Below are 70,759 nucleotides of genomic sequence, written 5' to 3' on the forward strand. Positions count from 1 at the left end.
ATATTAAACTGCATATTGTCCTACCGCAATGCATTCTGGGTACAGAGTAAATGTAATTTGCTGCACCGCGTCACGGGTGGAGAGTTTGAAGAACACCAACTAAAAACCTCTCAAAACAAATTATATGTATGAATTTTTGCATGTGTCTTAGCATCTGTGGTTGTTTGTTTATTTAAGTGTATTTTTCTGTAAACCTCATTTTTTTGTTTGTTTGTATATTTTCCACTTGTTCAATAAGCTTTATTTAAAAAGTAACTTTATTTATGTAGAACCTTTCACAGTTCAGAAATCACAAAGTGTTTTACAAAAATAAGATATAAAAACACAGAAGATAAATTGAGGGAGAGATAAAACAGATTATGTGACATAAAACTAATTAAAAGCCAAACTGAACGAATGTGTCTTCAGCTGCTTTTTAAAACTATTAAGAACATTAAGAATACATGAAGAGAGGAAATGAAACTGCTGCGTACACAGACTTCAAAATAAGAGCATGAACATAAACATATAATTACTTGAATTCATAAAGTCGATAAACATAAATGTACAATTTTATTCAACTGAAATTTAAAAAACAGACAAATTAGAACTAAAATGTATCTGGAGAATTCAAGCTAAAGATGCTAAACGTTTTCAAAGATAGCTAAAATGCTAAAATGCTAAACAAAGAATTAGCTCTGCCACTAGCGCATTAGCAGATTAGCAATAGTCTACGCTCTGTTGCCCAAAACAAACTTAAACTGTCCTGAATCTGGTGAGTTGATTTATTTTATATGATAATTAATCATTTTCTTTGCTTTTGGGTTTAATGTGATCATGAGTCGGTCATTCATTCATTCACGGCTCGGTGTTGGACTTTAACTGGACTTGTTTGGGTTTAAGTCAAACTCAGATTTTTGCTGCTAAATAAAATAAATAAGGATAACAGACTGTGTGTGAAAAATGTTCATACTGAACACAGAACCGGTCAGACGGTTCTGATCCGGTTCATGAAGGACAGGTGAACTGAGGTTCTGGTCGGGTCGGTTATAACGGTACCACAATGGATCAGCTGAGGATGAACTCCTTCACATCTCCTCCTTCTGCTTCCCTGCTGCCGTTTACCACTGCTGGTCACGTGACTTCATACCTTTTGGTGAGTGTGACATCAGCGTGACATCACTCCGATGTGACCCAATGAGTTTGACTTCCTGTAGTCACGTGACTGTCACCTCTGGTGTGATTATATAACTTCAGATACAGTTTAATGTGATTTTGCCTCATTTAGTCACACACTTGAAACAAACCTATTATATTATATTATATTATATTATATTATATTATATTATATTATATTATATTATATTATATTATAGATGAGAAGTGAGAGTAATCCTGAGGACCAGACTGTAAAAATGCCTCCTCACATAAATGGTCATGTGATTTAATTGGTGTTTAATTAATAAATTAACTAAGAAATTAATTAATTTAGTTAATTAATCAAACCTTCTCCTCTCAGCTTCTCCCTGACTCCATCACTGGAGACCCTCAGGACTCTGTAATGCGCATGCGCCACGTTCTGCAGCAGTCCGTGCGCTGCCGTGTGTGGGTGAGTCAGCGCGCATTCTTTTACGTGCGCGCGCGAGTGTGTGTGTGCGCGCGCGTGTGTGTGTGTGTGAGTGTGTGTGTGCTGGGCTCCAGAGCGAGCATCGCTGACAGACCCAACGGATCGCTGCAAGCGCAGATTAATTAGCCCGGTTCGGTTCGGATCAGCCCGGCGCCGCACCAGCATGTCGTCCGCCCCAGAAGCCCAGAACCAAGAACCGAACCAGGAGCCGCCGAAAGAGACGAACGCGGAGCAGAAACCGGAGGAGAAAGAGGCGCAGGGGGAAGAGAAGGATGCGGCGAAGGAGGAGGTGAAGGTGGAAGAGAAGGAGGAGAAAACGGAGGAGAAAAAGGAGGAGAAGAAGAAAGAGGAGGAAGAGGAGAAGGACAAGAAGAAGAAGAAGAAGGAGCAGAAAAAGGAGGAGAAGAAGGAGGAGAAGAAGGAATCGTGGAAGGATTTCATCTACAACCCGCGGACCGGAGAGTTCCTGGGCCGAACCGCCAGCAGCTGGGGTAAGAGGCGGCCTGGGCCGCGAACCAGGCTCGGTTCTGATCGATTCAACCGAACCGAACCGAAGCTCGGCATGGTGTCTTCATTTATCAAAGATTCTGCTGCTGCTGCGGCCTGAACCGAACTGAGCCAATATCCGGACAATAAAGAGTTAATGTTTAATGATGTCAAATATGTGCAGATTATGTTCACGGTGCCGATTTAATGGACCAGTCCAGATTAACAAACCAGTCCAGATTAACAAACCAGTCCAGATTAATGGACCAGTCCAGATTAATGGACCTGTCCAGATTAATGGACCAGTCCAGATTAACAAACCAGTCCAGATTAATGGACCAGTCCAGATTAACAAACCAGTCCAGATTAATGGACCAGTCCAGATTAACAAACCAGTCCAGATTAATGGACCAGTCCAGATTAACAAACCAGTCCAGATTAACAAACCAGTCCAGATTAACAAACCAGTCCAGATTAATGGACCAGTCCAGATTAATGGACCTGTCCAGATTAATGGACCAGTCCAGATTAACAAACCAGTCCAGATTAATGGACCAGTCCAGATTAACAAACCAGTCCAGATTAACAAACCAGTCCAGATTAATGGACCAGTCCAGATTAATGGACCAGTCCAGATTAACAAACCAGTCCAGATTAATGGACCAGTCCAGATTAACAAACCAGTCCAGATTAACAAACCAGTCCAGATTAATGGACCAGTCCAGATTAACAAACCAGTCCAGATTAACAAACCAGTCCAGATTAATGGACCAGTCCAGATTAACAAACCAGTCCAGATTAACAAACCAGTCCAGATTAATGGACCAGTCCAGATTAATGGACCTGTCCAGATTAACAAACCAGTCCAGATTAATGGACCAGTCCAGATTAATGGACCAGTCTAGATTAATGGACCTGTCCAGATTAACAAACCAGTCCAGATTAACAAACCAGTCCAGATTAATGGACCAGTCCAGATTAACAAACCAGTCCAGATTAACAAACCAGTCCAGATTAACAAACTAGTCCAGATTAATGGACCTGTCCAGATCAACAAACCAGTCCACATTAATAAACCAGTCCAGATTAATGGACCAGTCCAGATTAATAAACCAGTCCAGATTAATAAACCAGTCCAGATTAACAAACCAGTCCAGATTAATAAACCAGTCCAGATTAACAAACCAGTCCAGATTAATAAACCAGTCCAGATTAATGGACCAGTCCAGATTAATGGACCAGTCCAGATTAATAAACCAGTCCAGATTAACAAACCAGTCCAGATTAATAAACCAGTCCAGATTAATAAACCAGTCCAGATTAACAAACCAGTCCAGATTAACAAACCAGTCCGGATTAATGGACCAGTCCAGATTAATAAACCAGTCCAGATTAATAAACCTGTCCAGATTAATAAACCTGTCCAGATTAACAAACCAGTCCAGATTAATAAACCTGTCCAGATTAACAAACCAGTCCAGATTAATAAACCAGTCCAGATAAACAAACCAGTCCAGATTAATAAACCAGTCCAGATTAACAAACCAGTCCAGATTAACAAACCAGTCCGGATTAATAAACCAGTCCAGATTAATGGACCTGTCCAGATTAACAAACTAGTCCAGATTAATGGACCTGTCCAGATTAACAAACCAGTCCAGATTAATAAACCAGTCCAGATTAACAAACCAGTCCAGATTAATAAACCAGTCCAGATTAACAAACCAGTCCGGATTAATGGACCAGTCCAGATTAACAAACCAGTCCAGATTAACAAACCAGTCCAGAATAACAAACCAGTCCGGATTAATGGACCAGTCCAGATTAATGGACCAGTCCAGATTAACAAACCAGTCCAGATTAATAAACCAGTCCAGATTAACGGACCAGTCCAGATTAACAAACCAGTCCAGATTAACAAACCAGTCCAGATTAACAAATCAGTCCAGATTAATGGACCAGTCCAGATTAACAAACCAGTCCAGATTAACAAACCAGTCCAGATTAATGGACCAGTCCAGATTAATGGACCAGTCCAGATTAACAAACCAGTCCAGATTAATAAACCAGTCCAGATTAACGGACCAGTCCAGATTAACAAACCAGTCCAGATTAATAAACCAGTCCAGATTAACGGACCAGTCCAGATTAACAAACCAGTCCAGATTAACAAACCAGTCCAGATTAACAAACCAGTCCAGAATAACAAACCAGTCCGGATTAATGGACCAGTCCAGATTAATGGACCAGTCCAGATTAACAAACCAGTCCAGATTAATAAACCAGTCCAGATTAACGGACCAGTCCAGATTAACAAACCAGTCCAGATTAACAAACCAGTCCAGATTAACAAATCAGTCCAGATTAATGGACCAGTCCAGATTAACAAACCAGTCCAGATTAACAAACCAGTCCAGATTAATGGACCAGTCCAGATTAATGGACCAGTCCAGATTAACAAACCAGTCCAGATTAATAAACCAGTCCAGATTAACGGACCAGTCCAGATTAACAAACCAGTCCAGATTAATAAACCAGTCCAGATTAACGGACCAGTCCAGATTAACAAACCAGTCCAGATTAACAAACCAGTCCAGATTAACAAACCAGTCCAGATTAATGGACTAGTCCAGATTAATAAACCAGTCCAGATTAACAAACCAGTCCAGATTAACAAACCAGTCCAGATTAACAAACCAGTCCGGATTAATGGACCAGTCCAGATTAACAAACCAGTCCAGATTAACAAACCAGTCCGGATTAACAAACCAGTCCGGATTAATGGACCAGTCCAGATTAATGGACCAGTCCGGATTAATGGACCAGTCCAGATTAATGGACCAATAAAGATCTTAATAAAGATCCGGAACGTTTATACGGGTCACAGAAAGTTCAGCAGCAGAAACTGTTTGGCTGACATGGTAAGGACGGCCGCCAGGGGGCAGCAGTGAGTAAAGGTCAAAACACACCGGAACCAGTTTGGAATCCAATCTGGAGGAAAATGGATTCAAATGGTGAACGCAGCCATCAGAACGAGTTCAACGTCTAAAGAACTTCACAGACTGATAGCCGATTCCTGCGACTGCGTGTCTGACAGGAAGGTCATGAGGGAAACAGGAAGTGAGACAAAGTAAAGTGCAGCCACTCTGGGAGAAAATACAAACTAAAATCTTCAGCAAAAAAAAAAAAAGCATTTTAAGGGCTTAGAAGAAAATCATGAAACAGTGAAAGGTTGATGTTGCTCTAGCCCGTTTTTGGTTGATATTCTCGCCTGAAAACTGGACCTTGTGAGTCTGTTGGTCTGTAGAGTCAGAACCTGAATGTCTGGAAAACATCGGATCGGCGCATGAAGGGTTGGACGCTATCGCCTTGTCCTTAAAGCTGCGGTAACTTTAATAAATAAAATGTTTTTTACATATTTGTTAAAACTCTCCCATGTTTGAACAAATTATGAGAAATATAATATAAGAAGATCGATCTCCTCTCTCAGCTACTACTGAAGAAAAGCACCACTACCAACCAAAAACAACCAATCAGAGCCAGGAGGAGGGGCTTAGCGCTGTCAATCATCCTTATGTATTGCTGCTAAATGTCCTAATGGAAAAACAACTTAACATTACAGAAAAATAGTTTTTCTGTTGTCACCGGTTGCCAGGCTAGATGGGGGGGGCATGATTGACAGCACTAAGTCCCGCCTCCTGGATCTGATTGGTTGTTTCTAGTTAGCAGTGGGGGAAAGCAGAGAAGCTCAATTTATTCACATTTTATCTGTCTCAGAGCTAAATGTCACGACATGGTGAGTTTTAACAAAAACAGAAGAAAATATATATTTTTTTAATAAAAGTCAGATGCTGCAGCTTTAAGGCAACGTTATCAGGAAGTGACCAGAGTTTGGACAGGAAGTGAAAAACCCAGAACCTTCTTGCTGCAAGGCAACAGCAACTGCACCACTGTGCAGCCCAACTTCTTACTAATAAACCAAAATATTAAGAAAACTGGTGAGAAAAAAAAATATGTGCCTCCTTATAGGTTTAGAGAAAAATAAACGTAAAACTTTGCTGTTTAATATCTGACTAACTGGCCTTTAAGGTCTTTTGAGTTTGGGCCCCATCTGTTCTGGTTCAGCCACATTGGAAGGTTTTCTAACATGACCAGCCTGTTTAAGACCAATAATTGTTTGGTCTTCAATCATTTTGAAGACCAAACCTTTAGGCTTGGCTCCTTTGATGTGATCATTTAGAGCCAAACTTGAAACTGAATGATAAATCTGACTAACTGCTCAGTCCTAACTCTCACCTGGACGGAGTTTGAACCTGTTCCTGCTTCCAATCAGCTCACCTGAAATAAATCATTTTCTACTTTTTCTGGTTTTAAGCCAACAGACATCCTTCCTCTATCATTATCGGTTTGTTCCATCAGACTTCAGTGTTTATCTGCTCTCTGCTGGATACCACCAGATTTCTGGACTGTCTGTTTCTGCGGAAATGTTTAAAATTGGACTCAGATTATTATTATTTTTGCTTCATCTGCTGCCTCTGTTTGTTTGACGGCCCAGTTTGCTCAAATCAAACCAACTGACACCACATCTGAAGGCTCAGTCAGAGTTGTCTGAACATTTACTGCATAACTGCTCCCTGAAGATGCATTGTTAAGCTGATTTGTGCTGCTTCATGCATTATTCAGACAGACATTAATGCTCAGATATTTTACTAATGTGTCAGCAGTTAAATGTGCCCACAAATCAAATCGATTCTGAATAAACCAGAGTTAGATGTTGCTTTCAGCGGATATCTGGGCTGCAACGAGACACTAAAAATTACCGAGTCAACTCATGACTGAACACATTTAACATTATATAAAAACATTCAGTTAATTTCCTTTTTATTTTCAAACATTTGGCGTTAACTCTCTTCTTCGTGAAAGCGAAACAAAAATGGAGTTGCATCAGATTTTAGCGGTTGGAGGATTTCCCTTTTGTTTTTAGCTAAAGATCAAGAGCCATTTCTTCCGCTAGCTTTTTTAAAAAAATTTTAATTTTTATTTTTTATTAGTATATAAGAATAACTGACAAAAACTCACAACATTTCAAAACAAACAAATATTATAGATCACAACTCCTAATATTAACAAATCACATTGATTTCAAAGGCTCAAGAAAGAAAGAAACAAAAAAAAACACGTTAGGGGGCTACAAACTAAAATCTTTGATTAACTCATACAATTTTACTGCATTTAAATTATGCATCTTTTTTAGACAACTCCTAAAAAAGGAGAGTTCATTTTTAAGAGCATTGATTGAGAGGGAGCATTTTGCATAACGACATTTATGGATATAATATTTTGTTGCAATAATCAGAACATTGACTAAAAATTCCAGATTTTTATCTTTAATGAATAAACCGAATTGAATGTTTTGTAAGGAAACAAAATCCAAATTTATTGTCTTAGAAGACAGAAAGTTACGAAGTTGATCCCATAAGTTTAATACTTCTTTACATCCATAAAACAAATGTTTAGTTGTTTCCAAATGAGTTGTACAAAAACCACAATTCTCTACATTAAAATTAAATCTCACTTTTAAGAATTCATTTGAAGGATATATGTTATTTATAATTTTAAAATGTAGTTCTTTATGTTTGGGAGGAATTGGAAATTTCAAATAATTTGTCCTTATTTTGACTCTCATAGATTTGTTAAAATTTTGTAAGAGCTTTTTGTTCTTTCTGGGTACAAGTTATTTATTGAATACTTGTTCAAAAACTTGTTATTGCATTTATTATCTCTAATGTCCACATACTCAATTTGAATCTTGTGGAGTCTTGGAATAGAGAAATTAGATAAATTGTTCTTAACTGACAAAAAAAGGACATCAGAGATGCTACGTAATACTTTCTTATGATTTGCTAGTGAACAGTCAGTTCCATATTTTCTATTAAATTTCACCATTTCCATCCAATAAGTGAGTAATTGACCAGATCTGTTTATTCCACCAGTCATTCATGAATATAGATGTTCTACCACATAGAATGGCTCTGTTGTTCCACAGTGGGACATTAATTTCTTCCGCTAGCGTTTGTTTTGATTGTATTTACCCAGAATGCCCTGCGCTGTAGTCCACTTCCTGCTTTTGCAGCGGTCTCTCCTTTAGCCTTCAGTTAACTTCGACCGAACCCAGACTGAGGTTTGGGTTCAGTCTGGGTAAGCCCGAGTTCGATTAGCATTCACACCTCACCAAACGAACCGGACTTTCCAGGCAGACGGACTGGAGTTGGATTAAAGCGGCCGAAACAGTGACGGTGGGAGTGCAGCCTTAAAATGACATTAATAACAAAGCTATTGCTACCCGTATGTGATTTTTTTTTCATTTGTACCATTTCCATTTATGTTATTAAATCGGGTTCATAGCCGATAGTTTTCAAATGTCTGCAGTCTGAACCGTCGTGTCGCATTTTATCCGACTTTTACATCAGTGACGTGAAACGTGCGTCATAATTCTGCAGCAGAAGAAGACAGACGGTAAATCTGCACATAAACAATGTCTGGAAGTGATGAAGTGATGAAAGAAGTCTGAGTCAGTGAACGCATCACGCACCAACCTCCTGGTCCGACTCCATTTCCAGACAGAACCGGGTCAGAAGCTGCAGTCAGCGGTTCGCTGCTGTCAGACGATCTGGTGACGATATTCTCAGCTTGCATTGGGTAAAAACATTTAAAATCCACCCATAGAAGGGGACGTCCATTGTTACTGCCGTAAACAGAAGTCTGCTGTGTGACGTCTATCTTCTTCTTCTGCGCATGCGGGTCACTTTGCTGCCGTAATATTGAAGTCTAATTGCTGCTGCATTTAATTAGTAATACGAATAAAATCGAATATCAGCAGCAAAAAATCTAAATTGAGCATCAAGACTTGCTGTGTGTGTAGACTTAGTTAACGAATGAATTAATTTAGACATAATTCTAGCCACTAGATGGTAGCAAAAACAAAATAGGATCTTTGGAATGTGTTAAATATGCATAAACAGGCATTGGTGGTGTAGAATAATCTCATTGGGTTTGTGATGATTTGAGGCAAACGGTGTTAAACGAAGAATGAGACACAGGAAGGATAAAAATATTTCATTTATCCTGTTAAGCATCACAACATGAAGTAGGAAAACTAAACTTTGGGAGCGATTTTTTTTTAGGAGTTGATTCTTTTTGCAATCAACTGGATGATTGTGCTGCTTTAGTACTAAGTAAAATAAATAAAGTCTTTATTGTCTTTGTACTGTCCTGTACAGTGTACACAGGAGCGATGGAATTGGGGGTGCCCCAATGACAACAAATGCAAAAGAAACGTGTTGTACCAAAATTATTTTTACATTTTGATTAGACTATTTGTCTATAAAATTTTAATAGAAATAAAAAAATGTCCATCTGCATTGATTGCTGTTGCTTTCAGGTTATATTTGCCTGTAGAACTGAGGTTGGGGGCCACACAAATTCATCCAGAGGACTGCACACGGCCCCCAAGCCACATTTTGGACACCTCTGGTTTAAGCCAACTGCAGTAGCCAAAACTTAGTCAACACTTTCACTTCCTATTTGTTTCTGCAGATATAAACAAAGAAATGTTTGATTTTTTTCCCTCTAGGTCTCATTTTCCTCTTCTACCTCATCTTTTATGGCGTCCTGACGGGAATGTTCGTCCTCACCATATGGGTGATGCTGCAGACGTTGGATGACGCCGTTCCCCGGCACCAGGACCGCCTGGCCTCTCCAGGTGACCCCACCGAAATCTGCCAGCTGCTGCATTATGCTGCAGGACATTGCATGATGCTGCAGGATGGTGCAGAATGCTGCATAACGCTGCAGGACGCAGCATGATGCTGCCAGCTGCTGCATGATGCTGCATAACGCTGCAGGACGCAGCATGATGCTGCCAGCTGCTCCATGATGCTGCATAACGCTGCAGGACGCAGCATGATGCTGCCAGCTGCTGCATGATGCTGCATAACGCTGCAGGACGCAGCATGATGCTGCCAGCTGCTGCATGATGCTGCATAACGCTGCAGGACGCAGCATGATGCTGCCATCTGCTGCATGATGCTGCATAACGCTGCAGGACGCAGCATGATGCTGCCAGCTGCTCCATGATGCTGCATAACGCTGCAGGACGCAGCATGATGCTGCCAGCTGCTGCATGATGCTGCATAACGCTGCAGGATGCAGCATGATGCTGCCATCTGCTGCATGATGCTGCATAACGCTGCAGGACGCAGCATGATGCTGCCAGCTGCTCCATGATGCTGCATAACGCTGCAGGACGCAGCATGATGCTGCCAGCTGCTGCATGATGCTGCATAACGCTGCAGGACGCAGCATGATGCTGCCAGCTGCTGCATGATGCTGCATAACGCTGCAGGACGCAGCCTGATGCTGCCATCTGCTGCATGATGCTGCATAACGCTGCAGGACGCAGCATGATGCTGCCAGCTGCTCCATGATGCTGCATAACGCTGCAGGACGCAGCATGATGCTGCCAGCTGCTGCATGATGCTGCATAACGCTGCAGGATGCAGCATGATGCTGCCATCTGCTGCATGATGCTGCATAACGCTGCAGGACGCAGCATGATGCTGCCAGCTGCTGCATGATGCTGCATAACGCTGCAGGACGCAGCATGATGCTGCCAGCTGCTGCATGATGCTGCATAACGCTGCATGATGCTGCAGGACATTGCATGATGCTGCATAACGCTGCAGGACGCAGCATGATGCTGCCAGCTGCTGCATGATGCTGCATAACGCTGCAGGACATTGCATGATGCTGCATAACGCTGCAGGACGCAGCATGATGCTACCAGCTGCTGCATGATGCTGCTAGCTGCTGCATGATGCTGCTAGCTGCTGCAGGATGCTGCAGCTGTGTTCTCTCTGCCTCATGATTTCATGCGTTGCTTCGTTTCAGGTCTGGTTGTTCGTCCTCATGCTGTTGATATTTCCTACAACCGCTCGGATCCAACTAAATACAACCCGTACGTCCAGCAGCTGCACGACCTTCTGCAGCGTGAGTCAAACCCAGATACTCCACGTTTTAGAGCACATGTGTCAAACTCAAGGCACGGGGGCCAAATCCGACCCGCCAAAGCTTTTTTTTGTGGCCCTCCAGCCTCCAGAGGGGACACATAATGAGAACCTTCAAGATAACAATTGTGTGCCGAAAGGGACAGTGTTATGTGTTTTCCAGGCACATTGTACCATTTTATACCATGATCAGGTAACAATGTTACTTTTATGACTCAAAGACATTTTACTTCCTAATTTAACGCCTTGAAATTGGGCCTCTGTCTCTTTAAAAACTCCCCCTCTTTCTAAAGCTCTGCCTTCAGGAAGTCGTCTCAACATGGCTCCTTTACTAATCTGTTTTTACCAGCGTTGCTGTGAGCAGCAGCTCCACCAGGTGTTTGCTAATTGCTCCTGGATAGTCTGAAGGGTCTGAGTGGGGGAGGAGCAGTGCCTCGAAGGCGGGGCCAGGCCCCCCCAGGCGTTTTGGACATCTGAATGGTTCCCATGGAGATTGAAGAAATGAAAAAAAGAAAAATGAAAGCAAGACTGCGGGAATATTTTTGATGAGGGAATAACATTATAACATGACGGAAAGATTAAACAGGAGATTTTACATAAAAATCCCTTTTAAATATTATATAATCAATCAAATCAAAGCATCTTTTAGACTAAAATGGTCACCAACATTGAGTTGAAGCGATGCTATCTCCTACCTGCAGGTGGCAGTATCTCTTATACTGCTGCCTCAGCCTTACTTGATCTAAAGCAGTGGTTCTTAACCTGGTTCGATCGAACCCCAGGGGTTCGGCGGAGCCTCTGCCGCGGAGGTAAAGACACATTAACTTGTGTAAAGTCGTGATGACGCCCCGCTTTGCCATCACTTGCTGCAGAGGATCAGTTACATTGCTTAGCCCAGGGGTGTCAAACTCCAGTCCTCAAGGGCAGCTGTCCTGCAGTGTTTAGATGTGCCACAGGTACAAAACACTGGAATGAAATGGCTTCATTACCTCCTCGTTGTGTAGATCAGTTCTCCAGAGCCTTGCTAATGACCTAATTATTCTATTCAGGTGTGGTGCAGCAGAGGCACATCTAAAAGTTGCAGGACACCGGCCCTCGAGGACTGGAGTTTGACACCCCTGGCTTAGCCAATCAGAGGATCACGTAACATTGCTTAGCCAATCAGAGGATCACGTAACATTGCTTAGCCAATCAGAGCTGCGGAGGAGCCCTGATTGAAGTAGCTCCACTCTTTTTACCAAATTCTATAGTCTAAATCTGCTCCTTAGTCGCATCTTTTCGGGGTTGCTACTGCCTCTAGTGGCGTGGGGGTGGTAACACAGCTAATATAATTACATTACTAAATAAGAATACCGCAAAGTATGTTGCTTGTCGGGGAGAGGGGTGAGGGGAAGGAGGAATGAGAAGGGTTCGGTGAATGCGCATATGAAACTGGGGGGTTCGGTACCTCAATGAAGGTTAAGAACCACTGATCTAAAGTTATACTATATGATCGATATGGAACCAAAAGTGAATATCACAAGCTGACAACGTTCATGATCAAAATGAGTTTTTCTCCCCAGGATGTTGCTTTCTATTAGTGCTGATGCTTTCACAATAAAAGCCCGTTTCCTGTTTGCAGAGTACAACGACAGCATCCAGGAGGGGAACGACTTGTGTCTGGTGGGCGAATACACGGACCAGGACGACCAGCCCAAGAAGAAGGTCTGCCAGTTCAAACGCAGCAATCTGCGCCAGTGCTCCGGTTTGCCGGACGCCAGCTTCGGTTACGCCGAGGGGCAGCCCTGCATCATCATCAAGCTGAACCGGGTCAGTACAGAACCAGCATTAACTCAGGGTACTTTAAATGGTTGGACGCGTCGTGGTGTTTGTCTGGGAGGAGTTTAATTCACTCAGATCATTTCAAAGCTCAGATTTTAACACAAAAATCAGCTTATATCGCTGAATCAGATAAAAACAAAGTCTATACCATGTTTTCTCAGCAGAGGGCGCTGTGGTTGTTTGTACAGCTCAGTATTAGAATCAGGCTAAGAAAACATGTAACTATGGGAGTAAAGTTTTAATAGGATGAAGTTAGAATGTTAAAATTAATTAAGACTTTATTCTAATATTAAAACAACTTTACTGTGGTTATTATAATGACTTTATTCTCATACAACTTTATTCTTGTAACATTGCGACTTTATTTTTGCATCATTACGTCTTTATTCTTGTGTCTTTACATTTTTAATACGGTGTTTAACTGACGTCCTAAAGGGCTGCGGGTTTTAATGGTTTTATCTTTTTTAATCTTTTTTTTTTTCACAATCTCTCTTACTGTTTATTCAATGTCACATGCTGTTTTTATTTATTTATTCATTTATTTTTAATTATGTAAAGCACTTTGAAATGCCTCGCTGCTGAAATGGATTCATTTGCATATTATTACGACTTTATTTTCCTGATATTATGATTTTATTGTCATATTATTGTGATTTTATCCTTGTATTATTTTGACTTTTTGCAACTTATTTTGACTTTGTTCTCATTCGACTATTACTGTTTTATTGTGATTTTATTTTCTTATTATTTCAACTTTATTCTTGTGTTGTGACTTCATTTGTGTATTGATATGAATTTATTCTCGTAATTAAATTTAATAACTTTTTTCTGAGCCGTACTCCATCGTATGCTTTAGCGTTATTTTTATCTTGCGGGATAAATGGATTGTTCTTGCAGACTGAACTCCAGTAAAGACATAAATTCTAGTTTATTTTTGATAACCTGAAACATTTTTTTGAATAAATTCGTCATTATTTAGTTTATCATGGAGCTTTAGCTGTTAGAGTGTGAGATTTCTAATAAATCAAAAAGCAATAACTCCATTTGTGTCTGCAGGTCATTGGACTGAAACCGGAAGGAGATCCGTACATCAACTGTACCGCCAAGGTAACGGCCTAACATCAATCCCATCATGCACCTGTGAATGTTTTTGTGTGTAGATGTTTAGTATCTGCTGTGAATGAGCACAGAAACAGAACCAGTCTGTGTTTTCTGCAGAGAAACACCCCGCTGCAGATGATTTACTTCCCGCCTGAAGGTCGCCTGGATAAGATGTTTTTCCCGTATTACGGCAAGATCGCTCACGTGAGTGAAGGCTGTTTGCTTCTCACACGCACAGAGGACCTGAAAACACTCATACAAACCTAAATTCATGACTTCATGACTCTAGATTATTTATTTTGCACCATTTTTCTGAAACTTTTCAGATAAAAAAATCTCATTGGGTTCAAAAGTCTTTCTTGCAATATCCTCAGTGGCCACATGATGTCGCCACTGCCAACTATGAAAGTTTGTCTGAGACGGTGAAGATATTTAATTATGTTGTTATAGTTTAATGAAATGATTTGCACTATATAGTACACTGTTTTGGTAAAAGTATTGAGTTACTTACCTTCATGTGTACATGAATAGGAGTGCAGATCCATTTTTGATCAAAAAGATTTAATGTGACGTTGGAAATATCTTCGGATCTACTCAGAAGGTTAAGGTTGCAGGGTGTGTTTTTAGGAATTTTCACTTTTCTTCCAGAAAGCTACTTGTGAGGTCGGACACTGATGTTGGACTAGATGGATTTGGGTCGTAGAAAACAATCCATTTTTGCATTACATGTTTGCTGGAAGTGAAAATATGCATAAAAGTTTGTTTCCATTTGCAAGATGGGACCAATATAAAATCATTGCTTTTTAAAAAAATTTAAATATCACAACAACCACATATTAAAGAATGTTATCTTAAGTAAAAATAAGAAAATAATGATGTGACGTTTTCGTGGGGGTGCTATGACTTTTCCAGAGAGAGCTACAGCGCCCCCTAGCGCTGCCACTGTGGAGAAAAAGCTTACATCAGCAGAGAGCCATCCAGAAGTTGTGAAGAAAAGGGATAAACTGGCTATGCTTCAACTTGAAAGAAAGTTTTGATTGTTCTTCATAAACATAAATGGACATAAATGAAAATATTTACCCAGAAAAAGCTGCTGGTTATCAACCCAACATCATCAGAAACAGAGAGAAAACGCTACAGTTGTTTTATTAAACCAAAATGAACTTGATAAAACGTGTCGTTTGTCTTTAGCTGATTCTCTCCTCACATGCCAGATTGCTGCCGGGTCGGTGTGATCCGAACCAGAACGTTTACCTCTGACTCTGCTTGTGTCCGCAGCCGGATTACGTCCAGCCACTGGTGGCCGTCAAGCTGCTGCTAACTAAGGAGGACTACAACGTGGAGCAGACGGTGGAATGTAAAGTGGAGGGATCCAACCTGCGCAACAGCGACGAGCGGGACAAGTATCTGGGTCGGGTCACTTTCCGGGTCAAAGTGTTTCAGTAAACGCTTGGTGCAATTTTACACTGAAACTAATTTTAAATTCAGGAAACTTTTAGCCCAGACCTGATCTGCTCCTGCAAGTCTGAATCAACTGGATCCAACAATGAAATCCGGACCACTGAGGTTTAACGACACACTGCCAGAACCTCCGCAGCATCCTGGTGGTTCAGCCCAGTTTGACAGATGGCTCACCCGTTTCTGTTCTGCTGCAGTGGATCCTGTTGAGGCGCTGGGAGCAGATCAGGTCTGATGTGGAAGCATGTGAGCCCAGAGCACATCAGTGTGTTGTTTTTAGACTTTTCTATGTTAGTGAGATAATAAAAAGTAAATTGATTCCTATCGTGAGTCGCAGGGCAGCGCAGCAGAGTCCGCCTGAGATAGCAAACATTTTTCATTAAAAGTCACACGGTCAAAAATCAAAGAATATTTCCATAATTCTGACCGGGATGTTCTGGTTCTGCAGCAGCTGAAACACATAATTCATACATACAGCAGGAAAGTATCGCTTCTTAACTTTCTTTAGTTAAAATCTCAGAATGAACATTGATATTACTAATCCATAGAAATAACAATAAATGTGTTTCTAACCGGTGGATAAAAAGCTTGGTTTAGAGTCAGGTTTGGAAAGCAGGCAACCTCGATTCAGATTACCGGGTCAGCAGAACCGGTGCTGCAGGAAGAACCGAGTCCTGAGTTACTGCAGCTGATGCTAATGCTGATTGCTAAGGGACAGTGTCAGATTGTAATCTGGTTTTCTTGGAGTTGAGTTGTTTGAAATACAACCCAGTGCAGCTGTTAGTGTAAATCTGAGCCTTATCGACAAAATTAATTTAGGGGAAACCAAGTGGGCTAAATATTTTCAAAGTTAGCAAAAGCGGTAAAGTGCTAAACAAACAATTTGCTCCCATATTAACATATTAGTGGGATAATAGAAGTGATAAAAGGCTTCATCCAACCATTAACCATGAGTGACAGGAAAAGATGTTCTTGTTGAGAATTTCCCCAAAAAGTGTGGAAAATGTTTGAAATTCTGCCAAAACTTATGAGCTCAACTTTAACTTCAGCAGGCAGATAAACAAGAATCCTAACAAAAAGGAAAAAAATAGACTTTGTCACCACTTCAGTAGGTTAACCAGCCTGGAGGAATCTGCTTGTTGGACCAGGGTTCAAATACCGGACGAGCCCCCAATTACTGCCAGCTTAGCTCAGGTCATGAAGAAGGGAATCAGTACTGACACTAGGTCAGTTTGACACTTAGCTTATGTTTCAGTGAAACATCAGATGTTGTCACTTGTTTACATGTCCAGATTTCTGAAGATGGGAACAGAAAACTAGCGAATTAAATGAGTCATGAAGACCTAGCAGACGGCGACCCAGAGTCAAACTGTTGAACCAAAAGATTCCAGCCAGCTGTTGGGTCACAGATGGGAAATAAATATCCCACTTCCAGGAACCCATTGGCCCATTCACACTAATGGTGACTCTATATTTATGAGTAATAGCTACCAAAAAGTATTTTTAAAAAGTGACTTCCACTGCGCTGCCCTTCCCCCATCCGTGGAAAATTTAGCAAAAGAAAGATTTAACCTAATACAGTTATTATTTTAGCAGATTTTATTTATCTATTTATTTCTCGGATTTGTGAGATCATATTCATCAAGTGTAATTTTTTTGTTCTGTTTATCAGCCTGTACAGTTTTTAAAATGTGAACTACGTGTGATTGTAATGAGTTTTTGTGTGACCATCAAACACCATGAAACGTATCAGCAGAGTTTCAATTGGAGAAAAGCTGTTATGGCATCACTGCTGTTTAAATGTGCTGTGAAATCTTTTGTTTTCTTCACAATAACAGAGAAATTGCTATGAAAAACATGAAATGACCTGATGATGATGAAAAATAAACTGAATAAAATGATGAATCAACTCTGCTCTAAATAAATTATACATCTTCTAAAATGTGCTCCCTCGTTCTTTATCTTTATCACTGGAGTCTCAACATGCTCCAGTGTTGTGTGATCTTTTATTTGGACAAGACAGATACTTACTCTCCCAGATTCCTGTGAATAAAAAAGGGGCGGAGCCTCACAGAGATACTGATCAGGTAGAAAAACAAACACTTCAGTTGTTTTGACTCCATTGTGATGGGATGACGAAGAAGAAAGAAAGATGAACTGATTCAGGTGAGAGTTACTTCTTGTTTTTTCAGTCTTCAGCACTTTGGTTCATATATTGATCTAAAACTGATCGGATACAACATCTGTTGGACCAATCAGAATCCAGATCAGCTTTAAGTCTCAATGTTTTTGACTTGCTCTGTAATTCACATCTTTGAAAGCTGGAGAACTGACTGATGAAGAAAGAGTGGAAATCAAAACATTAGAGACATGAAGCAGAATGATACACAATGCACTGTTATCACAAACTGAATCTGGTGAAACGACTTTTCACATTTCTGTGAGGATCAACTTAAACCAGGATACAGAGAATACGAAAGTTAAGAACATGTCTGCAAGCGGGATCTCTGGATAGACCTGTTTATCTTGATTTTTTAATTATGAGATCACTAGGTGAGATAACAATGAGGTTAAAGGAAGTTTTGATCTCTGCTCTGAAACGAATAGAGACGTTATGGTTGGCTAGGAGTTTTTCTGGGTGAAACAAAACAAAGTTAAATGTTAAAATCATTAACTGATTCAGTACAAAATAAATTACAAGTGTGAAAATGTCGTTAATTTCTTGACCTGCTATTGAACTTCCACCATCAGGTGTCAGAACGAAAAATACAAATGTTGCTAAAAATGAAAAACACAAAGAAGAGGGATTAACCTGTAAGCTTTAAAAAACACAACAAATTATTTTCCTTTCTTCTGTTTGTGTTGGAAAAGGAGGAGCCATTGGTCAATGATGCCGCAAGCAGCTCTCATCCCCCGAAGCTCCTCTCAAATCCAACCCAGAAGAAGAAGAGTACCGAGTGATGGTGGTGCCATCAAATTTTTTTGGCAGATTTTAAATACCTTGGGTCGTTCCTGGACAGTCGGCTCAACTTTGCTGAAAACACTGACTATATTTTGAAGAACTGATCTCAGAGACTCTACCTTTTAAGAAGACTTGGTGATCATGCAGTGACCCCTATGTCTTGAATTTGGTGGGGGTGGGAAATCATATTTTATTTATCACTACAGAAGGGTTCAGTGAATGCGTATATGAAACTGGTGGGTTCGGCACCTCAAAAAAGGTTAAGAACCACTGACCTACAGCAAACGTTTCGGGCGAGAGACGGGGTCGCCTGGACAGGTCACCTGGACAGGTCACCTGGACAGGTCGCCAGTCCATCGCAGGACAACACAGAAACAGACAGGACACCGTCATTCACACACACCTCAGAGTAAACCTGCAGACAACAAACAAAGGATGCTTAAATAGGGCTGCAGTAACCTAAACCTGCCACATGAGGGAGCCACAACACAGCACAGGGACAAAAAGAATACAAAATGACCTGAAGCAGCAAATGAAGAAAATAAATCAAAGTTTTGTGAAGGTTGGCAGAAATAAGTGAATATGGTTATGTTCCTGGTTTCCTCCTCCAGCTGGTCTGAGTTTATAAAAAAATAACAAATATAAATAAACCAGACAAAGTTTCCACCCATTAGAAAATATGTCCAAATAAAATAACTTGAACTTAATTTATGCATAATAATAAAGTAAATGATGAAAAAGTAAATCCTGTTTGCGGTGGGAGAATCCAGCACAAACTTTTCTCTGGAGTCACTTTACCTTTGAGTAAAATTATGCAGAAGCAGCGATATTTTTTACTTGACTACAGTCTTTATGCTGCTCTGCTGGAGATGAACGTTTGCAGAATGTTTTTAAATGAAACTGAATTTCTTCCTGGCTTTTCAGGCCACAGTGACACACATCCTCCTGAAGGTTTCTCTGATCACGTCTCCTTTGAATAAACGTGTAGAATAAAGTGTTCTGTTTTTATTCTGGTAATCTTTATTGTTCTTAATAAAAGTCATTTGGACGTTTCCCCAGTTAAACTGGACTCAGTGTGTGACATAAGCGCTGTGTTTGTTTTTTTCCTGGATAAATACATTGAAAGGTAAATGTATCATATGGTTTGTATAACAGTTGTTATTTCGTTGAAAAACTATTCCGTATTTCCACTTCTAAAACTGATTTTTGGGCAGGTCATATTGGGTTTTTTTTTAGGTGTGGCGGATGTTAATGTATAAAAAGGGGCGTCGGCGCGCAGCGGCCTGACGTTCACCGTCAGGTCCGTGCAGCGGGAGACTTGAATTGACTGAACGTTTAGAACAATTAATAAATCGAAGAAAAGAGATAAAACGTCAATCAAAGTTCGCCCCCGCGCCGCGGATCGAGCGCTTCAGGAGCTGGATTGGAGCTCGTACCCAGGAATCGCCGCCAGGTGCAGGAGGACGCCAATTGGCTTGAGGACGCCGACGGAGCGAGATGACGTCACCGGGAGGGGGGCGGGGGGAGACCTTCCCGGTGAGATCTGGACTTTACTGGTTTGGATTTGGATCTTCTGGTTCTGGTTCTGCTCTGCATCCCCAGAACCAGAACCAAACGAGGAGAAGCAGCATTCAGCTTCTATGCACCACAAATCTGGAACAAACTTCCAGAAAACTGTAAAACAGCTGAAACACTGGGTGCCTTTAAAAATCAACTTAAAACCCACCTGTTTAGATTTGCTTATGGCTAAATTAGGATTAGAGTGCCGGTTTTGATGTCTTTGATGTTTTTATCTTTACTTTTTATTTCCTTATTCTCACTGTTTATGTTTTAATGAAGGTTTTAAGGTGTGAGAACCCTTGTTAGATGGCGTTCTAACTAAAACTCTGAGGTTTTAATGTTTTTATCTTTTTCTTTAACATTTTTTTTGTTTTAATCTTTTTCAAAATCCTTTTCTCTTTCTCACTGTTTATTCCCGTTTTTATTTTAATTATGTAAAGCACTTTGAAATGCCTTGCCGCTGAAACGTGCTATAGAAATAAAATTTGATTGATTTAGGTTTCTTTTTGGGGATACCATTTGCGGTGGTACCAACCTTTTTTTCTCATTTTTGGGGGAGGGGTTTTTGACGCTTTGGATTTTTCGTTTTGGATTGGGACTTTGGATTAAAAGGGAGAAAGTCTCCCAGGATATGGAACTCTTTTGTGGACAATATTCTTATTAAAAAGGCTCGAGAATATTTGAACATTTAACCATTTGAGTTTCTTTACTGACATGGACTTTTGAATTTTTGGTTACTGATTTATTTATCCAGATAACTATTATTATTTTCTTGGGTCGTGGTTTTTGTAATAAATCATTGTTGCTAAAAGTCAAACAAAATTTCATTCTGAGTGGTTGACTATTTATTTTTGTTGTCAATTTAACTGGTGTAACATATTTTACCTGATGCCTGCGAAGTATTCCCCCCCCCTTGTGTGTGTTTGTGAGTTCCGCTTCAAATAGAAGCTGAATTTTACAAGTGGAAAGAGAAAATCTCACCTAAAACAGGATCCTGAAGATTAGAGTTCAGTTAAAACATGTTTAAAAATGTGTTGTTAATTATTATTATTTTAAATTCATGACACTTCAGGAAATTTGATCATTACAATTTGATCAAAGGAAAAAAGAAAACTGACAGGAAATTTTATTAAACTGAAGAAATATTTGTTTTGTGTTTGTTTGTGTCTTTCTGAAGAGAATAATAGTTTGATAGTATGTTTAAAAATGATGTTGTTTAAACTAAAAGTTAGTTTTCATGCTAAATGCTGGTAACAGTTTATCCTTCAATCTCCATGGCAACCATTTAGCTGGGTGGACCCGCCTTCGAGGCGCAGCTCCTCCCCTCTCAGCTCCTTCAGACTAGCCAGCAGCAATTAGCAAACAGCTGCTGAGCTCATTATAGGAGCTGCTGCTGCTCAGTGTAATGCTAACAAAAATGTTTTAAAGGGTCAATAGAGGAGCCATGTTGGGACGACTTCCTGGAGGCGGAGCTTCAGAAAGAGCAGGAGCTTCTTAAAAAGACAGACGCCCAATTTCTAGATGTTAAATCACATATTTCAGTTGTGCCAATGAATGTGAAGGAACATAGTCATGTGATTATACTATAAAGAGCTATAAAGTGGCAGAATGTGCCTGTTAAAGATGAAAATCACTGTCAGGTTTATTAGAATATTATTCTGAATTAAAGTGAGACTGAAACACAGGCACTGATCTCACAGTAAAATGTTTTATATATTAAGTCTTTTGTGAGAAACTAACTTCTGTTTATGTTTTGCAGCAGCAGAAATCTGCTCTGGCCTTCATTTTAACTCAAGCACTTTCCACACAAAGGAAATAAAGACATAATAAAAGCCATAAGTTCAACACAGTCACAGCAGAACGAGGTAAAATGAAGTGATATGTCAGGAGGAGCTTCACATTTCCAGAGCTTGTTGTGTGAAATCATTTCTGCCTCCAGGTCTTGGCGGCTCTCAGTAAACACGGCGACATCCACAGAGTCCAGTTCACGCCGACTCAGGTAGAAGTCCGGTCTGCTTGAGAACAGCGTTGACAGCAGGGATAAGATGGCCGCTGTAGCCCAGCAGTCTGCCCTCATATATCAGCTGCTTTTCCTCGTGTTTGGGCGGTCCTCGAGGTCTGCAGACGGAAAAGACAGACGTCAGTCTGCAGGACACTTCACTGTTCCCAAACGGCCTTCCTGGTGAACCTGAAGTTCAAAGTTCAGAGGCCTCGGCTTACTTTATGTGGTACATCCGGGCCAACTTCCTGTCAACCCAGATGCAGGATTTCGGTGGCTGTAGGACTCTGTGGACAGACGTGGCAAACACCGCTCTGGGGTTGACCAGGATCTTGGCGTTGTGCTTCCTTCTGCTGGGGATGAAGGGTTCTCTGTAGAGGTGAGCCAGGATGTTGACCCCCGACACGTTCTGCCACTGGTCCACTGCAGGCAGAGCGCTGGGCTTCGGAGGCGGCAACTCAAACTCCATGGGGATCCAGTTGTTCTCGAAGGAGTAACACCTGTCAGCGCCGTACTTCTTTTTCAGCAGCGGCAGCAACTCCGTCCAGCTGCAGAGAAAATGATCGGAATCAGTAAAAACACATTCAAAACTTGGTGAACACACTGCAAAAACACAACCTGAGCAAATAATTTCTACTGCTAATTTCTTGGTACACTGGAAATAAGACAAAGCTGACTTACAGCAAGATATGGGAGCTTGTTTTAAACGAATAATTTAAAACAAGGCTGATTTTTCCGTTTACGTGAAAAAACAGATTGAAATTGGGCATCTGTCTCTTTAAGAAGCTTCTGCTCTTTCTGAAGCTCCGCCTCCAGGAAGTCATCCCAACATGGCTCCTCTATTAACCCTTTAACAACATTTTTACCAGCGCTGCTCTAAGAAGCAGCTCCCACGATGAGCTCAGCAGGTGTTTGCTAATCGCTGCTGGCTAGTCTGAAGGAGCTAGCAGCTCCTTCAGACTGGATTCCAGTCGTTACACTGAAGCGCACTTTGCACCTCTTCAGTGGTCACGCCGTGCACCGCCTCCATCACCTGTGCAACAAGACTCTCCTTTGTGTCAATAATTCTTTAATATTGATGAAAAGTTTTAATTCCACTGGCAGATTATTTCACTTACAACGTTCTAAAAATGTCTTACTATAACTGAATTTATCAGCCAATCAAATTAATAGTTTTTAAAATAAATAGAAAAGAATCACTGACTCAGAACAAGCTGCTGCTTCTTGCTGAAAAGCTGCTACTAAGTTAGTTTTGTCTCTTTTCAAGCGTACTAAGATATTTGCACTAAAATTCCTTGGTAAGATTTTGTGTTTTTGCAGTGCAGCACAAAGGAAAACTATTGAATCATTAAAATATTTCAGGGAAACCAGAAGACGATGTTTAAAGGTGTCCTGTTTGCCCTTCAGGACATTTATTGGAGGAAAAACTTCACTGATAAAGTCGCTTTAATGTGAAACAGAAGCTCTCAGTACCTGTCGACCGTCTGCGGCAGGATGAGCTCGTCCGGGTCGTGCAGCGCCACGTATCTGGACCGGTACATGGATCTGTACAGGCAGTCGTTGAGCGCCGGGATCTGACCGAAGTAGTGAAGGTCACCAGGACTTTGCTGAGGAGAAGCTTTTCGAGAAACATTCAGGTACTTGGACAGCGACCAAGGAATCACCTCCACTAGACCTGGAGACACACGCAGGTTTTAGTTCACGCTCACTACCATAGCAACAGTTTTCTAACTTTAAAGGATGAAAAAAAAACTATTTAAACCCACAAAGCACCGAACATGTTTGTTCTGGAACATCCACATGCTTTGAAAATAAGAGAACTGCTGTCAGCAGCTGCGTTTTCATCGCAAACGTTTGCAAAACTCTGTCAATTTTCCAGTGTTTAAAAAACCAGCATGTTGAAATTGCTGTTTATGTTAAATAAACACATTGAGTCATTAAAAGAACATGGAAATAGGCTGAGATAAAAGCATTTTTGTTTGTTCAGAAGGTCTAGTCAAAGCCCAAGCTTAAAATCAACAATGAATCTGTGCCAAGATATTAAAGCAGATGTTTCCAAATCCTCTCCATCTGATTTGTGTTGAAAAGGTGATTAATTTAGTAACTTTCTTTGTTAGTAGTTTATCAGCGTGTTAACTCTCAGTCTCATTAATATTAATGAGCTGCTTATGCAGACAGACGTGGACATTAACGTCCAGACTGAACCTTTTTCTGAGTAGTGGTCCAGAACTCGCTGGACGTCGGCGCTGCAGTTGGTCTTGTAGACGACGACTCTACTGACTCCCAGAAGCTGAAGCATCTCCAGACTCTGCACCAGCTGCAACACAAAGCCGGTTTACTGCCACAAACATCACCTGACACAAGCTGCAGGTGCAGCTTTCAAACATGTGCAGGAAGATACAAGACAAATAAAAAGAATCTGTGTTTAAAATCAGCAGCAAAGGGAGAGAAAACGTATTTCTTTGCATCATTTGATCCCATTAAACTCTTGTTCGTTGGTATTTTTTAACCAACCTGCAGGACGTTGGTGAAGTCGTACATAGCGGAGAAGCAGCAGGTGAAGTTGTAAGGAAAGCTCGTCTGTTCGACTTGATTTCCAACCTCCAGAAACTCAAGATGATCAATTTCTGATTTGAAACAACAACAAAAAACACGTTTTAGAAACCGTAAGTTGTTTTTAGACCGAGTTCTCTCTGTTTTACAAACCATTTACAGCAAAGTGTCACCGCCGGGCTCCCGTACTCGTTCTGTTTGCAGCTGTAACTATGAATGGACACAGCTAAACTTGTGTCTACAATAAATTAACGCTGGACATGAAAATGCCCCCAAAGGGGAAAGTGTTTGACTCGTTCAGTTTTCCTTTTTTTCTAAATAAATGTGGATGAAGAATCTAAACAGGAAGACATCACCAAAGTAAACCTAAACATTTTCAAACTGAACCATCACCTATTTAATCTAAAAATAAAGCTCCTTCATTAAAATAAAACATTTGATTAGTGTTAAAAACGATAAAACTTTGGAACTAATTTTCCTCCTGACACACAGAAGTTGCAGAAAATGTCTCTGTTTGGGTCCATGGAGGGAAGAAAAGGTCTGGTGTAAGAGAAAAGTCTGACCGGTGCAACTTCAACTATTCTGAACCTAAATTTGATTATAAACAATAACTAGAAAATTCCTGCAGAAATTTTACGGGGCATAACGAAGTGTGCCCGTCAGCTTTAATCAAACATTTTAGCTATAGTCTGCATGTAACCTGGTTGTAATTCTCTTTTATTATAATTACACAAAATGTCTTCTTTTGGTTATTTGTCTTGTTCCTTATCTTACTGAAACACCTCTGTCATTGTTTTAACCGTGTTATTTTAAGATCGGAAGCCCCTCCCTTTTATTTCTTCTTCTGTGGTATTGTCTTTAAATTGTTTGCGCCCCTTAGCCCCTCCCCTTTTGACATGTTGTCCTGCGGGAGAGGTGTGTGCCTTTCATTTTTCCATCTAAATACATTCAGTTTATTTATAGATCTATTAAGTTAATTTTTGTTTTATACTTTTGTTTGGTGTAGGACTTGGAGCGGGCAGCCTATAACACGGTTGTTTTGTCTGTATTTTCGTCAGGTATGTTGTACAAAAATGTTTATTTAGTTTTTTTGTAAGTTGTGAGAGGTGTTCGCCCTTTTGACATGTTGTCCTGCGGGAGAGGACTTGGAGCGGGCGGCTTATAACACGGTTGTTTTCGTCAGAAATAAACCGAGAATCATCCGCTTGAAAGAAACTGTGTCACGGTCCATTCACTCAAAAACCAGCACAACGCAGAAAAGGATCCGGTTACATGCACACGGCTCTATAAACCTGAAATGAATAGGAAGCACAAACATACAACACTAAAAGACTTCACTTTCTTCTACAATGTTCACTGATCCATCTTCATATTTCTGTAGCTGATCTGATTTACTGCAACAATAAACTAACAGAATCTAAAGTTTAATGACCTTCAGTCCGAGACTGACGACTATAAGCTTCGCACATGTGATTCTCACTCCCGGTACAAAATAATAAAAAATAAAAACAGTCGATAATTGTTTATTTCTCTAAATCTTTCATACTAAGGATTTTAACTCACACTCAAAAATTCAGAGAAATAATAATTTTATCTAAATAAAATATGAATAGTCACAGGAAATATGTATTCTTCCCACAATGCATTGTGAGACCTCTCTCTTTGTGAGGCTACTCACTGCCTCTGGCCCGTTGCTATGGTAATTAATTATCTGCACCTGTGCTGGCTCTGGAGACAGAGTTTCTACACTTGGGAGACACCCAGCGTCAGTCTCAAGAACCCTGACAAAAAACCACAAGCCCTAGCACATTTTTGAAAACATTTTAAGTTAGCAGGCATGTGCATCTATGTCATGACCGACTTTTAGACCAATAGGGCGATATTTGTGCCCATGAGGGGGAGTTAAAAAAAGTTTTGGGAGTCAGAAATCCACAGTCCTGTGTGTGTGTGTTTCAGAGAGAAAGATTACTGATTCTGTGAAACACTCAGCCTCAAATTTTCTCGTTTTTTTTCAATTCATGTCGTAATTTTAACTCAGAATCCCACTAAAAATAATAGCTGCCTTCTCGGCATCAAGCTGAACGTTTTGATACCAGTTTTGTGGGGGTGCATGCAGCGGTACGAGCCGCATTAAGGTTGGCGGAAGAAAAATAAACAACAAACAGACGTTGTATTGGGTGAAGAACAATAGGTGGCTCCATGAAATCCGGCCCCAAATACATATTTTAGCTCTCGCTGACAACCCCAGTCAGAAAAGATAAACACATTTTGGCTAAGAAAACAGTTTAAAACAAACTGAGCGGATTATTTTATGTTAATGTTTATTTCACTCTGTGTTTAATCTGAATAAGTTGCGCAAAAAGGAATTAACTCTGCATTTTTAACTGAACATTAACAATATATTTATCGTTTTAATAAAACACTTTCTCAGTGTTTATTATCATAAAGTCTTTCATGAATGTTCCCTCCCCGTTTTTATTCAATCAAACTGACATTTCTACCTTTGTTCTTGGAGGCAGCCGCGGTGACGGCGACATAAGCAGGCGTCTCGCATCCCGAGGGGACGGGACACAAGATGTCCGCCGTGCCGAAGCGGAAGCGGAAGTGGTCCCCGTGGATCCTGACGGCGGCGCTGGAGACGTGCAGCTGGTGGTGGCAGTGGAGGTGGCAGAGGAGCTTCACTCTCTCACTGCGCAGCATTATGGCAATAACCCGAACCTGCCGCACAAAATATCACATCCAGCGCCTCCGTCATGTTGTTAAAATATGCAACTGGGATTGAAACTTAAAGAATATGGAGAGGTTTTCTTTTTAAATGTACTAAAAATAAATGTTCCTCATTTTCCAACACAAAGGGTTGAAATGGGAAGCAGAGCAGCCAAGAGAAACGACACTAACATGATTTTACTCAAGTAAAATTAAAATTGTCCAAGAAATTAGTCAAGAGTAAAAAAGAATAAGGAAAAAAATGCTTAAAAATATTAAAAAATGACACAAACCAACATATAAAGTCATGTGGATTTTTGGTATTTTAAATATCAAAATGAAAATACTTTCTATAAATAAACATTTATATTATCATATAAAGTATTTGGTAAAAAAGGTTTACTGAAGTACTGATATTTATAAGTTACATCAGCAGATGGACCACAAAAGTTAAGTAGAAATGTAGGTATTTTAAGGACTAAAATGACAGTTTAGTCCTAAATCATATAAATAATTAATATGAACATCAATAAAAAATAAAATCAGGCAAAATAAATCAGTTTCTTTCAATAAAAAACGAATTAAACTTTAACAGAAACTCCAGGTGACTTTCTGGTTAAAACGTTTTCGTTTTTCACTCAGTGGGAAGAAAATCCAGAAATTTTACTGAAGTAAAAAGTCAAAATACTCCTAAAAGTACTTTTTCCCCAAAATGTTACTCAGGTAATTGTAACTAAGTAAATGTAACTAGTTACTACCAATTCTGGGAACTGGAGACTATTTTCATTTATGACAAGCTAAAATCTTAAAAAGTAAATATTTGTTAATTAAATGCGTCTAAACGGTTAATTGAAGTTAAACGTGTTTTAGAGGAGATTCAGTGGAACTGAATGAAGAAGAGTATAAGAACAGAACAGGTTTAATAATGGTTGCTATAGATTTCATTTTTTAAAATAATTTAAAAACTAAACTTAGTTTTTTTCACATATAAGCTTAATAAAAATAAAGTGAAGGTTGCAGTTGTTCTCTTGTAAAGCTGCCGGCTGCTGCTGTTTCTTTTCAGCGGCGGTGAAAATGAAAGCTGACCTCTTTCCTTTTGGTGCGATGCTCCAGGTAAGCGGATGTGAGGAGAGTCCTGGAGCCGTTTATTCTCAGCAGCTGGGCTGTTTGTCCTCTGATAACTAAAGAGAGAAAGAAAAGAAAACATCAGAAGTAACCAGCAGTATGGCGAGCAGCGTCAAACAGCGGCCATTTTGATCCACATGTGGCACAGTCCAAGCACAGAGCCGCCATTTTCAGCCCCAGAGTTTCCTAGAGGTTGAATTATTGAATGTTTCATAGCTGCTGAGCATGTCAGGTTTAAAAGCTGCTGTGAATAATAAGATGTGGAAACCGGATCACTGTGGACAGGGCTGGAGCCAGAGGGGGGCCCTGAGGGGCATCAGCCATGTAACGGCGATTACCCCCAAATGGAAAGAAGAAAAATTATGATTCATGTGAAAAAGAAAATGTGGAATATATATATATATATATATATATATATATATATATATATATATATATATATATATATATATATAAAAAAAATAAAAATTCCCTTCTCACCCTCCTCGGGTGGTCTGTTTCATCCTCTAAGCTCGGGTCCTCTACCAGAGGCCTGGGAGCTTGAGGGTTCTGCGCAGTATCTTGGCTGTGCCTAGAACTGCACATTTCTGGACTGAGATGTCTGATGTTGTTCCTGGGATCTGTTGTAGCCACTGCTCCAGTTTGGGGGTGACTGCCCCGAGGGCCCCGATGACCACAGGCACCACTGTGGTCTTCACCTTCCAGGTCTTTTCCAGTTCCTCCCTGAGGCCCTGGTACTTCTCCAATTTCTCATGCTCCTTTTTCCTGATGTTGTAATCACTTGGTATTGCTACATCCACCACAACGGCTTTCCTCTGTTCTTTATCCACCACCACAATGTCCGGTTGGTTCGCCATTACCATCTTGTCTGTCTGGATCTGGAAGTCCCACAGGATCTTAGCTCGGTCATTCTCCACCACTTTTGGGGGTGTTCCCCACTTTGATCTCGGGGCTTCCAGTCCATATTCTGCACAGATGTTCCTGTACACTATGCCTGCCACTTGGTTATGTCGTTCCATGTATGCTTTCCCTGCCAGCATCTTGCACCCTGCTATTATGTGCTGGACTGTCTCAGGGGCCTCCTTGCACAACCTACACCTTGGGTCTTCTCTGGTGTGGTAGATCTGAGCCTCTATTGCTCTGGTGTTTAGGGCCTGTTCCTGGGCGGCCAGGATGAGAGCCTCTGTGCTGTCCTTGAGTCCAGCTTTCTCCAGCCATTGGTAGGTTTTCCTGACATCAGCCACTTCAGTTATTTGTCGGTGGTACATCCCATGTAGGGGCTTGTCCTCCCATGATGGTACTTCCAGCACCTTGTCTTCTGTTCCCCATTGCCTGAGACATTCGCTGAGCACATCGTCCGTTGAGGCTTTGTCCTTGATGTATTTATGGATCTTGGATGTTTCATCCTGGACAGTGGCTCTCACACTCACTAGTCCTCTGCCTCCTTCCTTACGGCTCATGTACAGTCTCAGGGTGCTGGATTTGGGGTGGAATCCTCCATGCATGGTTAGTAGCTTCCTAGTCTTAACATCCGTGGCCTTCATCTCTTCCATTGGCCAGCTAATTATTCCGGCAGGGTATCTGATTACTGGTAAGGCATAGCTGTTTATTGCACGGATCTTGTTCTTGCCATTGAGCTGGCTTCTCAGGACTTGCCTTATTCGTTGGAGGTATTTGGCTGTGGCTCCTTTCCTTGTGACCTCATTGAGGTTGCCATTTGCTTGTGGTATTCCCAGGTACTTGTAGCTGTGCTCTATGTCTGCTATTGTTCCTTCTGGGAGTGAGACCCCTTCTGTGTGGGCGACCTTCCCTCTCTTTGTAACCATCCGACCACACTTCTCTAGTCCGAATGACATCCCAATGTCAGTGCTGTAGATCCTGGTGGTGTGGATCAGTGAGTCGATGTCTCGCTCGCTCTTGGCGTACAGCTTGATGTCATCCATGTAGAGGAGGTGACTGATCGTGGCCCCATTCTTGAGTCAGTATCCGTAGCCAGTCTTGTTGATGATTTGGCTGAGAGGGTTCAGGCCTATGCAGAACAGCAGTGGGGACAGAGCATCTCCTTGGTATATGCCACATTTGATGGACACTTGTGCAAGTGGTTTGCAGTTGGCTTCAAGGGTGGTTTTCCACAGCCCCATCGAGTTTGCAATGAAGGCTCTTAGAGTCCTATTGATGTTGTACATCTCTAAGCATTCAATGATCCAAGTGTGTGGCATTGAGTCATAGGCTTTCTTGTAATCAATCCAAGCGGTACACAGGTTGGTGTGTCGGGTTTTGCAGTCTCGGGCGACTGTGTGGTCTACAAGGAGTTGGTGTTTGGCTCCTCTGCTATTTATGCCTATGCCCTTCTGTGCCTTGCTCATGTATTTATCCATGTGCCCGCTTATCTTAGCCGCTATGATGCCTGACATGAGCTTCCATGTTGTAGAGAGACAGGTTATTGGCCGATAGTTGGATGGGACTGAACCCTTCGAGGGTTCCTTCTGTATCAGGATTGTGCGCCCTTCAGTTAACCATTCAGGGTGAGTCCCATTTTGTAGCAGCTGGTTCAGTTGAGCTGCCAGTCGCTCATGGAGGGCAGTGAGTTTCTTAAGCCAGTAGGCATGGATCATGTCAGGTCCTGGTGCTGTCCAGTTTTTCATACCCGAGACTCTGTCTTGGACATCTGCCACAGTGATGGTTACCGGGGCTTGTTCCGGGAGGTTGCTGTGGTCCTCTCGTAGAGAGGTTAGCCACTGTGCATTGCTGTTGTGGGACGCCTCCCTTTCCCATATGCCTTTCCAGTATTGTTCAGTCTCTCCAATACTGGATATATATATATATTATGGATATATATATATATATATATATATATATATATATATATATATATATATATATATATATATATATATATATATATATATATATATATATATATATATATATATATATCCAGTATTGGAGACTGAACAATACTGGAAAGGCATATGGGAAATATATATATATATATATATATTTGTCACAGTTTATTTGTTCAAGCAGTTTTTCCCCCAGACGTTTATTGGCGTTTTACATTATGCTTGGCTGCTCTTGCCAGTTGGTGGTTACCATAGCAACCAGCAACTGACGGCTCCAGAACCGGAAATGTTCCAGAGATTGAGCGCAGTGGCGGTTGAAGCTAAATATTTAGCTTGGAGCCCCGGCGTTTATAAATGCGGGATTTATGTGATGGAATGATTATACACATTTTTCTCTAAATAAATCAAATTATCACTTTTAATGTTCCGCTGCGTAACTTTCAAACAGCACCTAGTAGCTTCGCCTTAAATATTCATGTGATATTAATTGAGTTTTTAATGGAAACAACAACGACTAGAAAAGGTGTTTCTTTTTTTTTACAGCAGTAGAAAATCGGACGTGTTTTTCCAGGCTCCGCCCCTTTTAGTGGACCAAATGACGTCAGAATCAGAGCGTTTCCTCTGGCTGTCCAGCAGACCGTTTCTGTCTGTGTTTAAAGGTAGGATCCGTTGTAAAACCCCAGACTGCAGCAGGCTCACCTGTCATTCCTGCGGTCATGCTGTAAGGCTCCGTCGGCCGGGCTGAAGTTTGAACCTCTGGAGGATTGACGGCCTGGAAGGTCAGGTCTGACCTGCAGAGCGACACACAGCGCCGTGACGCGGGCAGGCTGCGGTGACCGCCTGCTGCTCTGCTGCTGCTCATTTAACAACATGCGATTATTACCAAAGAGCTGAGACACAGTTAGAACAGCTGCCTGTTACAGCGCGGTTGGAAAAGTAGAAAAGAAAAAGTATTCAGAGCTGAAAACATGACAGTGAAAATCCAGCTTGAGTTTAAATACGACCCTCCTGTTGTCCTCATTTTCTGTGTGTAGGGAAAACACTCGGTCATTTTGACCCGAGGACAGCAGGAGGGTTTTAACTCAGGGAGGTTTTAAACACTTTATTGGATTTTTTTTTATAAATATATCTGATAAGAAAAGGAGATAAAAGATAAATGAAGACAGAGCTGCTCAGTTAAGACTCAGCTTTTAAAACACAAATTATAATACATGTGAAACACGCACACACACACACACACACGCACACATACACACACACACACACACACACACACACACACACACACACACACACACACACACACACACACACACACACACACACACACACCCCTACACACACACACACACACACATACACACACACACACACACACACACCCCTACACACACACACACACACACACACACGCATACACACACACATACACACACACACACACACACACCCCTACACACACACACACATACACACACACACACACACACACACACACACACCCCTACACACACACACACACACACACACACACACACACACACACACACACACACACCTGAGTGTAATGTAATATCTTCTCCCTGTTGCTATTAAGGAGGAATTATTCCTGCATGTCTGTTCAGTTTGATAGGAACTCATTAAATTTACTCAACTACTTTTAATAAAAACTGTTTTTAAACTGTAAGAGCTTTTAAAGTTTTTTATTATGTTGTGTTTTACTGTGCAGCACTTTGTATCAGCTGTGGTTGTTTTAAAGTGCTTTATAAATAAAGTTGGATTGGAAAAAGTCCTTTTTTAGTTAGAACATTTTTACTTTTAAGTGTATTTTTACTACGCTGTGAAATACAGCATGAAAGTAATTTTATTATGAAGTATTTTTACTCGATTAGTATTTAAAACCTGAGTCGACTTTTTACCAAATACTTTTTTGTCAACTCTGCCTCCAGCTCCTTTGTTTTGGTCTGAAAAAAGATTTATTTTTATGTTTAAAACTGAAAACGTCTCCACACCCCAAGTTTCAGCCACATGTTGTGTATGTTATCAGTGAAGTTATGAAAAGTGCCTCCCTCTGTGTGTGAATCAGCGCTGACTCAGATTTTTAGGGGAACATTTGTTGAAACTTTAAAAAACGTTTTTCTCATAAATCTGGTTTCCAACATTCAAATGGCCAAATCTGCTTTATTTCTTTTTTCATTTCCAGGTTTCTAGTGCAAAAGTACATTTTAAATCCTCGTCAATAATTTGTTAATATTGATGAAAACATTCTGGCAGATTATTTCACTTAAAACATGACATTTTCCCACATTATTAATAAAATAATCCGCCAGCCGAACTATGTGTAGGTTTTCTAAAATGAAACTTTTTAGCTGCTCTGAAATGAGTCCTAACATGTTTTCACTTATTTTTTTTTTAATCTTTGATGAGTTTGACATAATCAGAATTTCAAACCTGCCACAAATGTTCCCATTTCTAATAAACATTATTTAAAAGGAGCATCATTAGACGCTCCACACCGTTTATAAATGCTGTGAAACGAGGGGAAAGGAAAAGCTTCCTCTCCAGCAGTGAGTCCAGTTATCTTCATAGGTCAAGCTTGGTGCTGCAGGTTGCTGCAGCTTGGTGCTGCAGCTTGGTGCTGCAGGCTGGACTCACCTGTAGGTGAAGAGCAGCAGCGTCAGGGAGAGGCCGGAGACGAGCAGGCTGAGCATGAGAGAGCGCAGCTCCTTGAGAGCGCAGCTCTGCGCGGCGCAGCTCATAGCAGCAGTGATCGGTGGCAGCTCTGCTGCAGACTGACGTGAAGCAGCAGTGATCGGTGGCAGCTCTGCTGCAGACTGACGTGAAGCAGCAGTGATCGGTGGCAGCTCTGCTGCAGACTGACATGAGGCTCTGCCTTCGCTCCTGTTCAACCTGCCTCCCTCTGCACTCTGTCAGGATTTGCATTGAACTGGGTGGGAATTTTCGCAGGAAGTGATGAGGCGGTTGATGCCAAATCAGCAGAAACTTTAGCAGCTCAGTTTTTAAAAACTAGGACAGAATCACTGAAGGACAACATGTACAGCTTAAAAAGTTAATGTTGTTTTAAAAGTTCAACATATATTGTCCCTTATTTCTGATAAAACTATGAAATGGATTCATGACACATATAGGAAATATGTATTTCCTGTAATTTTGGTAATTGTGGTTTACAAACAATTAAAACCCAATTCAGTAGCATAACGGCCGAAGGGAAGGATTTCAGAATAATTAAGATTATTTACATAATCAGAGAAATACTAAATACTATTAAATCTGTAGATTTTAAAGCTGCAGTTTGTAACTTTTATTTAAATAAATATGTTTTAAAACATTCACCAAGTTGTGGCAGTTTATGAGGCAGATAATCTGAGAAAACATCGATTATCTGAGCTAATGCTGAAGAAATGCACCAAAAACAACCAGGAGGCGGGGCTTAGCGCTAACAATCATCCTCATGTGCTGGCTGTTAAATGTGGAGAAAAGAACTTGTCGTAATCCGCCGTCATCAGGGGCTAGGCTAACTAGCCTTAGCATTCACAACAAGCTCTGCTAGCTGCAGCGTGGCACAGAGCAGAACGGAGGAAAAGTTAGGGATGAGCAGCGCCACACAGAGTGATTGACAACACTACGCCCCGCCCCCTGGCTCTGATTGGTTGTTTAGTGCTACTGTAGTAGCGACGTTTTCGCTGATCATTTGACAAACAGTCACAACGTGGTGAAGTTACTAACCGCAGCTTTAATGTTTGTCACTTTCAGAGCAGAAGCTAAAATCCTGGTTTATTATCAGCAAGAACTGGAAAAACTAAATCAACTCATCTGATGATGTTGATGATATTTGACAAACTGAACTGTTTATTATTTCATAATTTATGACCGTATGATGAATTTATGGTGTAAAGCTCTGAACTGCCATGTCGCTGAAATAAACCCGTCTTGACTTCAGTCTTTGACTTTAACAAGAAAAACGTTTATTGCTGCCAACCTGGAGAAAGTTTTTTTATCCTGATTCGAAAGAGATTTTATTAAAACTACTTCCTGGTTGAAGTTTGAGAAATTGTTTTAAGATTGTGAAGAAATTTCTTCCTGATTCTCGGAATCCAGAAACGCTGAGATGAACTCGGCATGGACTCTGCTTGAAGGTGCCTTTAGACAACTGGTTACGCTGGATTTTATTTAGAGGCATCAGAGTTCAGGGGGTTGAACACAGATGAATCCCATGTTGTAAAATAAATAAATAAATCAAACTTTTAATTCAGGGAGCTGATTTTTTTTATCAGTTTGGTCCCTTTTGCTGCATTTTGATGTTTTTATTTATTCAAAAATATTAATAAAATAGTTTGGACAAACATTTTATTTGTGTCAGATTTAAAGATTGCTTCTCCTCCCGTTTGTTTAAATTTTAAGTTGATTTACATCATAAAAACATCGGTCAACAATTATGACAGATGCAATAAGCGTAACATTTAGTCAGATATGATCAAAATGATCAACAAATACACATAAAACTGTAGATCAATGTTTCATGTCCTGCTAACTGTAACCAGGTGGGAGAGAAGCCTTGATTTACGGCGATGGTTTGGTTTTTAGAGTGAATTTAATATAAACTTAATTGAATAAAAACTCAGACGTGTCCAGAGTGAGCAGAGCTGCGATTCGTTCGGTTCCGCTGGAAAAGCTTCATCCTTTCAGGACTCCAGGGGATGTGTGAAAATTCCTCAGATGTTTTTATTTCTCATGAAACAGGTTTGGATGCCTGTGGCCTAATAACTGCACGGTGTTAAAAATGTGGCTGTAATCCCACTGATGATCATCTCCTCGTTTACTTGGTACGGCTGAACTAGTCCAGCTGGTTTGGAGACGTGGAAAGACAAAGTGTCTCTTGGCTTTGATGGAAATATGACAGCATGGGTTGAGTTAGTATATTTAACAGTTGAGGAACAATGTGGTCTGAGAGCAAAGCTGAGATGTCATCCACAGCTTTATGACTGGAGAAAAATGATAACTGATAAATGATACTACTAACGGTGTAAACTTTAATGTCTGTAATTCTCAGGTTTGTCTTACTGACAAATCAAACACACTTTAGTAAGATCAGATTCAACAATAAAGTTTTTTTTTACAGCGTTTTTTATTCCGATATGAAGGAAAATTCACCGAAACAACTTCCTGTCTTTCTAAAAGAGAGATAACTTTTAACATCTTTCTAAAAACACGTAGTTCTCCAAGTATATTTTTTATCACAGAAATATTACAAACATTATGAAATGTGAATACAGCAGAAGAATATATATTTCCCAATAGCCACTAGAATTTCAGGATGATGGTTATTTTTCAAGATGGCCGACATTTTGGGGCCTTTCAAGCCAACTATTTTCATAAAATGTTTCCTATGTTCATAATTTGGATGAACTTTATGTCACATCATATGTTTTTTACTTTAGACAACTTTAAAGTAATAATATGTAGCAAAGTCAGAAACTGAGGACTTTGCTGTTTGAGTCAGTCCCAATGGAGAGAGATGATACTCACACAACAGCATGAAGAAAATATGAAGCACATCAGAGCAGAGAGCTGCATGCAAATCAGACCAGCAGGGGAGTGTTTGTGAGCTTTAAGTTTTTCAGGAAGAAAAATGTAGTTGGCATGGCAACAAAAACAAAAACGATGAATAGATATCAGTGTGGAATAAAAATGACAGTTCACGCCGTCTGCAGGAGTCGAGTGTCACTGAGAACAGCGTTGACAGCAGGAGTAAGGTCAGCGCTGTAGCTCAGCAGGCGGCCTTCATAAATCAGACTCTGTGGCTTCAGACTGGTCTGTCCCCGAGGTCTGAGGAGACAGAAGGCAAAGGACAGAGAGGGGACATCTTTACTGTAAAGAGGCCAGGATGTGGATGCTTATGCAATAATTCAAAAGGACTGTTTTCTGTTTTGCTCTTTCACAGAAACTGGAAGTTGTTTGTGTCTGACGCTAAATGTTTCTGAGAACTTTAACCCCTTAGCGCAGCTTATTACTGTAAAAATCAGAAACTCAGGACTTTGCTGTTTGTGAGTCTCACACCAGTCGTCAACTGGAAGGAGGTAAGATTAGAAACAAATCCAAAGAGACAGGCGTCTAAATGGTTAGCGTTAGTATTTTGGTGGGTTTAGATGTTTACCATTAGCATCAGCTAATCTTTTACTTCACTGTAATGCAGTGGTTTCCATTAAGAGTATTTTCACACCTGATGGTCCGGTAGACTCGGTTCTACCGGGACAAAACTTCATCATCTGCTCCAGCTGCTGTGGCTCTTTCTCTCTGCTCTGAGTCAAACCAATCACTTTCAGCAACCTGTTCCCCTCCTGGCCTGTGGGGGCGCTGCACCAAGGACCACTAAAGTAAGCCTCTGAAGACACTGAGAGCAACTTCCTTCTTCACCAGATGGAAACAAAAATGGAGTGGCTTCAAATTTTAGAGGTTGTACGATTTCTCTCTAGTCTTTTGTAAAAAGAAAAAAAAACACACACTAGCACTAGGCTAGGATGTTTTGTGGTTATTTTTACCCAGAATGCCCTGCGCTGTAGTGCTTCCTGCTTTAGGAGCGGTCTCTGGCCTGCTTGGCGTTCACATATGGATTCAAACCAGAGTTCACTTCAACTGAACCCAGACCGAGCTTTGTAGGCAGACTGGAGTTCGACTAGCATTCACACCTCACCAACCGAACCGGACTTTCCAGGTAAACGGACTGGAGTCAGGTTAAAGAGGACTGGACAGGACTATTGTGAATGCAGCCTACGATTGGTTTAGGCCATATAAAGAAACATTTCTGTGGAACCTGAAGTTTAAAATACAACTTACTTTATGTGGTACATGCGGGCTATTTTTCTGTTCACCCAGACGGAGGATTTCTTCGCCTTCAGCACTCCATGGACGGATGTGGCAAACACCGCTCTGGGGTTGACGATGACCTTGAAGTTGCGATATCTTAATCTGGGGACGATGGGTTCTCTGTAGAAGTGAGCCAGGATGTTCACACCCGATACGTTCTGCCACTGGTCCTGTGGAGGCAGAGCTTTGGGTTTCGGAGGAGGCAACGCAAACTCGGTGGGGATCCAGCTATTCTGAAAGAGGTAACACCTGTCAGCGCCGTACTTCTTCTCCAGCAGCGGCAGCAACTCCGTCCAGCTGCAGAGAAAATGACCAAAAACAATAAGACACTTCAAACTGCATTAGTAAAGGAATTCATAGATTTTAGCTCACTGTGCTACTGACTTTCTTATAAAGTAGATACTCTACCTGTTGACAGACTGTGGGAGGATGAGCTCATCAAGATCATGCAGCGCCACGTATTTGGACCGGTACATGGATCTGTACAGGCAGTCGTTGAGCGCCGGGATCTGACCGAAGTAGTGAAGGTCACCAGGACTTTGACTTGGACGAGCTCTTCGAGAAACATTCAGGTACTTTGACAGAGACCAAGGAATCACCTCCAGTAGACCTGGAACATACAGGAAGGTCAGCTGGTTTCAGTTCTCATTTGCTGCCCTGTCAGAAAAAAAGACTTATTTCCAAAGACTTTTTAAAATACTTCTTTAACCCAATGAATTAGCATTGCTATGCTTCTTATGGTATTTGTGAGGGTTGCTAACACAACAGTGTCTATAGCTGAAATCCGCAAATACATGACATTTCCTCTAAAAATGCTTATAACTGCCTATTTTAATAATTTAGACACCAAATATACCTTAGTATTCTATGATACACACAGAGGAAACTGTCCATTCAGAACCTGCTGATGTTCTGACGTTTCCACTCTCAACCATCTCTCAGGTTTACAGACAATGGTCCAAATCAGGAAGGCATTCCTGAGCTTCAGGGGTGGGCATGAAAAGGCCTGGCTGATGCCAGAGGAGAACTGGATCTAATTAAATCGGACCGAGGTTAAAAACAAGAGAACAGTTCAACTCAATCAATGACGTAACACCAGGCACCACAAGCAGGTCCTAAAAACCTTTCCACTCCTCTGGAAGAGAAGCAAACTTCTACCAATTCTCTGGTACCAAAAGACCACGAGTCTGCACAAACAACTTGTGTCCAGGAGGAGGCCGGAGTTACAAAACACAAAGGACGATCCGCTTTCAGCAGCTTGTGACTGGGAAAGGCTTGTGGATGTTGACCAGTGGCTTGTATCGCAGTCACAACTCTCAGACTCTGTGGTTTTTGAAGAAAGTCTTTCTCATTGAACTCAATGAGTCTCCTGGGATTCAGTGGATGAAGCCAATGAACTTAAACACCTCAGATGTGCAGAGGCTCAATGTCAGGGGCAGAAAACTGAAGCAGAGGATCTGTAGCAGCGACGACCATCAAGCTGCTGAAAGATTTGGGAGTTGGCGGCCGAAGTAAATGCCAAGCCATCAGAGATTGGTCGGAGGCTGCTGAGAAAAGCAGAAAAGATTCCTGCTGGAGTGAAAAGTTGATTCATGGAGCTCTACTTCCTCAGAAAAGGCTGTCTAGAAGTAAATGGTGAAACACCCAGTGACCCTGAGGAATACCACTGAAGACGCTCCTAGAAGTCAACTTTTCTGAAGATGTTGTCAACTATCCATTGGTAGGTGAAACAATGACATAGTAAGGAGGTAATTCAGACTATTGATCCAGGTGAGCAGGGATGCATTAAAAGTTGCAGCATAGTTGCAGACTCCTGGTATGCATCAACCAGTGGGGGATTGTATGGTTCATGTCACGCTGTTATCACCATAAGAGGCTTGTTGGGTTCACCAGATAAACCTCCATCCATCCATTATCCAACACGCTCATCCCTACTGGGATCGTCTATGTCCAGCAGTCAACAGGTGAGAGGTGGGGTCACCTGGACAGGTTAATCTCAGGGCAACACAGAGACAGACAACAACCATCCACGCACTCACACCTAAGGAGAATGTAGAGAGGCTGATCAGTCATGTTAGTTTGGTAACTGGTCAGATGATGATGGGCTGTTTATGAAGACAGGCACAGCCAGACCTGATCATATTACTCACCTTTGTGTGAGTAATAGTCCAGAACTCGCTGAACATCCGCGCTGCAGTTCGTCTTGTAGACAACGACTCTGTTCACTCCCAGTAACTGAAGCATCTCCAAATTCTGCACCAGCTGCAACACGGTATAGAAATTTACATTAAAACTATGAAAACATGAGCTCAGAAATGCAACAACGTTGGTTTCCAAGCCAACCACGTTTTGGAAAAGAATAATAAAACCAGCAAAACGCAGCAGTGGAAGCCGATGCGTCTCCTGCTGTGTTTTTAAACACAGACGAAGTGACGTTACCTGCAGGACGTTGGTGAAGTTATACATGGCAGAGAAGCAGCAGGTGAAGTTGTGAGGAAATGAGCTGGTCAGAGCTTTTTGATTCTTAATCTCCAGAAACTCAAGCTCAGATTTTTCTGGTTTAGAGAAAAAGAAAAGAGGAAGAACTTGAAACTTGTAACCATCACATTTCCTGACTCACGTGCATCAAAATCGTTTCAAACAGAACAAGAAGAGGCATCCAGTAGTTAGGCTTTGTTCTTCCTGGGCTGATTCTGTTCTGGTTGTTTTCTCTGCTTCTGCTTCACTTCTGTGCTAAAATACCAAAGATTTCTAAAATGTTTGATTATATTAAACTACTGGCCAACCTCATGCAGTGTAGTGGAGTCGTTACCTTGGTCTTTGATTGGCTCTGGGGCGATGGCGACGTGCGTTGGCGCCTCACAGCCTGATGGGACGGGGCACAGGACGTCCGCCGTCCCGTAGGGGAAGCGGAAATGATCCCTGTGGATCCTAATGGCAGCTTTAGAGACGAGCTGCTGATCCTGGCAGCGCAGGAGGCACTGAAGGACGACTGTCTCACGTCGCAACTTTATCGCAATAACCCGAACCTGACACAGGAAGACATGTTTTCATCATTTTTATTAGATTCTAACTCCTTAAACATCCATCCATCCATTTTCTTGCACCCTTTTTCCCCTCAGTGGGGTCGGGAGGGGTGCTGGTGCCCATCTCCAGCTAACGTTTCGGGTGAGAGGCGGGGTCACCCTGGACAGGTCGCCAGTCTGTCGCAGGGCAACACAGAGACACACAACCATGCACACAGACACTCACACCTAGGGGCAATTTGGAGAGGCCAATTAACCTGACAGTCATGTTTTTGGACTGTGGGAGGAAACCAGAGTACCCGGAGAAAACCCACCATGCACAGGGAGAACATGGAGACTCCATGCAGGAAGACCCCAGGCCGGGAATCGAACCCAGAACCTTCTTGCTGCAAGGCAACAGCTCTACCAACTGCGCCACTGTGCAGCCCCTCCTTAAACATTTCAACCCAAATTCTCTGCTTGACACAAAGCAGCTGAGATCAGATTTTACACACGACTGGACTTTATTTAGTCATCAGGCAACTTCTGAAGGCAACAAGTTGCACTCAGAGAAAAGGGGGCTGAATACGTTTGCCCGCTGCCTTTTCAGGTTTTTATTTGTAAAAATAACTTTTTGAATCGGGTTTCATGTTTCTTTCGTCACATTTGTTCACCACTTTGTGTTGGTATTTCACATTAAACTCCAAACAAGTCCACTGTAGTAACATTTCTGCTTTTTACCGGCTTACGGAAACAACCTGAACATAAATATGAACTGTTATGTAGTTAAATCCACTAAGTCCTGAGGAGAAGAGCTTCATCATGGCTTTACATTAAGCTTAACTAATCATTTATCCTCACCGTTCACACAAACGAGCAGCTCTGACCAAGAAACTGGCAGCTTGAATGTCCATGTTTGTTTTTGGAGGGAATTCTCTTATTTTATACTTCAGAACTCGGTAAATGTTTGAAAGGTTATTAATCCAACATGAGTTTCTGTAGAAAGAGTTTGTTCCTGTTTGCTGTGAAATGTGACACGGCAACAATCTGTCACATTCCTGGGGTGGGATCAGCGCCTCCGACGAGCTGCAGTGTGTGTGTGTGTGTGTGTGTGTGTGTGTGTGTGTGTGTGTGTGGTGTGCGTGTGTGTGTGTGTGAACAAAGCAGCTACCAAAGAGTCACAGTAGACTAAAACAACCACACTGAAACAGTTCGTCTGAGATGATCTAGAGCTTTTTGCTTGTGGTGTGACCTTGATGCGACCTCGGTGCGACCTTGATGCGACCTCGGTGCGACGAAGTGACCAGGTATGTGGGGCAAGCATGAACCCAACGGCTTCCTGTTGCATTGCATTGTGGGATGTGGTAGAGTAAACTAACAGAGAAAAGGCGGCGAGTTTTTTTCTCCACACAACCATCATCTGAATCTGATGGAATATTCCCAGAACCGCACAGCATTCTGGGAGATGTAGGCAGAGGAAAAGCTTTAGCTGCTCTGCTAACATAGTTTAGCGGCATCAGCTCACTCACTTTTTGGTTACCTAGCAACAAGCTGCTGGGTAGGAAGCAGTTTCAAGCCCCCCACCCCCTCGGTTACCTAGCAACCAAAGTTATTAGCTGAACAACTTGTGAATGCAGCAATTTCAAATTTTCCCACTTTGACTCATAACCGATTAAAATAAAATTTAAAAAACGATTTGGAGTAAAAATTAGGCGTAAAACAGGAAAGGTCATGTCACCATTTCAGATATTTAAAACATAAAAACTGATCAATAATTAGTGATATGAACTAATGTGAAACATAGAATGTAATTATAAACCCTGCAATTAACTTGATAAAACAGTTTTAGTGGCTGGACTCTCTCGTTGCTTCTCACATCGAAATAATTGGTTTTGTCAACTAGTTGGAGATTAAAGTGTCTCCATAAAATATCTGACCTCTGTCTGTGTTGTCCGATGCTCCAGATAAGCAGATATCAGCAGCGTTCTTGAACCTCTGACCCTTAACAGACGGGCCGGCTGTCCTTTAAGAACTGCAGAATGAAAACAAAACGTTAGCAGCAGCGGTAAAGCTCAGGTCTCTGAACCCAAACTCAGGAAAACGAGACCAATACTGATCAGCAGAGTCTGAACGAGAGATGCACCGATCCGATATTAATATTTGTATCACTCGGTATGTAAATATGGAAAAACATGTGTTCCTAATGCATAAGGGCAGATCTGTTTGATGTACTTCTATGCTTTGTGCTCTGAGCTACATCTAGCTTTAGTATTTATTTTATGTTATATTTAGAATTCCTAACTGAACTCTGAACCATTTGAAAACAGCTTGGTGAAGTTTATCTTTGCATGTTTGACCAAATGTTTTTGTCAGTTTTCTTTTCTGCGTTATTTATTTTCTGTTGACTGTTCTGCTCCTAACTGCACCGACTGGACAGATTAAAGTTGTTTTTACAAGTTCGATCAAATCTGTGAAGCCGTTGGTAGGTTTCAGTGTGATGTATTGGTGCAGAGTCATCAGATAAATTTGTAAGTCAGTACATTTATGTCGTTGTTTCAAAAAAACAAACAAAAAAACACGTTTTATGTCAATTCAGCTGTTTTTCTGTATCAGATCGGCTGGTGCTCAGCCTCAGATATTAATATCGGTATCAGATGAGAAACGAGAGGATCGATGCATGTCCAGTATCGATTAAAGGCATCATTTCCCGCCCTCGGCCTCGGAGCGGACAGAGCTTCAGGTAGCCTCACCTGTTCTACCTGCGGTTGGGCTCTGAGGCTCAGTTGGCGGCACTGATGGTTGCAGCTCAGAGGAAATCAGAACCTGGATCTGCGGCATCCCGTCGAACCTGCAGAGCAACAGAAACATGTTTCTGACACATGAACAATACAGACTTCAGATATTACCAGTTTGGAGCAATTTACCGGAAAACAGGAACGAACCCGGAAGTGACCTCGCTGGCACATTGTTACGTAAAACAACTAACTTTAATTAGGTTTGGATTATTTAATTAACACAACAAAAACCTCTAACCTGTAACTTTACCATTCTGATAAACTGCAGCAGTCGCTGCGGATTCATTTGTTGACTTAAAAACCTGAACACAGGTTTGCTGTTGACAAAAAACCTTTAACCGCAAGGATTTAATCTGATCTACGGGAGCCCAGGTGAGCAAACAGAGCGAAACCGCCTGATGAGCCTCTAACGTCCGTTTGCTTTTAGAAATGTGTTGATCTGATGCAGATTATTTTAATTGATCAGAACCTGGAATTGGTTTTTAAGGTCAGAGTTTTATCGTTTTCTTTGTGTTCGGGACATGATTTCAAATGTTTTATGCATCTATGTCGTCATTATCTGTGTCAGGAGTTTTTTTTTTCATACAATAACTGGAAACGTTCATCTTCACTTCCAGCACAAAACAAGACAACAAGAACACTATAAAAGTTGATTTGATTTGGACTTTGACTAGGCCTTTCTAACACATTTATACAGGTTGTTTTGATCCATTCCATCGTATCCTTGGCTGTATTTTTAGGGTTAAAAGTTAAACTTTCAGCCAACATGTTTTGTAAATCTGGAGTCGACTCTCGACTGACTGAGGAAAATGTAACAAACCCATTTATTGCTGCAAGTTTCCACGTCACAAAGCTCTGAAGGTTTCGTTTTTCATCAGTCCTGCAGAATGAAAGCTGCCGGTGTCAAAGACGGATCATTTGACATATGAGTAAGTGTATAGTTAAAGCCCTGGGGACTTTCATAGAACCAGTTTGGATAGGAAAATAACTCAATAACCTGCATCTTGGCTCCGAACCCAAATACCACAGAGCAAATTAAACAGACCTGAGTAAATGATCAAATGCAGAAGTTTTCTCTGTTTGCTGCTTGTTAGCACAATGCTAACAATGCTAATGCTTGTTAGCACAATGCTAACAAGCATTAGCAGTTCTGGCTGCCAATCAACCTGGGAAGGGAAAAAGTTGACCTGATTTCTGGTGGTCTGATTATTACCTAACAGAAAACAATATAAGAAATGACAGAAACAGAAAGGATTATGTCTTCAATGAATTTACATGTGGACGGATTTACTAAGGATTGGAGAAAATAATTAGCATCATTTGCCTTTGAAAGTATCTATAAAGGCTCAGGAGGAATTAAGTTCAATAAAATTACAATGTCTTCTTTTCTGCAGTGTTGTCACTTTAACATTTTGTCTTATTTTTACCCTTTTATCATCACTTTCCTCACACTCTGTTCCCGTGTGTCGAGAAAAGTCGAGCTCATCCCACTTCCCCATGCTGGAGATTTTAGTTTAATAGTAATAACAAATAAAATTACCGTAAAATTAATGACATAGGTGACATCAAGACCCAACAATAGAGTCAGACTGTAATAAAATGAATCTGGTTGTGTGTGTTGTTATTGTGTCCTGCAAACTTTGCTTTAATTCTACTTTTTTCTATTTAATCATAAAAAATCATAGTCAGGCAGAAAGAGAGTCATGAAACAGGAAGAGCTCATTTCCTTAATAAAGAGGAAGTTTCTTTCTTGCATCAGGCTAAAAATAGTTCAGACCATTCCTTATTTTAAAGCATTAAAGGTTTTTAAAGAATAAAATCTAAACATTTTGAGAGATTGGATAAAACCCAGAGTAAAATACTTAAAATAATGACTTATAATTATGCCAATAATTAATATCGGTTTAACCAGTGGTTGATGTTGGTTTGATTATAAGAATATTTACACTTACTCTCACACTTGTGGAAGTACTTAAAGGTGAAACAAGTAACTGTAACATGGTATCAAATAATTAGAATAATGGATATTCTTGGTTTCTTTTCAGAAGTGTCTGTAATAACTCACATTATGATTATAATAAGAGTAACTAATAAGTTATGGCTATTATAACATTATAAATGAATGTTAAAACTAAAAGGTTATAAATGTGATTTTGACATTGAACTTGAAAAGGTGTAAAATGTTGTAACTGTAATTAAAGGTCACTGATGTTGTGTTGAAGGTAGATGGTAGGTGAAAGGTCAGGGGAAAAGAGGAACTGATAGGAGAACGGAGAAGACTAAAGCCTTATTGCTAAACTTCAACTTGCCTAAGAAAAGGTTGGGCAGGAAACAGAGGTAGGAGGAACTGTTGAGCAACTTGGGGACATTAGAACAGACATCAGGACATGAGGTCTACAGGGTGATGGAGATGAGATCATCTGTCCAAGCAGTCAGCCAATGAGACGGGCACAGCAACAAAGCTAGCCAATGCAAACGCACCAAAAGGTGGATAAACCCTTTATAAGGTGGGTGCAACAGAGGAATCGTTGGTTGGATCCTTCAGGCAGCTTCGAGCCAAGACGGAGATGGACAAAGAACTCTGCAGCTGAAGAAGAGCCGGGGCCACAGAACCGAAGACTGTTCTGCACATGGGGACCAACCCGTTAGCCCCGCAACATGTGGCTTCAAATCGCACTTCTCTCATCAGCTGGGTTCAGACCCCCAAAGAAAAAGACCAAGGCAAAGATGAAGATAAAGACAAAGGCAAAGAACAAAGGCAAAGAGGAAGAACTGGTGTGTTCCTTCCGTGGGACCAGAAAGATCGTGAGACGAGGAGAAGGGAGCTACAGAGCTGCAAGACAAGAAGCTGAGGACCGCTACGCGCATGAGGAAGTCACCCTGATGCCCGAGACCTGCCGCTCTAAGTCAGTACTCTTCCTGTACTGGGAACCTCCTGCTGCTGCAACACCTTCTTCATCATCAGGCCAGTTCTGGGGTTCAAATGCCAAACTCTGTCCGTCTCTCTCAAAGTTTCCCTTTTTTAGTTCTCAGTGTCAGCATTAGGGAAAGATAGGCTAGATTATTGATTTTACTTATTTGATTATTTCTGCTACTGAATTAAGCTGTACTGACCCTTGCAAAATTGCCTTACTAATAAAATAATTAGCATTTAAGAAAATCTAAAAGATGTTGTGGACATTCAATTAATGAGTCACCTTAAAGTTCTTTGATGGTTGTGAAATAGCTATGAAGTTTGATTCTGGGAGGAAAAAGTAGAAATGTTTTATAGGTTGCTTTTGGCCAAAACTAAAATAATGACCTTGGGACTTAACTCTAAGTCACTAAATTTAATCTAGCCGTTAACAAGTGCCGTTATTTTAGGAAAGGAGCTACCGTTAACAGGAGTGGTTGTAGGGGTTATGTCGCTGTGAGGGCTACTCAGCGGATTGCCCCCCAACTGTAAAAGGTCATAACTTCTGGATCGAAGGTAGTCAGAGCTAGACGAGTCCTTTCCGACCCCAGTTTAAACAGATAATTCACCATAAACTATTGCTAGGGTAAGACCCGAGTTTCTGGGGATTTTCCGGACCTGTTAGACAGAGAACTGGGCAGTAGTGAGTCCAAAGAGTTGTGAGGAGTGGGCGGGACTTACTATTGGGTAGTAACAGACATGGCGTCCCTGGGTGGGCCCGACCCTAATGAGTAGGAGGGCCTTACTTTGACCAAGTCAGTAAAAACAGACGAGAGGGTCTGAATAGCTCACTTGGGAGACCAACTCTTAGGAAATAGAGTTGGGAGCGACTGATGAGGCTTGTCAGCCGCGACCCTTGCAGTAACTGTACAGCGTGCAGGCGAGGGAAAAGCTTCAGCTGAGGATGAACGATCGCATCCAGAAGGGAAGCCAGTAGCCAACCTAGCCTAGACCCATCCCTGCTCTAAGGTACCCTGAGAGGCTTTGGGGGATAGGCGACTCGGAGACAAAGAGACCGAGGAGTACGACGCAAGGTCGTACGTCCAGAAGATGTAAGTAATTTCACAAGGAAGTGGTGAAATGCATCTGGAGCTCAAGGTTGAGCATCTGAGAGCACACGCATGAGGGAGCTCATTGGCGTGGAAATGACGAAGTGGACTGCTATGTCCAACAGAGAAAAATTGTCTTTGTCGGAGCCGAGAAGTGGGACACTACTCCCAGAGGAAGGGAGGTCCCAGAAGAATACGTGGATGAGGTCGTGCGGAGCGTGCATGAAGCCCTTGGACATGCAGGCGTATGGCCTACCCGTAAGGAGCTGGATGAGCATGAGCTTTGGATCCCAGTGAAACAAGTCCAACGCGTGCTACGGGGCTGTGAGGTATGTGGACAATACAACGCAGGCCGCCAAGGGCAGCGGTTGGAAGGATTGACCATCAAAAGCACGATCCCCTGGGGCTCAATCTGCATGGATGTAGCAGGCCCCATGGATAACAGAAAAGAGAGGTGAGGAGTACCTCTTGGTGCTGATGGACATGGTGTAACAGTGACAGCTGAAAAAGAGCAGGTCTTCCCCTGCAGAGGAACTCCGTTCACGTCACAGAAAGCCGGAAGGCGAAGGCACTTCTCCTTTTTGCCCAGAGAGGGAAAGGGGAAGTTGCAGTTTACAGTGTCATTGAAAACAGGACAGAAAGTTTGGATTAAAGATCAAGATCGGCCTGTAGTCACGGTGATCAAGTTGAAATTCAATGGAATGAATTTTGTGAAGCAAGTACTGCACTGTAAAAAAGTATTACTTATGAAGAAAGGGGTCCACGAGGTCAGTGTTCAAGCCAGTTCTTAGCTAAAGCGAACCAGAACATTGCGAGAATCAAGCATCATGCCATCCTGTGTTAGACTGGCTACTATTACAGGATGATTGCCATTCAAAGAACAACTTCAAGGCTTAGGACTAGGAGGGCCCTGAAGAAATTGGATTATGCTAAAGAAGAACTCCTGTCACAAAAGGATGGATTAAACTGGAAAAGGGACTGAAGTCATGAGGAAGGAGTGGCGTCATAGACAACCACAAAGATCAATCCTGCAACAAAGTGTTGAAATCACACCCAACACCTGGAAGCAACCTGTGGACTTCACAGAGTCCTGCCTGACAGAGTCCTGTTGCCTCCGACAACTCCAGTAACCCTTTAACGACCCCAGCGATGGAAAAGGATTATGATTATGGATAAAGCGTCATGCTGCTTATGCTTTTTGTTTTGCTCTACTGAACATCCAGAGTTTTTTTTTATTTTTTATTTGAGGGTTTTTGCCCATCAACCTGTCCCTAAGGAATCTTCTACATCCTGAAGAACCAACGCTTCATTCAGCTGAGGATTTTTTGTCACTATTAAAGGATCAGAGCGACCTGGCTTCTCTTCAACATTCGTCACTTCCTGAGAGACATCAAAACTCCAAGGAGGGGGTGTCAAAGAGCAGTGGAGTTTGAAGACTGCTGAGCCCTTGGTGACAACTGAGAATCTGCATCTTCACATCCCAGACTGCTGTGGCCTTGGTGACGATGGAGGATCTGCATCTTCACATCCCAGACTGCTGTGGCCTTGGTGACGATGGAGGATCTTCACATCCCAGACGACCATCTTCTCTTTCCAGGGGATGAGGACGCAGACCTGCAAGAGGATGTTGGGTTCCCAGCATGTGAAAGGTCTGACCTCGCGGAGGGGGTGTCGAGAAAAGTCGAGCTCATCCCACTTCCCCATGCTGGAGATTTTAGTTTAATAGTAATAACAAATAAAATTACCGTAAAATTAATGACATAGGTGACATCAAGACCCAACAATAGAGTCAGACTGTAATAAAATGAATCTGGTTGTGTGTGTTGTTATTGTGTCCTGCAAACTTTGCTTTAATTCTACTTTTTTCTATTTAATCATAAAAAATCATAGTCAGGCAGAAAGAGAGTCATGAAACAGGAAGAGCTCATTTCCTTAATAAAGAGGAAGTTTCTTTCTTGCATCAGGCTAAAAATAGTTCAGACCATTCCTTATTTTAAAGCATTAAAGGTTTTTAAAGAATAAAATCTAAACATTTTGAGAGATTGGATAAAACCCAGAGTAAAATACTTAAAATAATGACTTATAATTATGCCAATAATTAATATCGGTTTAACCAGTGGTTGATGTTGGTTTGATTATAAGAATATTTACACTTACTCTCACACTTGTGGAAGTACTTAAAGGTGAAACAAGTAACTGTAACATGGTATCAAATAATTAGAATAATGGATATTCTTGGTTTCTTTTCAGAAGTGTCTGTAATAACTCACATTATGATTATAATAAGAGTAACTAATAAGTTATGGCTATTATAACATTATAAATGAATGTTAAAACTAAAAGGTTATAAATGTGATTTTGACATTGAACTTGAAAAGGTGTAAAATGTTGTAACTGTAATTAAAGGTCACTGATGTTGTGTTGAAGGTAGATGGTAGGTGAAAGGTCAGGGGAAAAGAGGAACTGATAGGAGAACGGAGAAGACTAAAGCCTTATTGCTAAACTTCAACTTGCCTAAGAAAAGGTTGGGCAGGAAACAGAGGTAGGAGGAACTGTTGAGCAACTTGGGGACATTAGAACAGACATCAGGACATGAGGTCTACAGGGTGATGGAGATGAGATCATCTGTCCAAGCAGTCAGCCAATGAGACGGGCACAGCAACAAAGCTAGCCAATGCAAACGCACCAAAAGGTGGATAAACCCTTTATAAGGTGGGTGCAACAGAGGAATCGTTGGTTGGATCCTTCAGGCAGCTTCGAGCCAAGACGGAGATGGACAAAGAACTCTGCAGCTGAAGAAGAGCCGGGGCCACAGAACCGAAGACTGTTCTGCACATGGGGACCAACCCGTTAGCCCCGCAACATGTGGCTTCAAATCGCACTTCTCTCATCAGCTGGGTTTAGACCCCCAAAGACAAAGACCAAGGCAAAGATGAAGATAAAGACAAAGACAAAGAACAAAGGCAAAGAGGAAGAACTGGTGTGTTCCTTCCGTGGGACCAGAAAGATCGTGAGACGAGGAGAAGGGAGCTACAGAGCTGCAAGACAAGAAGCTGAGGACCGCTACGCGCATGAGGAAGTCACCCTGATGCCCGAGACCTGCCGCTCTAAGTCAGTACTCTTCCTGTACTGGGAACCTCCTGCTGCTGCAACACCTTCTTCATCATCAGGCCAGTTCTGGGGTTCAAAATGCCAAACTCTGTCCGTCTCTCTCAAAGTTTCCCTTTTTTAGTTCTCAGTGTCAGCATTAGGGAAAGATAGGCTAGATTATTGATTTTACTTATTTGATTATTTCTGCTACTGAATTAAGCTGTACTGACCCTTGCAAAATTGCCTTACTAATAAAATAATTAGCATTTAAGAAAATCTAAAAGATGTTGTGGACATTCAATTAATGAGTCACCTTAAAGTTCTTTGATGGTTGTGAAATAGCTATGAAGTTTGATTCTGGGAGGAAAAAGTAGAAATGTTTTATAGGTTGCTTTTGGCCAAAACTAAAATAATGACCTTGGGACTTAACTCTAAGTCACTAAATTTAATCTAGCCGTTAACAAGTGCCGTTATTTTAGGAAAGGAGCTACCGTTAACAGGAGTGGTTGTAGGGGTTATGTCGCTGTGAGGGCTACTCAGCGGATTGCCCCCCAACTGTAAAAGGTCATAACTTCTGGATCGAAGGTAGTCAGAGCTAGACGAGTCCTTTCCGACCCCAGTTTAAACAGATAATTCACCATAAACTATTGCTAGGGTAAGACCCGAGTTTCTGGGGATTTTCCGGACCTGTTAGACAGAGAACTGGGCAGTAGTGAGTCCAAAGAGTTGTGAGGAGTGGGCGGGACTTACTATTGGGTAGTAACAGACACGTGTGATTGATTTTTATTACATGGTTTTATTTGGACACTTTCAATATACGATATAAAAAAAAACCTGTGAAAGTTGTAAGTCTCCAAATTCACTACAAACACAGATTATTATTTTTACTCAAGTCAGAATTTTAAGAAAAAAGTCATAAATTCAAGAAAATTCACTTTTTTTTAAAGAAAAAACGTCTGAATTTTAGAAAAAGTCTGGATTTTGGGCTCCATGTCCAGTAGTGACTATCGAGATGATCCCAAACATCAAAACTGCAGCAAATCTACAACAGATTGCTTCTTCTTCTAGATTTTACGGTGAGTGAATCACTGACAGGAAGAAAGTGGAGCTTCCTGTGTTTTTTATTACATCCCATCAGCTGAACCCGACTCTGTCTGTCCGTCTCGTGGCTCCAGAGCTTCACCCACCTGAAGGTCCAGAGCAGCAGAGCGACACCGAGGATGAAGACGAGGCTGTAGGTCACAGACCTCAGCTGCTTCAGCGCCGGCGGCTCCAGAACGCGGCTCATGCTGGAAATAATCCGCTCAGCTCTGATCCCAGGTAGCAACTATCAGAACTTTGACTCAGTAAGGCGTGGAGTCCAGATCCGCTTTCAGATCTTAACTTTTCACCTGAAGCAGAGCAGGATGTCCTGGCAAACTCACCTCGTCTTATCTGCTCAATTAAATATTAGCAGTTACGTTAAATATCTCTCCTAATATTTCAGTTCCACTTAATACTTATGTACATTTAACTCTTTTCCATGTTATATAAAGTTAAATATGAAGGAAACTCTCTGAGGAAATTCTCTTCTGTTCTATTTAGACACTCAGTGAGGCCGCTTCTTATGGAGGACTCATCCTGCCAAAATCAGCCAAACATATAGAAATAAATATCTTGTTAAAGTAATTACTACACGCACCAGGACTGGTGTCAGTGTAACAGACGTTGATTGTTCCCGTAAACAGAACAGGGTGAAGTAACGAGGCAGAAACAACTCCGTATTTCTCAAATCCTCCTGAAATCCGTTCTGTTTATTAGACATTGTGTCAATGTTATTTTTCTTTCTCATTCACTTGTCAACATGCTTATTTCTGCAATGAACACTTTTGTTTAATTCTTCCATATAAAGGCACAACTTGTCCTACACTTCTACACACTTCATTCTCATGGTAGCTCCCATTCGCTACTGTATAAACAATGTATATACTGTATATACATTGTATATACAATGTATACTGTATATATACACAATATATTGTATACTGTATATACATTGTATATACAGTATACATTGTATATACTGTATATACATTGTATATACAATGTATATACAGTATACATTGTATATACAATGTATACTGTATATATACAATATATTGTATATACAATGTATACTGTATATATACAATATATTGTATATATACAGTATACATTGTATACAGTATACAGTATACATTGTATATATACAATGTATACTGTATATATACAATATATTGTATATATACAGTATACATTGTATATACAATGTATATACAATGTATACTGTATATATACAATATATTGTATACTGTATATACTGTATATATACAGTATATACATTGTTTATATACTGTATAAACAATGTATATACTGTATATATACAATATATTGTATACTGTATATACATTGTATATACAATGTATATACAGTATACATTGTATATACAATGTATACTGTATATATACAATATATTGTATACTGTATATATACAGTATATTGTTTATATACTGTATAAACAATGTATACACTGTATATACATCATTTATACAGTATGTACTGTATAAACATGCAATGCATTTGTATTTTTTGTACATAAACATGCCAACAGAAACACATGTGTCTTCCGTTCTTCTCAATTCAAGCCGGTTGCCAGAGAAACAGACTCTGGAGCGATTAGAGAGCACACTGCCTCCTACTGGTATCTTTCTGCTACTGCAATAAAGTTAATTACAATAGATGCCAAAACTCGAAATTAGAAATATACATAAAAATACTTAATTCAATATCAAAATAGAAAAAGAAAATGATAATAGCAATAACAGAAACCATTACTTTTGTTGATTCCAAAAAACAACAAAAAAGTTTTTTGATGCAATATTTGTTTTTATCGTCAACTTAAGTGAAAATTAAATAATCACTTTTACTTAATTTTCCACTTTATTTACAATTTTATATTATTTTCCTTTCACATTCAGTGTCTATCAAATATTTTTAATTTGTCGCTTTACATTTTTCATATTCTGTACGTCTTAAATATGTACTGACATTTATTTTACCTGTAATATTTTCTCTTTTATCCATTTATGTATAGATTTATTTTTTGACCATGTTTTAATATTTGTACCGTTTTGGTTTTCCTCTCATTTCCCATCAACAGGTGGACTGTAAGAGTAAACCTGCTTCAGTGAAATCACATGAACATCCTCAGAGCTGCTGAGGGTTTTCATCCTCTATTCGTCTGCAGAACTGTTCTGAAACTGACTGGTTTTACACCCATTTGGACCTGCAGACCCTCTATAACACGCTATAAATGCTAATTTCCACCTGAAATCTCAAAACAAAAACATACAGAATAAAAACGACTTTTTGTTAAAAGCTTGAAGACATTTGTAGTTAACTGAGGCCAAATAAAAGAAAATCTTAACTAGAACTCATGTTTAAAGCATAATATCTATAACTTTTGACTTCCCCAGCTACCATCCTGTTCTCCAAATGTAGAATCAATAACATTGATTATTTCTCCACTCTGGGAACGTATCAGTGTTTCTAAGCTGCATCTGCTGCCAAACATCAAACTAATAACGGGCGTCTTCCTCTCTCAATCAATCAATCAATCAAATTTTATTTGTATAGCACATTTCAGCAGCAAGGCATTTCAAAGTGCTTTACATAATTAAAATAAAAACAGAAAGTGACATTGAATAAATGGTGAGGAAAAGAAACAGTAAGAGAGATTTTAAAAAAAGATAAAAACATTAAAACCCCTTTTAGGACTTCAGTTAAACGTCGTTTAACTGGGACTCCAACCCTCTGGGACTTTAGTCAAAAACACCGTTTGACAAGGACTCCAACCTCTAGGTTTTTAGTTGAACGCCGTCAACTGGGCCTCTAAACCCCGTAAAACTCCCCATCAGCGGAAACGTTTTGTCTGTAGAAAAGCAGATCTCCGTGTTTTCCTCCCACCTGATCGTCCAGAGCAGCACAACACAGGAAACCGTCATGATGAAGCAAAACGTCCAGGACTTCTGCAGGCCTGGCAGCTCCAGGATGCGACTCATTGGAAAAATGTCTGATTTCTCACCAGCCGACACTTTAAATTAAAAACTGGAGAAAAGTGAGGAAGTTCTCCCTCTCCTCTCCAAGATTTTAATTTGTTGGATACTTTTAAATGTCCTGGTCTGCGCTAAACGAATAATTTCTAAGCCATGAAGTCCTTCCATCCGTCTGACGTCTCAGCTTGGTGACCGTTTGTCTCCTCAGATCGTCCTTCAACAGGAACAGACTGTAACTCATTGTTTCTTTATAAAAAGGCCTTTTCCAGCTTTATCTTCACTTAAAAGATGAAGTGTTTTTGAAATAGCTTTAATTTACAGAAACATATAAAGTCAGAAACATATGGTCCATATAAATTGATTAAATGTCCTTCCTGCTGACGACGTGAACAGAAGCGCTGCGCCACCGGCTCACTCAGGCAGGAGCCGCGTCTCGTTCAGGACGGCGTCGACGGCGGACGTCAGGCGGCCGCTGTAGCTCAGCAGCCGGCCGTCATAAACCAGCTGCTGGGCTTTCAGTCCACTTTGTCCTCGAGCTCTGCAGGAACAGAGGGAAACGTCCGGAAATGGGATCCGTGTCACATTTTACGCTCAAACATACGAAGCAACGCAAAAATATTCCTGATTTTAAATGCCATTACTGCTGTGTGTGGTTTGCAATAACCTCTCGGAAATCAAGTAGTTTAAACGTTGACAGTGTTTTTATGAAATGTTTAACTCTGGTTTTATTGAGTCGTTTTAACGCTGAACAGCATCGTCTGGTTCTCTCCTCCACAACCGTTCAAATCTGCAGAACCAGAGAAACGAGGAAGCCAAGGCCGCCATCCTCTTCATCGCTCTGCAGGCTGATTAATGTAACAGAAAGTTACATTTATCCTCGTTAGCCTCATTAATAATTTGAGATAAGCTTAAAGAAACTGTGTTGGTAATTAAATGGTCTGTATGGATGTTGTGTATTTTTTATTGTTTTATCTTGATGTCATTTATCTTCAAAGCAAATTGTCTCTTTATTGTCCTTTAGGGACAATAAAGTTCATCTGACCTGAACTGAAAAGTTGCATAAAATCATCAGAATCACAAATTCTTTGGGACGATTTAAGGACAAATTCAACCAAAACCAACTTTGGGGAGGATTTGGTTGATGTCCAGGTGAGCTGTTTAAGGTCGAACAGTTCACAGCTGAAAGGTGAATCCGTTTGTTCTGGCAGGTCGATGTGCAGCGCTGGCTTACTTGGTGTGGTACATGCGGGCGGTCTTCCTGTCCACCCAGGCGCAGTTCTTCTGCGACCGCAGGACTCCGTGGACGGTGACGACGAACACGGACCGAGGGTTGGTGATGATCTTGTAGTTGTTGAAGACGGGTTTGGGTTGGACAGGTTCGCTGTACAGGTGAGTCAGGATGTTGACCCCGAACACGTCGCGCCAGCGGCCCAACGCAGGCAGGACGTTCGGCGGCGGAGGACGCACCGTGAATTCGGTGGGGAACCAGTTGTTCTCGAAGATAAAGCACCGGTCAACGCCGTGTCTCTTCTCCAGAAGCGGCAGCAGCTGCGACCAGCTGCAGGAAGCAGGTCCGAATCAGTAAAACACTTTCAAAAGGCGGAACAGGAGGGAAAACACAAAGGTGGCTATCGCGTCATAAAACGTGACTCAACTCAAAGATCTGCTACGTTTCATCAGGAGCTACGAAATCAGCTTCACTGATCCAATCGCATGGTGAAAATAGTTCGCAGCTGTTGTGTGATTGGTCAGAAGTTTGTAGACGCGTTTAATGGAGAAATGTTGACATCAATTAGTTCACTTCCTCCGTTTGGGTTTTCTATCTGCAGGAGACTCCAGTCCGTTTGCCTGGAAAGTCCGGTTCGGTTGTGAGGTGTGAATGCTAATCAAACTTTGACCTCTGGCCCTCCAAACCTCGGTCTGGGTTCGGTTGAAGTGAACTCCGGTTTGGTGTGAATGCGTATGTGAACGCCAAGCGGACCAAAGATCGCTCCAAAAGCAGGAAGTGGAATACAGGGCAGGGCATTCTGGGTAAATAAAACCAAAACAAACCTGTTAGCTTAGCGCCATCAGGAGAAACGACCCGTGGTTTTTCACCAAAGGCTAAAGAGAAATCCTACAACCCCTAATATCTTCTTCTTCTTCTATGGTTTACAGGCTTGGTGTATTACCGCCATCAACTGGACGAAGACGTTATCCAGAAATGTATCTTTAAAACCTTAAAATAACTATATTATATACATACACCTCATTTTGTGTCTTTTAAATATTTAATAAGTGGTTGAATTATATCTTATGATTGATGCTTCCATAATAAATTGGCTGTAGTTGCTGAATTTCCATTTCTTTCCCGTGTCGTATTAATAATATCTGACACCATTTCATTTTAGTGAAGAAAGAAGTTGTGCTCAGTGTCCTCAGAGGTTTTCATGTCGTTTCCTTCAGCGGTTCTTGGTGTAGCGCCCCCACAGGTGAGGAGGGAAACATGATATGCTTGAACATATTTTCTTGGATTTGTTGTTCTGCTTTTTGCTGCATAAATAAACTTTCTCTCCCGTTTTCATCCACGCTGGGAGATCAAACAACTTAAACTTCCTTTGAGCAATATAATCACCATCACATCATGTTTGAAAAAGAATCACGAAACCTTTTTCTGCCACTTCAAAATCATGAAATACTTTTTGCTGATCTTGCAGGTGAAGAGCCAGTTAAACACAGTGAAGTAACTTGATGCCATTAGATATTTAAGGGTAAATGTCACCTGGACGGGTCAGCTCTCAGTACCTGTCGACCGTCTGCGGCAGGATGAGCTCGTCCGGGTCGTGCAGCGCCACGTATCTGGACCGGTACATCGATCTGTACAGGCAGTCGTTGAGCGCCGGGATCTGACCGAAGTAGTGAAGGTCACCAGGACTTTGACTTGGACGAGCTCTTCGAGAAACATTCAGGTACTTTGACAGAGACCAAGGAATCACCTCCACTAGGCCTGGAGACGGACGGCTGCTTTTAGTTTACACTCAGACAATTAAAAGGAAAAAAAACTCATTTATAAACCCAAACAGCAGAATATCTTTTAATGTGTTGTGTATTTGAAAATAACTTATCAATGTTGTCATCAAAGGGCCAAAAAGAAAAGCAAAACATTTTCCCTCAAATATTTCCACTGTAATAAAATTAATCATCAGTTTAGAGCTACTTCTTAACACGATCTAAACCAATAATCAATACGTTCAACTCGGTGTTCATGGATCTGACTTCTGAGACGTCTCACATTTACACACCATTAAAACGTTCATCCACTCTTTTAGACTCCTGCTAAATTATTCACCGAGATAAAATAAAAACAGCCGTTTTGATCAGGAGCAAAAAGCCGACACTTTGCATCTGGACTGACTGTCAGAATAAAAGTCGTTTCATCATTTATGCTTCTATCGTCTCCCAGCTTCCTGTGGCGTCATGATGTCACTTCCACCTCAACCTCTGAGTTGTTTTCAGGCTTCTTTTGTTCTAAAGTGGTTTTTAAATGTGCTTTATCAAAGGATTTGCAGGCTGTCCGTGTCGCATCTTCTCTCATAGCAAAGAACAAAGTAAAAACTAAAAATTCAAACCATTTTAAAAACAGAATATTAAGTATAACTGAGGATAAGTTTCCTCTCCACAAACGGTTTTGAAGGCGTTTTAGTTTTCTAACTCATGCATCGTTTTCACATATTAAATATTAAGCCAAGCGCCGTGTTATGCTAACCGTGTTTATGGAGGTGTGAGTCAGCGTGCTGGACCTTTTTCGGTGTAGTAGTCCAGGACGCGCTGCGTCTCGTTGCTGCAGTTCGTCTTGTAGATGACGATTCTGTTCACGCCCAACAACTGCAGCATCTCCACCGTCTGCACCAGCTGCAACACAGTTTGCACTGTAAAAGTCACCCTGGAGTTACAACAGAGTTCATTTACAAAGCAGTGGTGCAGAAAATGATCTTTGGTTTGGAATTAGCTTCGCTTGGTTCGATTTGAACTTTTATGATGCTGTTTGTCACCTTAAAATGTGTTTCAATGCACTTTGAGCTGCCTTGTTGATAAAATGTGCTACAAACAAATGACCTTGACTGACTGACTGACTGACTGACTGACTGACTTTACCTGCAGGATGTTGGTGTAGTTGTACATGGTGGAGAAACAGCTGGTGAAGTTGTACGGAAAGACTTTCAGCGCTTTTTGATTCTGAACCTCCAAAAACTCGAGGTCAGCTTCACCTAACCCACAAAGAGAGAGAAGACAATATTCCTCAAAAATAGCCAAGATGGCCACCACCCTTCCTCCATCACTTGAGGTGTGCCTCAGGGCTCTATTCTCTTCACCAGCTACCTTCTTTCTCTAGACAACGTTTCAATATCCAACGTTTCGCAGACGACGCTCAGCTCCGCGTCGCTACGTTACACAGCAGGCAAATATCAACTAAATCCCATTTTTATTTTGCAGGTATCCGACCTAATCCTGATCTTTTTAATCGTGCCACTTCCCCATGTTGAACTAAATCAGATACATTTCCGATAGTTGTCAAAGTGTTTGCAGTCTGAACGGTCATGTCGCATTTCATCCAACGTTTACGTCATTCATGTGAGACGGGAGTCGGAATTCGGCACCAGAAGAAACCAAACAGTAAATCCAGGTGTAAACAGGGGCTGAACATTACAATTATTACTCTGAGTCAGTGAACGCATCACATCACAATCCAAGCACACTTCTCTACAGACTGCAGTCAAAGCCTGTTGCTGTTAGCTACGCTCTCTTTCATCAGCTTCCTTCGTTTAATTTGATCCGCTGTCGATGCCGTCGGCTCTCATTGCTGAATTTAAATTTAAATTTAAACGGATCCACTGATGGAGGCTGCACAGTGGCGCAGTTGGTAGAGCTGTTGCCTTGCAGCAAGAAGGTTCTGGGTTCGATTCCCGGCCTGGGGTCTTTCTGCATGGAGTCTCCATGTTCTCCCTGTGCATGGTTGGTTTTCTCCAGGTACTCCGGTTTCCTCCCACAGTCCAAAAACATGACTGTCAGGTTAATTGGCCTCTCCAAATTGCCCCTAGGTGTGAGTGTGCATGGTTGTGTGTCCTGTGTGTCTCTGTGTTGCCCTGCGACAGACTGGCGACCTGTCCAGGGTGACCCCGCCTCTCGCCCGAAACGTTGGCTGGAGAGGCACCAGCAACCCTCCCGACCCCACTGAGGGAAAAAGGGTGCAAGAAAATGGATGGATGGATCCACTGATCCACTGTCTATGAGGAGGACAGTAACTATCCATCCATCCATCCATCCATTTTCTTGACACCCTTGTCCCTCAGTGGGGTCGGGAGGGTTGCTGGGAGGATAGTAACTAGTTACATTTTTTTTTTTACTGTTAGGAATATTTTTACTCCTCTGTGCTTTTTACTTTTACTTGAGTAATTTTATTTTAAGTGTTCCTACACTTGAGTAAAATTGAAAACAAACATGTTTTAAGCAGAAAGTCACCAGACAGACTCAGACCTGCAGATTCTGTTAAAGTTTCTTCACTTTTTTATTGAAAGAAACCGATTTGGAAAATAAAATATTTTGCCCAATTTAGTTTTTTGTGTGACTTGTATGAATTATTGTCATTTTAGTCCTGAAAATGTAACTTTTAAAAGGTTATAATTTGATCAGGCACTCTGCTTCAGTAGACTTTTTACCAAATACATTTTCGCTGCTCAAGCTGTGCTTCTCTCCGCTCAGACGTTTGATCACAACCACATTTTTAAAAAATGGAAGAATTAATTGGACTGAGCATAAAGACCTGCTGTGTGAACGTAGCCTAACAAACCAAAGTCGTGCTGCATCTCCTGGCCCCTCCACCTGGTTACCCGAAATAAAACCCTGGTCTGCATGCTTCCCCCCTGCGTTGCCATAGCAACCCGTGCAGCGCTGCGGTACCTTGGTTCCTGATGGCCGCTGACGTGACGGCTACGTGGGTCGGCGCCCGGCAGGCCGGCGGCAGCGGGCAGGAGACGTCGGCCGTCCCGTACGGAAAGCCGAAGTGATCCCAGTGGATGTCGACGGAGGCTCTGGAGACGTGGAGCTGCTCGCTGCAGCGCAGGCTGCACTGAAGGGACACTTTCTCTTCACGCAACATGATGGCGATAACAAGAACCTGACAGGATAATAAAGTAGATTAAATCATCTAATGCGTCTTCCATGAAACATCTCAGAAAACTGAACAATCGGATATTCACAGCAGAAAAACTTTTTAAATATCATTCAAATGAACAGAAAAAAAACAGAAAAAAAAAACAAAAAAAAAACAGGCTGCACAGTGGCGCAGTGGGTAGAGCTGTTGCCTTGCAGCAAGAAGGTTCTGGGTTCGATTCCCGGCCCCGGTCTTTCTGCATGGAGTCTCCATGTTCTCCCTGTGCATGGTGGGTTTTCTCCGGGCAGTGGCGCAACTACACATTATTCAGGTGGATGCGAAAACATAGACCCCCCCTCCGAGGTAAGGAACGTCAGGGTGAAGAAGCTAAGTGTAAGGGAAAACATCATCGGCGCGCCGCCCCCTCCAGACGGGGTTTTGGCGCCCCCTCTGGTGCTGCGCCCCTATGCGTTGCATACCCTGCATACCCACTTTTTGCGCCACTGTCTCCGGGTACTCTGGTTTCCTCCCACAGTCCAAAAACATGACTGTCAGGTTAATTGGCCTCTCCAAATTGCCCCTAGGTGTGAGTGTGTGTGTGCATGGTTGTGTGTCCTGTGTATCTCTATGTTGCCCTGTGACAGACTGGCGACCTGTCCAGGGTGACCCCGCCTCTCGCCCGAAACGATAGCTGGAGATGGACACCAGCACATCCTGACCCCACTGAGGGACAAGGGTGCAAGAAAATGGATGGATGAACAGAAAAACAAACATTTGGACATGGATGTTAACTGTTTGGTTAAGTTTTGGTGTTTATGTCAATCTAGTTCCATGAGCCTCGTTTCTATTTTACTTTCATTCAGCTCTTTCTTAGTGATTCTAGTTTATTACGTTTATTTCTTCTGTAATTATTCTTAATTACGTTTCCTCTGTTTAGTTTTGATTTACTGTTAGACTCTCCCTCGCCCCCGTCCCTCTCTCTCTCACCTGTAATCAGCCAATCAGCTCAGGTCCTTTACTCCACATTCTCTCTCCCAGTACTTACACACCTTTAAATCCCGTGACGTCCCAGATTTTACCAGTTCCTGTGATTTTTTTTGTTCTCCTCTGGTTCCCTGTATCTTTATATTTACATGAAATCTTCATCATCTACTGAACGCCTCAGCTGCTCTGCATTCAGTTCCTCTTTAATGTTCTGGATCTCCAGAACCAGAACAAACATGGAGAAGCAGCTTTCAGCTTCTATGCACCACAAATCTGGATCAAACTTCCAGAAAACTGCAAAACGGCCGAAACACCAGGTTCCTTTAGATCAAGGCTGAAAACCTGTTTGGAGCTGCTGTTCGTAAGTTCTGACCAACATATTTACCCTGAACAACGGCACTTGATAAATGTAACGTCTCTTACTGGTTTCTATGGTATTTTATGGTTTTATGATGTAAACTTTGAATTTCATTTCTGCTTAAATGAGCTGCACAAGTGAGGCTGATTAAACATTAACTTTGGTGTTTGTTTGCAGTGGCTAAATTCAGCTTTGCCAGTAAAGCATCTTATGTTTGTGTTGTAAATGTCGTTTTAAATGTTATTCTTGTTTTATGGGACTGTGTGATGGAATATTACGGAAATATTCTGTCAGCGATAAAAAAGTGGCCAAAAAAGGACCAAAAATCTCTAGAAAAATTTCAAATATTTACAAGAAAAAAGTAATGTCTGACATCAAAAAGTGGCAAATTTACAAGAATTTCCTTCCCTGCTCCCAAGAATATAAGGCATAAATTTACACTGTTAAAATCAAGGTATGGTCTGACACCATGTTTCCCAGCCTCGTGCTCACAGCTCTGCAGGGTTTAGACGTTTTGCTGTTTTAACACCTCCGGTTCAGAGGATTTCAGCCTGTTCATCCGTCGTCAGGGGAAGTCAGGCGTGCTGAAGCAGAGAAACATGTAAAACACGCAGCGAGCCTCGAGAACCCGGTTGAGAAACGATGAGCTGACGTTTTAATTTCAGAAATTTACAGGAGAAAAATGAAAGATTTAATAAATTAAGGAGATTTGAGTCTGGATATTTTACAAGATGGAAGTGGAAGTCCACTCTTTTTTCCTGTAGCAGAACATTATCTCCCAAATCCCATGTGAGGCGTTGAAGCTGCAGTTTGCAACTTTTTTGAAAAATATATTTTCTACATAATTGTTAAAACACTCACCATGTTGTTACAGATAATCTGTGAAAAGATTAATCTCCTCCCCGAGCTACTACTCCCATCTGAAAAATGCACCTATTAAACCAATAAGAGCCAAGGGGAGGGGCTTAGCGTTGTCACTCATCCTCATGCACGTGCTGCTACACTTGCTAATGGTGGAGAAACAACTTCCAGTTACAGGAAAACTGTTTGTTCACCATCACCGGCAGTCATACTAACCATCCTGAGCATTCGTTTTCTTCCAGAGAGAAAATGGGGAGGAGGGAGAAGGACGAGCAGCGCCGCACAGCACTGTGATTGACAGCACTAAGACCCGCCTCCTGACTCTGGGAGAAGGCAGATTGGATTTTTTCACTGATTATATGCCTCATAAACAGTAACGACATGGTGACAGTTTCAACAGAAATACAAAAAATGTTCATAAAAATTCCATCCTGCAGCTTTAATGCGGTTCTGCAGCCGGGACAAATTGTTCTGATCCAAAGGAACAAACCCAGAGAAATATTCACATGTGAATCTCCTAAACTCACCAGCTCAGTCTCAGAGGACGCGTCACCTTCTATCACAAATGTCTGGCTTTTTTACTAAATGTTTGTTTTCTACATCTGCAAAATTAATCTTGAAAATTCCAAGTTTGTTTTTTCCGCCCACATTTTCGCTGCGTTTTCCTCCATGCCTCTGTGAACTCAGATGTCTGCTGACAACTAATCAGCACATTTCAATCAACAACTTCACATGCCTCTTTGGCAGCAACTTTTCCCCCATGGAAGGAAGTGCAACTCTAACAGAGCGTGTAAAGATGCCTGGTGATGCAGGCTCTGATGGGAACAGGCTGCATGTTTTAATGTTGCATCATAGATTCCAGTGATTTTTTTTTTTCTTACCTTCCTGGGTTTGGTTCGATGCTCCAGAAAAGCAGACACCAGCAGCGTTTTGGAGCCTTTGACTCTTATCAGATGGGCCGACTGTCCTTTGAGAACTGGAAGAGGAAAAACATTAAAACATGCTAATCAGGAAGAAGCTAAGTGGAAACGTTCAGGTTAGTGGACAACAAAACAGAATCAGTGGGATCAATCGGGTGTAATCATGGGGAGCAGCAATTGGTGTTGGTTCATTCACACCAGTCCACTTTAAAACGCTTTAATAAAAAAACAGAGCGAAGGTTTGTTTTTTAGTCATGTATTACTGATTTCTAAATTATTCTTCACCTTTTATATTAAAGAATGATGTTCCTTAGTAAAAAGGAAGTCTTAGTTTGAGTCTAAGATGTTCAAATGTGTACTGCACTTTTCTACAAGGAATACAAATTATTAATTAACAAATATAATGCTCTCCACATCGCAGATAGAACATTACGTTAAATAAGCCTATTATGTTTGAAGGCTCAACTTTAATTAATCAATCAAACCGATGGGCTCTGCTTTGAAATACTTTATAAACCAAACATTTTCCAACCAGACCTGTCTGAATAATATGGGCGTTTAACTCCCACTCATTGGGGAAAGCTAGCGGGAGTTTTTATAACAATGTGCCAGGAGTTAGGCGTTTTCTCTCGGTGTACCGAACCCGGAGCGCCCAGCCAGCTGGGGGGGGGGGGGGGAGCTAGCTGCTAACGCAGCGGTAGCAGACAGGTCCGAAAATGTCAGAGCAATATAGCAATTAGGTGATGTATTGATGAACCGAGCAGATATCTGAGACTTACACACTTACATTCTCGCCTAAAAACGTTGTACCAAATCACGTTGTGTCATTTAAAGTGTTATATAGCTAAATAATTTGTGGCTATTCACCGCCATTGACGCTCCAGTTGGAACCCGCAATGAATTATGGGATATCGTGGGCCGTGAAGGATACATCCTTCAAATCTGGGGAAAAGAAGGACGCATTTGAAGGACGCATTTGAAGGAGTCTTTGAATTCGGACAGGCCTTTAGCAGGTTTATTAATGACCATATTTTACAGAATGTTTCCTTATGCTGGGAAAATGTTTTATTTTGTTTCTATAGGTTCCATAAGAAGGATGCTAAACATTTCTTTATAATAAACCTGCTAATACTCTTTGCTAAATTTTACATTCATAAATGCAAATTTGCTAATAAAACACTTTGTTTCTCTCTTTTCATTAAAGATATGGAACTATATATCAAATCAATAGCAGAATCGACAAATGAAAAGGCTTTAAGGACAATTTCAATTTGTACGTCTTTGCATGTTCTTATCTAACCACCCCTGGCTGTTCTGTTTACTGTTGTGTTGTATACTTCACTATGTTATTTTTGATGTATACTAATTTAACTTTAATAAAGTTCTTTGAAAATTAAAAAAATAAATAAATAAAAAATAAAAATTCGGACAGGCCTTGTCGCCACGCTATGACGTAATGGGCCTACAAATCCGTCCTTCGAAGGATGCAGACCCTGAATTCGGACCCAGGGTTCGAACATTTCCAACAATCACAATACTTATATTATCCCTTTGTTTGTTGTGTTTTAACAGGTCAGCATCAGTTCCAGCTGAGATGCCACTGCATAAAAACACACAATCAACAAAATGCTTCAATCTGTTTCTATCCGTTTCATTCATCATTCAACATGCTTTTCTTTTGTCATTTAACACATTTTCATTGTTGTACAGCCAAAGTAATGAAGACCTTCATTACAGGTGACAACTTTTTATTTTATCTGGCCAATGATAAACTACAAATATGTATTTTAATACATATTTAAAACTGATATGCAGATCATAGTTTCTAAAATTTGAGGGTAATTATTTCCTTATATAAAAAGATTTGGTTTTGAAGAAAAAAAAAGGTCAATGTTTGTTGTAGTTACTACAAAAATATGATAAATTCATAAACTTTAGTGAATGGGAATCTATTTTTTATTCCCCTAAAACATGAAAAATCTGCATCTGTTCTTGATTTTCTCTGTTTTCTAACTGAGCATCGCTGCAGATAAAAGCACAGAGTGGACCTGTGGTTCCTGTGGTTTGGTTCTGGACCCCGGCCGGCTCGTCCGACAGCTGCATCACAAGCATCCGGGGAGGCAACATCCTGTCTGAACTGCAGAGCAACAAAAACAGACGGATCAATACTCCACCTCTCTGATCAGCCTAAACAACTACGAATTGAAACAGCCAGTGGAGATAAATAATTCATCTATAACAATCATAGTAGCGTAAATAAGTTATTTTCCTCATTGTTCCATAAAATTCATGACATTTAGGGGATTAAACAGACCTGAGCAGCTGATTAAACGTTTCCTGTTTTTCTAAACATGAGCAATTCTGGCTGCCCATTAATCTGGGGAGTCAGTCGTTCTGCAGAGAAACAGTAAAGTTGTTTCTTTTCTCCCTCGAAAATGAAGCAAAAGCACGTTGGAGGTCAGAGTCTCCGGTTCTCCAGCCTTCCTGGCAGGAGTTGGATATTTAATGTGATTTTACTCGACGCGTCTGAGAGGAAATTTATACAAAATGAACTTTGAAGACAAAATTTCCCTAAATTAATGGTGGTATTTACAAGGAGACGGGAAAACCAGGATCTTCCAGAAAAGGAGGAGTGGATTGAAATTACTGAAGAAATTTATATATATATATATATAGAGAGAGAAATTACTTTTTAATTAATTTATGTAAGGATGGATTTATTAGGAATCTGAAGAAACTGTGGCAGTATTTGGCTTTGAAAGCAGGTATAATATTGGCTCAACAGGAATTAAGTAAAGAGATCATTTCATATTTTCTTTTTGTTTCCCGCAACGTTGTTTGTGTTTTACTTTCATCATTTTAACATCTTTCCCAATCACATTCCTCATACTCTGCCTGAGCGATGGGTTTTTATTAGATGGTTTGAAAAGGAAATCAAGTCGTGTTAGTCTCCAAATTCACTCGGGTTAGAGACAGAAAATAAAAACCATAATTCTTCTGGGATTAAAGTCAGAAATCTGAGAAATAAAACCCAACTTTTTTTTCAAAACAACAAAATGCATCTTCATCAGTTCCTAAACAGCCACCAATTCATTTCTGACATTTTATGTCAATTTCATTTCATGATTTTTGTTTATATTTGAGTTTTTCTGCTGCAGCAGTGGCCATGCAGGTGATCCCAAACAGCAAAACTGCAGCAAATCTACAACAGATTGCTGCTTCTTCTAGATTTTACGGTGAGTTAATCACTGGAGCTTCCTGTGTTTTTTATTACATCCCATCAGCTGAACCCGACTCTGTCTGTCCGTCTCGTGGCTCCAGAGCTTCACCCACCTGAAGATCCAGAGCAGCAGAGCGACACCGAGGATGAAGACGAGGCTGTAGGTCACAAACCTCAGCTGCTTCAGCGCCGGCGGCTCCAGAACGCGGCTCATGCTGGAAATAATCCGCTCAGCTCTGATCCCAGGTAGCAACTATCAGAACTTTGACTCAGTAAGGCGTGGAGTCCAGATCCGCTTTCAGATATAAATTTTTCACCTGAAGCAGAGCAGGACGTCCTGGGAAACTCGCCTTTTCTTATCTGCTCAGTTAATTATTAACAGTTACGTCAAATATCTCTCCTAATGCCTCAGTTCCACCTAATAGTTTTTTATAGGGACATTTAACCGTCAAAATTATTTGAATGTTTCCTTTTTTTCCCCTTTTTATACTTTCCATGTTATATTTGTTTAATGTAAATGTGGCAGTGATTGTCAAACCAAACGTCGTATAAAGGTTCGACCTAAAGGCGCGGCTGCACTGACCTGATGCTTCGATTGCGTGAAAAAGACGTCCAACATCCAAAACTTCAAGGTCGCTTTTTATGACTGTTTCCAATTGGACAAGAAAGCAAAAATGATCAAACTTTACATCGTTTCCTGTTGCTTCAGGTAAAAACCCAGAGCTGACCCAGTGCATACTGGTCCCATACCAGTCACTGACCGGACCCACCGTTCAAAAAAAGAGAAACAAAAATAGATAAAAACAATTATTAACCTACAAATAAAGTCTGAATAACCCCAAAAATAAAGAATAGCTCCAACAGTAAACGGTTAAATATAAAGCAAACTCTGTGAGGAAACTCTTCGCTCTGTTCAGACGCTCAGTGAGTGAGGCTGGTTCTTATGGAGGACTAATCCTGCCAAAATCAACCAGGAATACAGAAATAAACAAACAGCTTGTTAAAGTAATCAATTAGCCAAATGTTGTATCTCAAAACACACACAAAAAATTGTTTTTTGATTATATTTTATGGCATAAATTATCAGTTTGTAACTTTTATTAATGTAACAATCATTTATTTAATTTTTCACTTTATTTCCAATTTAATAGTTTTATTAAATCCTTTTCCCATATTCTGCATTTATCGTCACATTTTTAATATTTTTTCAGATTCCGTATTTGTTACATGTTTACTGTTTTCTTTTTTATTATGCATTGATTTATTTCATCCTGTAATATTCCCTCTCTACATTTTCTCCTTTGTCCTTTTATGTACAGATTTATTTTTTCTTTCCTTTGTGTTTTTTTATTTTACTTTTTAAAAGATGTGAAGTGAGAGAAGAGAAACATTTTAATTTCCATGTCTAATATGAAATCACGTTACAGAGGAAAATCTGAAAATCAGACAAATGAGTTGGAGACACTGAAAAAACTCAGAGTTGAATTTAAATGTCCATCAGTTTCACAATGCAAATCGTTTTCAATTATCAATCACATCTGTATTCATAATTCCCAATAAATCTCAACATTTCTATATTTTTTCTGACAAATTTTCACATTTTAAAACTCAGAAATGTCAAAAGTTTTTCCTCTAGAAAAGTCCTGACATTAATTATGGTTTTAGGAAATTGTCTGCTTTTCAATCTAAGAAATTTCCAAGTTTTTGCTAGAAAATCTTCCCTTTTATTGGCTCTTTCTTTCGATCTGTACAGATGACCGCTCACAATAAAATAAAAACTCTCCAGAAATTTCAACAATATTTTGTTGTTTGATCAACAGAAACAAACTGAAAGGTAACAATAAAGGATCCTAAAATCCTAGAAAAATTAAGTTTAGCAGAATTTTAGTTTTTCAGGAAATCAGAAACTAAATTTTCCGTCTGCCCCAACAAACTCTCCCAAGACTCTAAAATAAATATTTTATTGTCCATTTATAAGGTAAAATAAAACAGAACCACAGCTGACCGTCACTGCAGGATTACTTTGGGTAGAAACATTTTTAACTGTTCCTGGATACAAACCTTAATGTGCCACATTGTAAATGCTGCCATGTTCTAACCAGGGCCGATCCAAGCCTTTTTGGGGCCCTGAGCACTTTTTCATTTGGGGCCCCAATACCAACATGTCAACACCAGATGCTTTATCGTTCCTAAGCTGCACTGACTGTGTAACATGGCTTCTATCATTTGTAATTAGCCAACAACGTACCGACGTTATTATGGCTGCTGGTTTTAACTTTACTGATGAAGAAAACAACATTAAACAAAAATAGGATTTTGAAAAGCAGACAGGAGTTTAAATGTCACATTATTTTAACTATCTGAAAGTAATATCTGATTAACACTAAATTCAAAGTAAACGAGTTAAGAAGTTTAATATCTTATATTTCTAAAATAGTGGTGAAGCTAACAGCAGGAAGAGATTAAAATATGTAAAAATATTATATTTTAATCTAAAAATAATATATTTTTTTCCCATTTTTAAGTAACGATTAGTTTGTATTTTTCAATCATTTTGTCATGTTAGCTTTTGCTCTTCGGGGCCCCTGGTGGTCTGGAGGCCCTAAGCAGGTGCTTAACTCGCATATGCCTTGGGCCGGCCCTGGCTCTAGTACTGTTTGCAGTGTGAGTGACGGAGCTGCCCAGTCCAGCAGCAGCGTTCACCAGTGAGTCCAGCTTTGGCTGGAAAGCTTCATTTCCACCCACCTGAAGATGAGGAGCAGCAGCATGAGGCAGAGGACGATGAAGGTCAGGCTGGGCAGCAGCCTCCTCAGCAGCAGCAGGTCCAGAACTCGAGTCATGGCGGCTCCAGAACTGATCCCAGCTCACACCGACTCCTGCTGCCTTCTGGGTGCCGGTGGTTTGGGCTGCTGGTTCCCAGTGGGCGTGGCTGGATCGTCAACAGATTGGGATCAGCTGGTTCCAGTGTTCCCAGCATCAAAACTCACTGGACTCTGGGTCCAACAGCAAAGTGAAGCTGCTGGTTGTTTGCTAATTATTTGCTGCTGAACAAACCCAATCAGCTCCTTACACTGTAAAAACACAAAATATTACCATGATTTTTATCTGGTTAAACATTTTAGTTCCGCTAAAATAAGACAAAACTAACAAG

The 70,759-nt window shown here is 41.0% G+C and overlaps 4 protein-coding genes across 12 annotated transcripts in view; 1 reads left to right on the plus strand and 3 right to left on the minus strand.

The window, feature by feature from the left end:
- The first annotated feature begins 1,596 nt into the window (after positions 1–1,596).
- LOC103475241 (sodium/potassium-transporting ATPase subunit beta-3-like) lies at positions 1,597–17,479 on the plus strand. The gene is made up of 7 exons (XM_008426714.3): positions 1,597–2,097; positions 9,726–9,854; positions 11,042–11,140; positions 12,779–12,966; positions 14,035–14,085; positions 14,197–14,283; positions 15,358–17,479. The coding sequence occupies exons 1-7, from the start codon at positions 1,770–1,772 to the stop codon at positions 15,523–15,525; spliced, it is 1,050 nt and encodes a 349-aa protein (XP_008424936.1). The 5' UTR covers positions 1,597–1,769; the 3' UTR covers positions 15,526–17,479.
- A 4,197-nt stretch (positions 17,480–21,676) lies between these two features.
- On the minus strand, positions 21,677–34,212 carry LOC103475237 (uncharacterized). Of its 2 annotated transcripts, none has more exons than XM_008426706.2 (9): positions 33,941–34,212; positions 31,985–32,076; positions 28,404–28,498; positions 27,113–27,329; positions 24,573–24,685; positions 24,264–24,375; positions 23,532–23,733; positions 22,280–22,606; positions 21,677–22,177 (listed from the first exon to the last, which is right to left on the minus strand). In XM_008426706.2, exons 1-9 carry the CDS (start codon positions 34,042–34,044, stop codon positions 22,045–22,047), a joined length of 1,395 nt encoding a protein of 464 aa, XP_008424928.1. In that variant the 5' UTR covers positions 34,045–34,212; the 3' UTR covers positions 21,677–22,044. The 2 variants fall into 2 exon arrangements, with proteins under 2 accessions (XP_008424928.1, XP_008424927.1); XM_008426705.2 differs by having other exon boundaries at positions 31,985–32,139.
- Positions 34,213–36,343: 2,131 nt separating this feature from the next.
- LOC103475238 (uncharacterized) lies at positions 36,344–52,374 on the minus strand. 4 transcript variants are annotated; one of them, XM_081614332.1, is made up of 9 exons: positions 52,250–52,374; positions 43,926–44,023; positions 43,113–43,207; positions 40,983–41,199; positions 40,610–40,725; positions 40,321–40,432; positions 38,579–38,780; positions 38,141–38,467; positions 36,344–37,132 (listed from the first exon to the last, which is right to left on the minus strand). In XM_081614332.1, the coding sequence occupies exons 1-9, from the start codon at positions 52,348–52,350 to the stop codon at positions 37,003–37,005; spliced, it is 1,398 nt and encodes a 465-aa protein (XP_081470458.1). In that variant the 5' UTR covers positions 52,351–52,374; the 3' UTR covers positions 36,344–37,002. The 4 variants fall into 4 exon arrangements, with proteins under 4 accessions (XP_081470458.1, XP_008424930.1, XP_008424929.1 ...); XM_008426708.2 differs by lacking the exon at positions 52,250–52,374 and adding an exon at positions 44,221–44,650 and having other exon boundaries at positions 36,345–37,132; XM_008426707.3 differs by lacking the exon at positions 52,250–52,374 and adding an exon at positions 44,100–44,648 and having other exon boundaries at positions 36,346–37,132.
- A 2,311-nt stretch (positions 52,375–54,685) lies between these two features.
- The window catches only part of LOC103475240 (uncharacterized), a 26,774-nt gene continuing 10,700 nt past the window's right edge, over positions 54,686–70,759 (minus strand). For 4 of the 5 annotated variants that reach the window (XM_081614336.1, XM_081614337.1, XM_081614335.1 and 1 more), the window contains 9 exons: positions 70,354–70,679; positions 66,437–66,525; positions 64,350–64,444; positions 61,073–61,289; positions 59,270–59,382; positions 58,915–59,026; positions 57,920–58,121; positions 56,367–56,693; positions 54,686–55,673 (listed from right to left, as the gene is read on the minus strand). In XM_081614336.1, coding sequence (XP_081470462.1) covers positions 55,547–55,673; positions 56,367–56,693; positions 57,920–58,121; positions 58,915–59,026; positions 59,270–59,382; positions 61,073–61,289; positions 64,350–64,444; positions 66,437–66,525; positions 70,354–70,448 — 1,377 coding nt within the window. In that variant the 5' untranslated portion in view covers positions 70,449–70,679 and the 3' untranslated portion in view covers positions 54,686–55,546. Of the gene's footprint in view, positions 55,674–56,366; positions 56,694–57,919; positions 58,122–58,914; positions 59,027–59,269; positions 59,383–61,072; positions 61,290–64,349; positions 64,445–66,436; positions 66,526–67,721; positions 68,117–70,353; positions 70,680–70,759 lie in introns of those variants that run through there. The other variant, XM_081614334.1, reaches the window with a different exon arrangement.

This window comes from Poecilia reticulata, chromosome 13, assembly GCF_904066995.2.
Source record: "Poecilia reticulata chromosome 13, P_reticulata-male-v2, whole genome shotgun sequence".
NCBI classification, from domain to species: Eukaryota; Metazoa; Chordata; class Actinopteri; order Cyprinodontiformes; family Poeciliidae; genus Poecilia; species Poecilia reticulata.

What these genes read in the sequence shown, in the direction of transcription:
- LOC103475241 (XM_008426714.3), top strand. Translation starts at nt 1,770, where the DNA reads ATGTCGTCCGCCCCAGAAGCCCAGAACCAAGAACCGAACCAGGAGCCG. An exon ending in TCATCATCAAGCTGAACCGG is followed by an intron (nt 12,967 to 14,034) that starts GTCAGTACAGAA and finishes TTGTGTCTGCAG; the next exon opens with GTCATTGGACTGAAACCGGA. An exon ending in ACATCAACTGTACCGCCAAG is followed by an intron (nt 14,086 to 14,196) that starts GTAACGGCCTAA and finishes TGTTTTCTGCAG; the next exon opens with AGAAACACCCCGCTGCAGAT.
- LOC103475237 (XM_008426705.2), bottom strand. Translation starts at nt 34,044, where the DNA reads ATGAGCTGCGCCGCGCAGAGCTGCGCTCTCAAGGAGCTGCGCTCTCTC. An exon ending in ACTTCACCAACGTCCTGCAG is followed by an intron (nt 24,376 to 24,572) that starts GTTGGTTAAAAA and finishes TTTGTGTTGCAG; the next exon opens with CTGGTGCAGAGTCTGGAGAT. An exon ending in GGACCACTACTCAGAAAAAG is followed by an intron (nt 23,734 to 24,263) that starts GTTCAGTCTGGA and finishes GTGTGTCTCCAG; the next exon opens with GTCTAGTGGAGGTGATTCCT.
- LOC103475238 (XM_081614332.1), bottom strand. Translation starts at nt 52,350, where the DNA reads ATGAGCCGCGTTCTGGAGCCGCCGGCGCTGAAGCAGCTGAGGTCTGTG. An exon ending in CCCAACCGCAGGTAGAACAG is followed by an intron (nt 43,208 to 43,925) that starts GTGAGGCTACCT and finishes TTCATTCTGCAG; the next exon opens with TTCTTAAAGGACAGCCGGCC. An exon ending in GGACTATTACTCACACAAAG is followed by an intron (nt 38,781 to 40,320) that starts GTGAGTAATATG and finishes TGTATGTTCCAG; the next exon opens with GTCTACTGGAGGTGATTCCT.